We start from the raw sequence: 62213 nt of genomic DNA, 5'->3' as shown, positions 1-62213 counted from the left end.
GACTTTAATTACATCATTGTAATTATCAAGAAAAGAGTCTTTAAAGAATAAAATTTAATTTTTGCATGTAAATAAATGTATTTCAATTGGGGAAGACTGTCATTCTTTAATTAGAATTCTTAAACTTTTGATTATTTTAACAAAGTCTGAAAAGTAAACACTCGATCCCGGTCGTGACACTATATTCCCCCGTTTGTCCTAATTTTAAAGTATGTCCTAGATTCTTTGCCGTCACTGGACATCTTGTCAATAAAGAGCATATTTCAATATGCATGATGTCCAAGGTTTACATGTGTCATAAAATTAACAAATTAAAAAAAACTCATTTATTTCCGCAATGATCAATTTGCTACCGCAGCTGATTTTTTTTTTTTTTTTTTTTTTTTTTTTTTTTGTTAATGGTAATTTTAAAAAACAATAATTATTTTGATTTGAAGCTGCCATGCTGACCTTAAAGCTATGAATGGAATAAAATTATCACGAACCAAACTAGTCAGCCCGACAAAAGTGAAATTCATTCAAAAATTTGTAATATCATTTACATAATTTTTTGCACCAATCTCTTGAAAGCACATGATTAATGTTTTCTTCCTGTGATGGAAAGACAAACTGGACTTTATGAATTTCAGTATTAGTATTTTATAATTTAAAGAAAAAAAGTGCAGATTTTTAGAATTGTAGTTTTAAAGACTTTATAAGCAAATCCGATAATAAAAAAAAAACATTCTTCAAAAAATATATTGAAAACACTTATTAGTTATTATTTTGAAAGCAAGAACAAAAGTATAGAACACTGTATTTATGCTTAATTCATTAGATATATTAATAAATTATGAAGATTCCATTTGCTTGTAATAAAAAATAAGTAACAGATTTTCGTTAAAATTAATTTCTGTTTAACTCTAATAAATCTTCAGAGTACTTGTAAATGCGTTGGTGTGATTTTTGAGTGATTGCATCGTGCAGGTAAGCAAAATGACTCAACTTCTGCACCTTTGTGACAATGCACAATTTAAAGGCATTCTCCCGAGTAACTCCTACAACAACAAGAAAACGCGAGTTTCCGAGAGTGATTTACCGGTTAAGATCTGGGTTTACAAATTTGATAGCAAAATCAATACTTAAAACCACAACTCAAACACTTAAAGTACTCCCCCAATTTGACCCCCTCTCTTTGAGGATTATTTGAGCATTCCTGGCGAAGAAAGGGTAGCTGGTCTGGTCGGGCCATTGACGTCAATGCTTTACTACAGCACATCGGCAGACTTACAGCGTTCCGGGCATACCGTGAACATTGCAAACAAACTTAACAAAATTTCGGACAGGTAATCCGGATTCGAAGGTATTTGTTTGTATAAATGTTACCAAAGTGATCGTATGACAAAAGACTCTGCAGAAGCGTGTCTCCAAGTTACAACTCGGTCGTAGTTATCTCTTTTCTAAGGTTGGAGATGAGACAATGTCTATTCTATATTTAAACAATTTGCAAAACTTCTGAGGAGCACGATATCAAATGTTAATTTCCCCGTCTCGGGCACAGATAGTAAATACCCGTTAAAAAGCTTGAAAAAAGCAAAAAAACGTACCCAGCATGACTGAGTTTTGCAAAAATACTTCTTGGAATCTAATTTTTCTTCTTAACCTAGAACCTTCACAACATTTTGCAATGGTTAGAAGTGGATTATGAACTACCGTTGTTAGTCAATAAGAATGCATCACCTATACATGTAAATTAAATTTTCAATATAGATCAACGTCCTTGAAGCAAGCATACAGTTTGAATACTTTTATTCTCAATATAGTCATATTCTTGTTGAGCATTATAAAAAATGTCATACCTACACATGTAGATTTCAATAAATTTTCGCGGAACGAACACTTGGACATTTATTGGTTGTTATTGCAAATTAGAAAATTCATTATAATCATAGAATAAGTGTGCTACACTCATCAAACGATTACAGATGTCAGAATAGTCTATTAACATGATGAGGGTGATAATAAATAGAGAACACCTGTTATAAAACATCTCCTTGTCAGACCCCAAAGTGACAAGACTCCTGTTATCCCGACCGTCACAACTGACCAAAGGGCATCGTATTCTTACGGACAGTGCAATGGTCAGCTTTTTTATTCGGTTAAAGTGTTGCGATTTGATAAATGAAGCAATAATACCAACACTCCTTTAACCGCTTCTGTTTTACAACGGCTTAATGTTGGTCACAATTTATAAGAAACTTAACTGTTTTTCTAGTATGTTTTCTGCGCTTTTTTTAATAATGTAGTTTTTACTAATGTTAAGTTTACAACTTTATTTATAAATTAATGATTTTTGAAAATTTATATTATACAGTTGGGCTATGAAAATAGTAAAAAGTGCAAAATTAAAAAAAAAATCTTGGAGTCTAGCATATATATGAAACAGAAAGAAAGATTTACGAGAAATAATTAAACACTGAGAATTTAAAAAAAATAGTTTCCTCAATAATTTATCACAAAGAATTCTAAAAGCATTATTCTTTAATCGAATGCCTTTATAGATGCAAACTAGGAGCTATACTGAGTAAAGAATGAAAACCTTTTTCTTGTATGAAGAATTTGCAACCAAAGCAAAATTATATTAAATAAAATAATTATATGAAAAACTTTTGGAAAAAATACTATGTTTTTGGTTGCTCTTTGGTTTGAAGTTGCGCAATATTTAGTATATCAAAGGAAGAAAGTGCAATATATTGAATCATATGCCTGACTACATACAATCAATATATTTTACTAAATATTCAAAATACTTCATAAAACCAATGCACGCTTTCAGAGATATAGTGGCGTTGGTTTACGATTGACGTAATGCATAGAGGTGTCATAATATATGTCACCATTCACAAGCAAAAACCGTAAAATATTCTTAAATTGGGAAGATTTTAAAAAATGTATTATATAAACGGGCCAAAAGACAGTTTGAAAGTGTAGGAGTCATTCTTAAATCGAGGGTATTTAATAGAACTTATGGAATTTTCAAATTGTAAAGTACACGTTTTAATTGGAAAAAAAATATGGGTGTTTCTTGGATACGGTTTCATTATACAGTGTTGTACATACAATTATACGTATTTATTCCAATGTATTTTAGTGCAAAAAAAATCTGTGCCATCTTTAAATCTTAATTAGGAATTAAATTTAGTACTTCACAAAGAAATAATTGATTTGGAAAGAAGATACTCGGTATACAGATATTTATTTATGTTTCATACTATATAGTACTCGTAAATAATGTGTATTCGCCAATATCCAAATAACTGAGACTACAGAGGTAAGATGAGAGGCCCTCAGACCACCGTAGTGCAGAGATCAGAAGTCACTTTAATGTCTTTATCTTGCCCTCTTAATTAAGATTTAATTGAGTTTTTGTGACAGGAGACACGTAGTTATGGAGTATGATTCTTGCCGCGGGTTTTCAGATCTGTAGATCTGGCACGGGGCATATGTTATCTACAAAACTATCGAAGGAAAGTGTAGAGATAGTGATGTCCCGGTGATGAAATTCGAGCCTTGTCGCATTAGGTCCTATCACTTTTCTTTTATTACTCATATTTATGAAGAATGAGCTTCAATGATTAATAAAAAGTTTACTAACGGTCATTCGCAACAGGCTGACTGAAGCGTGGGTGACATGTGCAGAGATGGTTCTTGGGCAAACTTTGGGTGGCATTTTTATTAATAATTAATTTTATGACTTGATGATTCATCTTTTGACCTCACAGTTTAATCAAATGGCAACAAACCAAAAGGTATCAATAGTTGTGAATTGTTGGCCCCCCAAATTAAACATGATATTAGTGGGAAACTTAAAAAAAAATGTTTCCGATTTATAATTACTTTGCTTTTCGATATTTTCTTCTCAATATATATATTTATATTTTTTAAAGGTTAAGTTTTCAATCAAGGTTATCGAATTTTGAGTATGAATGGATTTATTTGCTAGACATATTTCACGGAAATGGTTCACGATATCCTGTTTCTATAAAACCAGAAATGAAACTGCTTTGGACTCTGATTCAGACTTCATATTTATACGTGGACAAAAATAGATGGTGTAACTTATCATCCCACGTGATATGCTTGCTGGTTTTCCTTCAAACATGCACGCTTGCAGTTTGCCCTCAATGTGCCGTTATCTGATATTTAAATTAGAAAATATTCCTATATCTTTACAGTTAAAAAAATATGACGGCCAATTCTTCCCCGTAAAATTAGTCTTTTTTGTTATCAGCAAATTTGAGCAAATGTGCTGAAATTTATTGATGCGTAAATTATCGATCAGAAAAAAGGATATTCAATGGTGTTAGTAATTATATTGATTCTTCAAACTCTAAACAATGAAGTGCAAAGACTGCATTCCTTATGCAAGTAAGAAATTTATCTATGATGCATATTTTGCGCAGTCCGAATGGCAGAAACAAACTCGATGAACAATAAACGGTGAATAAGAAAATGTTATTAATTACATTACAACCACTCATTAATAAAGTTCTCTTTGATTCTCGCGAGATGAAGAGGATAGTGTTCTTTGGTGACAGAGATGACAGGTTTTAACCGCTCAAACAAACTTGTCCGTCCAACACGTCACCCGTGAGTGATGATCGGCACTACGCGCAGGTCACGTGACCAAAGCTTTATGAACAATACGGACAGTTCTGTACATTTTAGGTAAAATATGATAGAAAATTAAAAAAGACAAAGAAGAAACGTAAAATTCTAATGTTACATAAACGTTTGGCTGGGATGACTTGTTAAACTTTAGATGCCCTTTTCTTGATACAAGTTTGAATAGTATTGCTTGCTTTTACTATCTTACTACGGATACACATGTAAATATATCCGTATTATGAATGAATATTGAATTTACTCACTTTCTTATTATACTGCATAGATTATGTAAGATATACATGAGTAATAAAAGTACACAATTGCTTCAAAATGAAGTAAATTGTGAGATAAAGGAGTTGCGCATAAATTCGCGACTAAAAAAAAAAAGAATTCTGCAGAAGTGAAAAAAATAAATTGATTACTTAATAAATAAAATTACAAAGACATAAACACGTAAGGTATCTGAAACATGAATAAATTGCTACGCTTTCGTTGACCAAAAATTCTTAGGGGAAGGAAGGGTCTAAATTAAGAATACTGCCTACACGATTGGTCTTTGCAATTAAACTTTGTGACAGTAGATGACCTTTGGGATCTATTTGTCTTGACTTAAGTTACGTTTACACATGTTTGTAAATCCGCTTTATGAATGAATATTGAATCCACCTGCATTTTCCGAATAATACATATTACTTAATACCCGCATGTGTAGTAAAAGTACATTTTATCGCCCTTTGCATGCATATCAGAGGATATACTTACATGTATCACTTCAATGCATATGATTTTGAAATTGAATTTATAAAATATAATTTGAAAAAAAAACGGTTTTGGTTGTCACGATCGAGGATTATAATGAACAAATAAAGGAAAGTATCTTGTTCATATTTAGTCAAATTTAATCGGTTTGATTAAATATGAAGGGCGCCATTTTTATGTAATAACGTGGTTGGGTATTGTCGGAAGAAGGTCTTTTTCTCGGACTTCCCTGTTGACAGCCGTATTGACGACCAAATCGTCAACAACTGGCCCGCCACCTCCTCCTACTACAAAACCACAAACATTCCTTACACAGATAGTCGCCTGTTCTTCACGTCAAACAGGGGGCAATAACATGTACACTAATTAAAATATCACCTCCAAAGTATTTTACTCTTGTTTTAACCAAAATTTAAAAAAAAAACAGCCAGCAGATACTAACATTCCTAGAATGTTCTGCACACTGCAGGCTGTTGATTTCAATTTTATTTACTTAAAAAAATGTAATATATACATTAGGGTTTTACTGCGTCTTATTTTCGAAAATACTTAATATTATACATTTTTATAATTTTTGAGAAATCTGTTTCTGCAGGCAGAACTGTCGCATTATGGTTTTTATATAATTTGTCTTTGACCAGCAGAACCCTATACATGTAGTTATATTAAAAAAAAAACATAACTCTACAGTTCTGCAGCGAAGAAAACTGGTTTTTAAATGAGTAAGAAGTGACTGAAAGTTTTAAGTACTTAATATAGACGAATAAAATCAATTTCAATATCATATATCCATTTCTAATGTTAAAATTTCCCAAATCAAACAGACACGCTTTTTCTCTGACGACGAAACAATCGGTGCCAAAATTTGGTCTGGAATGACAAAATTTGAACTTGGACCCCAATTTTCAAACTAACAATTTCAGATTAATATTGGCAGTGTTAATAATACCGTTTGAGGTAAATACAAATATTAGGTAGCAGTGCTAGTTTAAAAGGTTTTTTACTCTTTGAAGATATCTAAAATGCCTTTCTTTCTAGAACTAAATGCTACATAATTTTGATCAGATATAACGGGCACGAAACTTCAGACGGCACGGCCCTCATTAAGCAGACAATGCATATGTATTCCAAAAAGAAATTGTACGCAAATATTAGGAACAATCGAAATATTTATAGGTACGATTTCTTCAAAGGGTACGTCTAATCTATCAGGCCTGTTCAAAGGTGCTGTCAAATCGTTGACGTCTTTCATTTCACCATACTTGTGTCGAGTATTGTTATAAACATAAAAAATAATGAGAACAAAATTAAAGACATACAATATATTATCTGTAAAGAGTCTATAAATTAAACAGGAAAGTGCCAATCTGATAAAAATTTGGGATTCAAATTTTATGTAAGGGAATATTTTCTCGAACAATATGCGAAGTTTAAGGAAAACAATACTTCCTTACATTCAGAATACTGGTTGAATGGCAACGAAATGAAGCCTGACATATTTGTTACAAGAAATTTACCAAAATCCGGGTCTGTTAGTTTATTTGATCAGATTTACCCATCAAATCCATGAACTGCGAAGCCATCTGGCGTTTACTTTGTGCAAATGATAATACATAAGTAACGATTTCATTGTTTAATGTGACAGTATCGAGGTCTTATTCTGCAGGTGAATTGCAGTGTGTTCGTCAGACTTTGTAACGCATGCAATGTAACGTTTACTGTATTCATAATCATTAACTTCAACAATCTGATAATTTTTAACGGCTTATTGGAAATCTTTTGTTTTATTGTAAGGATCTGATTCATTTCACACTATCTTGAATTTCAAACTGATTTTAATATCTGGAAGTATATCACACACCCATTTACAATGATATCAAGTTGCCATCGAGGAATTGCTGGTCTGGAATTTTTCGGTTATCGGATATTTTGTATCCCAAAGAATGATTTATCTGCATTAAATACACAGAACTATTTCCGCTGATGATTAATTTTTTGGTTTGATTTTGTGCAATTTAATATTAATCAAGAAATATACTTAGATTGATGGCCGTTAAATATATAAGCTAAAATTAACAGTCCGCGACAGAAGCTTAAGAAAATATACTTTATTATTTGTCTAATGCATGATTACAATAATAAATAATGAACTTATTTTCAGTATAAAAAGTAAATTAAAACTGGATAATGTGTGATGCTCGTCTTTACGTATCCCAAGCAATAAATTTTTCTCACGTTTCATGTGAAAGAAGATATCAACGTTTATATTTATGACGCATTCTTCAGAAACTTGTTCTTTTCGTTTTTTCTTCTTTTTTATGTGTTTATGCTATGAAGAAAAACGTTTTGCTTGAATACAAAACAAAATAAATGAACTAAAAATTAAAACAAATAATATCTTTTTCTACGACTCAAAGGGTTAGGAACATTCAATCATTTCAAGCCAGAATGAATTAATTTATAGGAAGCAATCTGCAAACGGCGATCCATCTTATATTCTATTGTTTCTCAACAAATTCAACAAGTGCATGAGGAGGGAATATTTCAAACCCTGAAATGATGCAGTTTTTTTTTTATTTCGTTTTGTTTTTGTAATATTTTAATTGTGGCTTAGTGATTTTGTACTAGGAAGATGGATTATTCATTTACGGTATCCGAGCCATAATAGCCTCAGATTCAATGAATCTTAATGCATAACAAATATAGGCTGAATACTCAGTATAATTATGTAGACAGTATCTTCATGTTTTAGTATGAATATTTAAGAGCAGAATGTGTCCTAATTTTTTTACCTTGACCTGTCCTTGAAGAGTTATTCCCCTTTGCTTTTAATCAATGAAAATCAATTCCAAAAAAAAAAATTATCCAGTGAAAAATCATTTTTTTCAATCGTTTTTCTTTTGTTAATATTTATATACATCTTTCCACCATAGCATTTTTTGATATTCTCAGTACAATATGTATTTAAATTTCTATTTTCAAAAATTTGCTTGTTCCCATAGACTTCAATGCATCCTTCATAAATTAATAACTACTCAGGTAATTATATTTTTGAAAATTTCTCCTGGTAAATCCTTTTCTTATCTAAACTGCATGCTTTGAATAAGTTTCAGAGTATTTAATACAGGATGGATATTTAAGGTTAGCAAATTATGTCTACATATGGATCGGATACCTTAATATTTATAAATCTCTAAATATACATAAAAGTAGTATTGTCTTATCAAATACAAGATTCTAATTTGAATGTTAAAATTATTTATGATTTTTAAAAATAAAAATACATAAAATCAATGTTGTCTTAAAAATGACAAGACTCTAACTTGAAGTATTAAAAAATTACAAAAGATATTATTTTTCTTTTGTATTTTAGGGCGATCTGAATTCCTGTCAGTTTTAATTAAGGAAAAAATGATATTGTGTGTATTTCAGTTATGCAAGTAAAATTCCATTTGAAATATCCTTGTAAAATAACCCCATAAACAAGTACATAATCAAGTGAAATTTTTATAGCTTAAAAATAGGTCTGACATTGAGGACCGGTTGTTTAACATCTCATGGCTCTTTACTTTTATCAATAAAATCTCTACTCCCACAACTTGACAAGGACATGCACTTTGCTTGAACATCTCAACATTTAAATTTCTATAACCAAAATAAATGCGTTGTAGCTCTGAAAGTGGGTCTGTGTGAAAATATAAAAATTGTTAAATCAAACGACATTGCATAGATTGGCCCAGTATCCCAGGTTTAATAAAAGCCATAAAGAATTATTTATGATAAATGGGATTCATATATCTTGTAGTCCCTTAATACGTTTAAATTTGGTTCAAAGGTTTTGTGAGCCCCCTGTGAGAAGCAATCGATTTTACTCCCACAACCCAGTGTTGTTACTCTCGTAGTGAACACAAATACTGATTTAATGGCTGACCCTGCACTTTATTGCATACAAATCAAACACTTTCTAATATTATTAATGAGAAAGTTGGTACTCTATGCATGTGCAGTAACGTCAATATTTACAGGTTGTTTGCAGATACTATTGCTATGCACATATAAAAAAGGCATAGAAGGGTTTTCAAGATATCGTAAATATTTGGAGTTACATAACAAGACCATGAATGAATTTTACACCCAAAAAGTCTTTGGACCTACTTTTTCGCACGTTCCATCCGTACGTCATTACCTGTAAGGTGTAATTAGGTGTAAGTTCATAACTTATCGGCTGGTGAAATGTAGACATTGAATTTCAGCAAGGATAATGCCAAATTTTGACCGATAATCATGACATCAGACGAGGGATTGTGAACGGAATAGTAAAATATAGAACATGCCGTTTCTGGAGATTTGCGTCGTTCTGACACTTTATCCTTAGTTTGTTGGTAATGAGGTATTGGCTGTTGACACAGAGAAAATGTTAATCCACTCGCTCTGTAACGGGGTATATCAATCTCCTGATAAAGTGGTACAGGTATAAGCCCTTAAACCAGGTCAATAAAATCTTGATCTGTACTTTAAAAATTTACCTAGGAGCGAATTCCAAAACTAACGTGTTTCGCAAAATAGGGGTCACATAGAAAATTTTCTCCGTAAAAATCCATAGTATCGCACTGCGAAAAAAAAATTATGACAATTCTATGACAGATTGATTAAAATGTAGGTCAGTGTGACATGTACATTATAGATGATTTTGACTGAGGTGAATCAGATTATTAAACTTATGACTTGAGATTGAATACAGAACCTCCAAGAACAAGACGGCACGGAACCAATGATGGAAAAGTCTGACGGAGTTGTCGAGTCATCAATCCGAAAACTGAACTTCAATCATATCATTGATGAATCAACTCTAAATTCACTTATAACATACACAATAGTAAACTATAAGGACACATATCGAAATCTTAATAAAACAATAACAGGTGGACAGGATGCCTGTGTAAAATATTGCAAACCACAACATCTGTGCCGGGGAATCCCAGGAAAGGATTCTTTAAGATTGAAATATGTTAGCTATGCTCTCCGAAAAAAATATATTGATAGAACGGAGAGCTACAGTGCCACCCATTGAAAAAACTGTATATTTATTGCGCACAAAAAAGTGCGCTCGGTTTTTGATTAATTCTTCAAAATTCTTATCTCAATTGAAAAAAAGGAAAGATTTCAAAAAAAAATCTTCATCTTCTATCAAGTACTCTCGCACTTGACATCCGAACGAAGCATATTGGACCGAATTACCTTTGAAATCAAAATGGCAGTATAAATAATCGAAAAGTTCGATGATTACAATACTAGGATCAGGAGGACTATTAACAATAATTATGAGGAATGTTTGGTTGTGGAAACAGCGAAAGAATATGTTAGGAACACACGGTTAGTAATATTTTGAGATTACAGTTTTAAAAACATGGAGAAATAAATCGAGAACCTAGCGCATTTTTTTGTGCGCAATAAATATACAGTTTTTTCAATGGGTGGCACTGTAGCTCTCCGGTCTATCAATATATTTTTTTTTCGGAGAGCTACAGATCTGCAGCTAGAAATATGTTATTGTGCAGAAGAATTTACAGGAGAAAATTTATGAACATTGTACGCTTCCAATTAATTGAAACAACTGCGGCGACATGCACATCTATAGTTTAGTTATTGTGTCGACACACTTCCACGTTATTTTTGCATACGACATGAGCTGTTCGTGGTCAAAAAGAACTTCCTATATTAACATGAGCACGTTATGCAAATTACTTCTTTCTTTCTCCCAAGGACTGTGTATTATTTTATTTGGCAGTAGTGTGATAATGCTTTTCTATATTCTACTCTAATTAAATAATGACTGTTATTGGTGAACACAAAGCACACTTCTGAATGTAAATTCAATTATAACGAGATAATGAATTCACAAATGTCAAATCTCCTTGACTCGGGCTGTCAGACACTTTATTGAGTTCACAATTTCATATGGCTGTAATACGAGGAAGCGACGCATCAAAAGGAAATATTAGAATAAAAAAATTAGGCAAAGCCAATTTTCCCGGGGTCTATTTATATCTGACTATATATAAGGAGAAACCTGGTAATTCGTCTCGTCATTAAGTATTAAACCATCGTACCGAGCAGGACACCATATCAATAATACAACTATCAAACTGAAATAAGAACCAATGAAATGAAATTACACAGAACACCGTTAATTCGAAGGATTGAAGAAAATAAATATAACCTTAAATTGAAGGATATTTATAAAACTTAGATAAAATTTTATTGCCATATTTTTTTTACAATAAATAATTAATTTGTCGAAATTAGAAAAATACAAAACAAAGAGAAAAAAAAAAATCATGTGAAGAATGGAATGGACTCCGGCAATCTTGTTACAATATTTATTTATTTATTTTGAGCAGAAATTCCATGCAAACTTAATTTTTAAGATATTGCGAATACTAGTCTAATAAATTAAAATACAGAAAAAAATGATCACAAATTTGACATTTCGGGTCGAATTTTTTATCATAAACATATTTAAATAGCTAATTGATGCCAAAGAATTTGCACATTCTCCTCTTTTGATGATGCTTAGAATGAATTTCATTAAAAAAAAATGTATTAAAACGTTCATTTTATGAAAGTCTGAAAAGTATGTATATTAAGAAGTATTATTAAGTTAAATCAAGTGCAAGTCTAATTTGTAATCATTATTAATATCTAAAGACTTGTTTAATATTTTTGTATATAATGCTTTATTTTGTATTCTATATATTCTGTATGAAATCTGATGAGCATTTGGCTTAAAGAATAAAGATATTGAACCAAGTCACTACCTCAACTAAAAGTGATCAAAATTTACTGACAAAATGATCTCATCGAACCCGATTGATGGATACCGTTTACATGGATAAAAGAATGCTCTACAAATCTACAGACTTGATTACGATCTGTTGGTATTATGGTCAGTAATGAATTGTTTACAGTTGTTGTTTATTTCATTATTTGTTCGTTCTACTTATCAGCGTTTTCTTATGGAAAATAGATAAAATATCATTCGTAATATCTCTGTAGCCTTCCCTAACCGATGAATCTGGAATCTGGCCGCTGCCTGTGATCTATGGCATGTTATCGTTGATATTGTCACGAATTTAACCTGACGATGTTTACATCAGGACCCTCACGTAAACATTCACTGTACAAATGCGTCAGTGTAATAACCCCCCCCCCTTCCGAAATAAATTTTTAATATTTAATTTTTAATATTTTTTTAACTCAACATTTTTCAAACAAATTTTTTGAAGTTTATGTGTTTTACTTTTAAATTTTGAAATTGAATTTTAAAAAAAAGTCATTTTTTATTAATATCATAGCAAGCGAATTAATGAGACATGAACTCGTAAAATGTTTTCTATACCAATATAACCAAGCTATAGCATATTCTCCATAGGGTATGTTTTTGAGCAACAAACGCATCGCACAATCGCTACGGGAACAAGCACATCACACAAGGAACATAGCATTAATGTTCCTACGGGAAAAATTAATAAATATGCAAATTTTATTTTTTTAAATTATGTTACTCGCTAGTTCCTACAAAATATGACAAAATCATTTATGGCATCAATTTATTTTCAAAGGAATGTTTCTCACAGTTCTATTTAGGAAACGCCATGGTAGCCGAAAAATATAACCTTACGTCGCGTCCTACCCCGATAAGAAAGTAACGACCGTCAAACATGGAAAATCAACAAGAAGTTTCTACACAGATATACAAGCTTTTATTATGCATTCTAGAACCCAGATATGCTAAACATTTCCACAGGTGTACAATTTGACAGTGACGGATCGCAGAAAGTATACAAAACCTCATCATTTACATAAAGTTCACTCTCAACTGCACTGTCTCCGGCGTGCACACATTTTATTGCTTGAAATGGCTTTAACTCACATGGAATTGCATGTGGAAATTAATTGCGCTTGATGCATAAAGCGCAGAACAAATGTCATCTAATATGTTTACGGTTGAATATTTGTAACGCTTCTATTTTCATTAAAATATTAGCATTCAGATGCGCCTTGTTACAGAAGGGCGACAACTCATGAAGAGGCGAAGACAGGAGGAGTTATCTTTCCATTTCAATAAGCACTCAAACAATTTTTTTTGAAAAAAATATTTATGCATATGTTTAGTTAATAAAATATAACAAATATTAAAAAAAAAATAAATAATAACAGAAGTATAGAATAATATAAAGATCTATTTTAAAGCGCAGCCAGCTGCACTTGTAAATAAACTACAAAATATAATTCACAGGCCATAGTTGTGGTTCAATTAATTGTGCATAAGAATAAATGGCAGAATGTAACAAGCAAATCTGGAAAATTTCCACAATTTCTCCATCTTATTAAAAAAATGTTATTTAAAATAAGGCCATTCCAAGTTTTTTTTCTCTTTGTTCAGTATCCCTGTGCACCATGGCTTTTAAACAAATTCAGAAGTCTTAAAAATTCACTAATTTGGCTGAAACCTTTAGAAATAAGTCCAAAGTTTAACAAATAAAGCAAAAACTTAAATTTTTCGTCATTGATTTTGCTAAGAAATTTATCTTTCTGAATAAAAACAAGAGGCCCACAGGCCTTATAGGTCACCTGAGTATTGTGCAACAACTTTCAAACAATTAAATTTGGTTCGTGTTTAAACCGGAGGCCATGAAATTCACAATTTACAATTTTGAAAGAGGCACCATTGCTTATCATAATTATTAACTTAGCATGCTTACTCTATTTACTTAATACCTAGAGGTAGATCAGAGTAACAAAGAGAAAATGCACTTCCACTTTATAACCAGTTGTGCACCTCACCCCAAAGGAACCACTGACCCAGGGCCATATATTTCAAAATTTTGCAAATTTTATCATAAAATGGTTGATTAATACCAAAGAGCAGATTTCAAAGCATTAATTTATTTCAGGCTATGTAACCACACCCCACCCCCACCCCCTTTAACCCTGGGGGCATTAAAAACCACTTTGCTAGATGCACCTTTCTTCATCATAAATATATATATACTTGGATCATTGGCTTAAAACCCAGAAGCAAAGAAAAATATTTACAAAGAATAAATGTACTTTTTACTATATAATCAATAGAGCCCCGCCCTAACACCAGAACCCCTGACCCTGGGGCCATAAAATTCACAAATCTGGAAGAGGCACTCTTGCTCATCATAACTATGTGCTTAGTTAGTTAATCTAATACCCAGGAGCAGAGAAGAAGATTTTCAAAGAAATAATGCATTTTCACTATATTATCTATAGAGCCCCGCCCTAACACCAGAACCCCTGATCCTGGGGCCATAAAATTCAAAAATCTGGAAGAGGCACTCTTGCTCATCATAACTATGTGCTTAGTTAGTTTATCTAATACCCAGGAGCAGAGAAGAAGATTTTCAAAGAAATAATGCATTTTCACTATATAATCTATAAAGCCCCACCCTAACACCAGAACCCCTGACCCTGGGGCCATAAAATTCACAATTTTGGAAGAGGCACTCTTGCTCATCATAACTATGTGCTTAGTTAGTGTATTTAATACCCAGGAGCAGAGAAGAAGATTTTCAAAGAAATAATGCATTTTCACTATATTATCTATAGAGCCCCGCCCTAACACCAGAACCCCTGACCCTGGGGCCATAAAATTCACAAATCTGGAAGAGGCACTCTTGCTCATCATAACTATGTGCTTAGTTAGTTTATCTAATACCCAGGAGCAGAGAAGAAGACTTTCAAAGAAATAATGCATTTTCACTATATAATCTACAGAGCCCCGCCCTAACACCAGAACCCCTGACCCTGGGCCATAAAATTCACAATTCTGGAAGAGGCAATCTTGCTCATCATAACTATGTGCTTAGTTAGTGTAGTTAATACCCAGGAGCAGAGAAGAAGATTTTCAAAGAAATAATGCATTTTCACTTTATAATCTACAGAGCCCCGCCCTAACACCAGAACCCCTGACCCTGAGGCTATGAAATTCACAAATCTGGAAGAGGCACTCTTGCTCATCATAACTATGTGCTTAGTTAGTGTATTTAATACCCAGGAGCAGAGAAGAAGATTTTCAAAGAAATAATGCATTTTCACTTTATAATCTATAGAGCCCCGCCCTAGCACTAGAACCCCTGACCCTGGGGCCATGAATTTCACAATTTTGGTAGAGGACTCAATGCTCATTACATTCATGCCAATAGTTTACCTGCTTGATGTCCAGGAGTAAAGAAGAAGATTTTTAAAGATTTCATTAATTTTAGTGGTTTTGGCCCCACCCCTCAGGCCCCAGGGGGGCAGGGACCATGAAATTCACAATTTTTGTTCCCTCCACCCATAGATGCTGTATACCAAATTTGGTTGAAATTGGTTCAATGGTTTCAGAGAAGAAGCTGAAAATGCTCAAATGTTAACACACGACACACGACGCACGACGGACGACGATGGACGAAAACGGATAGCAACAGGTCACCTGAGTTACTCAGGTGACCTAAAAAAAAGAATAATGAAAGCAGAGTCTTTGTATGGTGTCATTTTGACAACTATAAAGATAAGTGGGTATTTTATATCATATATTCTTATTTTGTGAAAAGGTACATAGGTTTTTGAATGAAACATGCACGCTAGATATAAAAAATCAGAATGGTCTAATTAAAATTTGAAGATAACAGTTCGCAAATGCTGAATTTTTAAGGTCACATCTGTTCAACTAGATCAATAATAAATATAAACTACCGGGGTATTTAATATTTTTAAGTTCTCACCAAGAGCTTCATATTTGGTGACATTTTTTAAAAATCTGCCTTTTGTTTTTACAGTGAGATTTGAGAAACTTATTAGCATTCTGAGATGGTAAATAATTTATGATATGAAAACCTACAACTATGGTCTTCACAAGAAATGAATACAAATTACAGCCAGAAAAAAAGGTTGTAATTTGTTTTTAGTAAGCATGAAGTTCATAAAAAAATTAATGTTGCTGGACGGCCTAATAAATTATCACAGCTCTGGAACAGTAAGTAAAGGTCAAGGTCAACATATAGCTACAAATAAAAACTACATGTACATGTGAAAAAAAAAATCTTCATTTAAATGACACAAGTGATGAATGAGACCTGTGTAGTAGAAAACAGATTTAAACACATATATGCCCTCATACATCCTTGGTATTAACTTTCTCTTTCTACATTCATTGCTGCCTTCTAATAGAAAGTATATTTATAAACATTAAAAGGACACACAAATTGTCATATCAAATATAATACATTTAAGTATGTAAGATAAATGATGTATTCTATCAAGAATATGTAATGTTAATAAACATTGCTTACATTCATGGATACAATAAAAAAAATATTCTTTTTTTTTAATGTACAGTTAGTGTGAAAAAACTTCCATTTGTTCTCATTATTTTCCTTGTATCACTAATCATAATCCTTTGGGGATGATAAAATGTAAGAGTCGGGCCAAAAACATTATCGTTTAGATTTCAAATTTGGATGAAGCAGGATTTTTTTTGGTCAGTTGATCAACAAAAAGATGACATCAACTGATCAAATATTTTTGTTCTTTTACATAAATTATAATAAGTTCATGGACTAAGTTTAAATAATGCTCTTCCAAATATTTGTATAAATATATCAAATGTATAAGCATTGTGAAAAGGGGAATAACTCAAATTTCCCTTGAACTTGGGAAAATAGAAAGTCAAGATATATGTACAGGCATGCAGCAATAGTGGGGCTGCTTTTTTTCCAGATATAACTTTTACTTTCAGGTAAGTAAAAAAAAAATCTCTGGCTGCCCATCCCCCTTTCAAAAAAAAAAAAAAATTATGCTACGTCACTGATGTATACTAAAATTGATCTTTGATGACTTGATGGGGAAGTGCCTGAGACATTTAGATGATTTTTTTGCCTGACAGCAATAACACAGATTTACAGCAGCTGCCTTAAAAGCAACAGAGTATGCAGGGGACAGGTGTTTACAGATCATTTCATACAATGTACAAATTAAAGTCATATATGGCATATAACTGATAATTCAGATAAACAAGAGGCCCACGGGCCTTATAGGTCACCTGAGCATTATGCAACAACTTTCCCGTTATTGAATTTGATTCATGTTTTAACTTAAGCCAGATGATATATGGCATTCACAATTTTGAGAGGCACCATTGATCATCATAACAGTACACTTAGCAGTTGCTTAGCTTGGTTACTAAATACCCATACGCAGGGTAGGGGAACAAAAATGCATTCCAACTAATCAGTAATATTCAGCAATAATCAGTAGTGCCCCTAACACTGTGACATAAACCCCTGACCCTAGGTCCACACATTGCACAAATTTTAAAAAGGCACTCTTAAAATTGCCTATCAAAAAATAAATAAATGTTTTATAAATACAAAGGAGCAGATTTCAAACAATTAATTCATTTTCAGTATATAAGTAGAGCCCCCCCCCCACCCCTGACCCAGGGTCCTTGAAATTCACAATTCTACAAGATTAGGGCCCTTGCTCATCATGACTATATAGGTAGTTCATCTGCTTCATACCCAGAGACAGAGAAGAAAATTTTCAAAGATTTAATGTATTTTCACTATATAATCAATAGAGCCCCGCCCTTCAGAACCCCTGACCCAGGGGCTATAAAATTCATAATTTTAGAAGAGGCATTCTTGCTAATCATAACTATGTACTTAGTTAGTTTATTTAATTCCTAGGAGCAGAGAAGAAGATTATCAAAGAATTCACATATTTTCAATATATAATCAAACAAGAGGCCCATGGGCCTTATAGGTCACCTGAGCATTATGCAACAACTTTCCAGTGATTGAATTTGATTCATGTTTTAAGCCAGATGCTATGGCATTCACAATTTTGAAAGAGGCACCATTGATCATCATAACAATACACTTAGCAGTTGCTTCAGTTGCTTAGTTTGGTTACTTAATACCCATTGACAAGGCAGAGGAACAAAAAATACATTTCAACTAATCAGTAATATTCAGCAATAATCAGTATAGTGCCCCTACTACACATGAACCCCTGACCCTTAGGCCTAGATCCACACATTGCACAATTTTTGAAAAGGCATCCTTGCTTTTCAAAAATATTTGATTATAATTTAATTAATACCTAGGAGCAGATTTCAAACAATTCATTCATTTTCAGTCTATAAGTATAGCCCCCCCCCCCTCTCTATGGTACCCCTGACCATGGGGCCTTGAAATTCACAATTTTGGAAGATAACGGTCCTTGTTCGTAACTATATAGGTAATTCAACTGCTTAAAACCAAGAGCAGAGAAGAAAATTTTCAAAGATTTTTTGTATTTCACTATAATCAATAGAGCCCCCCCCTAACACCAGAACCCTGACCCTAGGGCCCTAAAATTCACAATTGTGGTAGAGGCACTCTTGCTCATTATAACTATGCATTTAGTTTGTTTATTTAATACCTAGGAGCAGAGAAGAAGATATTCAAAGAATTCATGAATTTTCACTATATAATCAATAGAGCCCCCCCCCCCCCCCCCCCCAACACAAGAACCTCTGACCCTGGGGCTTTAAAATTCACAATTTTGGTAGAGGCACTCTTGCTCATTATAACTATGCACTTAGTTTATTTAATACCTAGGAGCAAAGAAGAAGATTTTCACATAATTCATGTATTTTCACTATATAATCAATAGAGCCCCCCCCCCTTAACACCAGAACCCCTGACCTTGAGGTCCTAAAATTCAAAATTTTGGTAAAGGAACTCTTACTCATCATAACCATGCACTTAGTTAATCTATTTAATAACCAGGAGCAGAGAAGAAGATTTTTAAAGAATTCATGTATTTTCACTATATAATCAATAGAGCCCCCCCCCCTTATACAAGAACCTATGACTCTGGGGCAAAATTCACAATTTTAGTAAGGCACTCTTGCCCATCATACCTATGTACTTAGTTAGTTTATTTAAAATCTAGGAGCAGAGAAGAAGACTTTCAAAGATTTAATGTATTTTCACTATATAATTAATAGAGCCCCACCCAACACCAGAACCCCTAACCCTGGGCCATGAAATTCACAATTTTAGAAGAGGCACTCTTGCCCATCATAACTATGTACTTACTTACTTTATTTAATACCCAAGAGCAGAGAAGAAAATTTTCAAAGAATTCATGTATTTTCACTTTATAATCAATAGAGCCCCCCCCCCCCCAACACCAGAACCCCTGACCCTGGGGCCATAAAATTCACAATTTTGGTAGAGGCACTCTTGCTCATCATAACTATGTAAGTAGTTTGTTTATTTAATAAACAGGAGCAGAGAAGAAGATTTTCAAAGAAATAATGCATTTTCACTACATACTTATTTAGCCCCACCCTAGCACTAGAACCCCTGACCCCAGGGCCATGAATTTCACAATTTTGGTAGAGGACTCATTGCTGATTACAATCATGCAAACAGTTTGACTGCTTGATGTCCAGGAGTAAAGAAGAAGATTTTTAAAGATTGCATAAATTTTAGTGGTTTTAGCCCCACCCCTCAGGCCCCAGGGGGGCAGGGATCATGAAATTCACAATTTTTGTTCCCCTTCACCCATAGATGCTTTGTGCCAAATTTGGTTGAAATTGGTTCAGTGGTTGCAGAGAAGAAGCTGAAAATGTTCAAATGTTAACGCACGACGAACGACGGACGACGAACGACGACGGACGAAAACAGATAGCAATAGGTCACCTGAGTTTACTCAGGTGACCTAATAAAATTTTTTAAAAATCTCTGTATTTGTTTTCTTACTTTATAAGATATGACTTTCCTGTAAATTACACAAATTCATTCAATAACTATTCAAATATTGGTAAAAATTTTCATTTAAACATAAATAACATTATAGCATGTATATATAAACTCAATCTTGCACACTGTAAACCAACTTTTATTCGGGACGACTTTATTTTGAGATTTATCGAGGGTAAACTAGTTCGCGACTATTAATCTTTGCGATCAAGCCTTTTTTGGATCAGTTGTTAATAGAAACAGAGACCTTAAAGCTCGATTCACCAAGAGAAATATTTGCGGTGACTAGGCCCCCGCAAAATTCTTGAAAATTTCTCGCATGCGATTAAAAGTTGGTTTACAATATATATAATTTTTTAAGCACATATATGTCATATATAGCTTTAATTTGTCTTTACTGTGATGTCATATCTCAACAAATTCAGAAACACTTTCTAAAAGTGTTCTGTTTGAATCATATATTTACTTGGATTTGAGAGGACTTGTTCGGTATATTTCTGGATATTTTCTTTGAAGAACCATTTTGGCGAGTTTTTATTTCTGCCAATTGGTGGATAAAATGCAGCTTTTCTATGATCCTTTCTGAACACGATACACATTCTGGGATAAGAGTACATACCCTCAACATCTCTGTCCTCTGGAAAATAAAATAACACAACATGAAGAAACAATACTTCCACTAAAAAAATCTTTTATAGAGGTGTTCCTTAAAAACACTTATGTTGTTTTTCAGAACCATCCAACAATGAAATCCATGGATTCTGATTAGCCAAGATGAACTAATTCCACTTTTACAGTAAAATGCCAAGATCATTAAATCATCAAACATTCCTATTTAAATTACTCACAAGTAAAACGAATTTTTTGGAGTAACCAGAATATGAAATTGAATCAATGAATGGATGCTTTGACTCCTACTTGCTGTGTTCTTAGCTTTTTCTTTTAAATTTTAACACAATTTATACAAAATTTTTTTTTTACAACAGAAGCTAACCCTCTGACTACAAGACTCTATACACAATCTCACTGTAGTAGGGATGACTGTATACCTCTGATCAGGGTTTTTTGGTAATCCGCTGGAACAAACTGTCCAGCCCAGGCCGGGTATTGATTGACGTCTAACGTGGTCACCACCAGACGATCGTACAGGTCACTGGCTACAGCATGAAGTGTCTACATTGAAGAAGGGTACAGTAAAAGATTTATTATCTTCCCCAAATAAAGTCTGGAAACACATTTTTTGTTTCACTTTCTTTTTCAAACTTCTCTGGTACTTTTTGTCTGTGAGTGTCTTGGAAACTACTGAACCATTTGAGGTGAAACCTTTAGTTTTCAAGAATTAACAGGCCTGTTGTGTAGATGTGCACAAGAAAGATCATTGTGATTGTTGATTTTTTTTTTTATTTTATGTATCAGTATCTGTACAATTTTCATAAAAATGTTTTGACTAGTTTACTGTCAGTGAACTTATTGAACTAAATACTGGCTGAAAAACCTATGCATATAACAACAAGATGTGTTTGTGAAACACTATGCACCCGGCGGCAACAAAGTTTAAAAAAACTATTTTCAGCAGATAAGTGAAAGTCAAAGTCACAAGGTCATTGACCTTGGTGTCATTTGAAGAACTTCATTAGTGGAGTATGCACACCAAATATGAAGTCTCTATCTCTCATGGTTCAAAAGTTATGGTGAAAATTTTCTAAAATCTATTTTTAGCATATAGGTCACAGTCAAGGTCACAAGGTCATTGACCTTGGTGTCATTTGAAAGAGCCTCATTGGTGGAGTAAGCATATCAAATATGTAGTCTCTACCTCTCATGGTTCAAAAGATATGGTGAAAATTCAAAAAAGCTATTTTTAGCAAATAGGTCATAGTCAAGGTCACAAGGTCATTGCCCTTGGTGTCATTCGAAAGAACTTTATTGGTGGAGTATGCATACCAAATATGAAGTCTCTATCTTTCATGGTTCAAAAATTATGGCGAAGGTTAAAGTTGACAACAGACAGACAGACAAACAGATAAACAGACAGGACAAAAACAATATACGCCTTGGATCTATCGATCCGGGCGCATAAAAAATATATTTCATAATAATATACATACAGAGACAAAGTATGGCCAACTAAAGCTTATCATTGAATATTTAATTAAAAGTTGTAATAAAGAAAATCTTTAATTATACAAACCTGCAGAAATGGTGAGTGTTTGGTTATGTTTTCTTGATGTACAAGAGCAATCAGGACAGGTAACTCCTCATCTTCTGACCTGTGATATTATAAAGTGTTTACTGTTATACCATAAGGACTCTAATATCTCAAATCATCTGTGAGAAGTGCTATTTGCATGGAATGTGGTAGTGAAGGAATCCTTGGATACTTTCACATTAAACAATGCTTAACAATGCTTAACAAATGGAACAATTTCCATTCAAATTTTTTCCTGTTCTCATTTCACAAGTGGTTCTCTCTATGAAATTTTCAACAAAAAAAGTTAACTTTTCTATGCTCCCCCTTTGATATTCTTTTACAAGTAAAGTACATGTTTACTATTATACATATTGGACAAGGCCTTATTCTGGTATCTAACATATAAAACAGACAGGGATGATAAACAGCATAACTTTGGTATCTCAAACACTGACATCTTGAGTACAAAGAATAAGTAAATAGTGGGTTAGAGTTGAATCATAGGATAGCTCAAAGGTTTTCCTCTCATTCTGGTTGAGTTCGTAACAAGATTTAACTGTATGTGCTTGACTTGACAATTAGATGACAGACATCTCACCTACCTGATTTCTGTGTGGAATGCGTCTGAGGTGATGTGGGTGACAGGTAGACGGGAGTGGTCCAGTGTGAAGCTGGTGATAAAGTCTGTACATACACCATGGTCATCCTCACATCTTAAGGTAGGACCAAAGGTATACCTGTATATGTAATAAGGTAAGAATATAAATTAACAAATGTGTAAATGTAGGTTCATTGTTCTGCTATGTTGATCGAATTATAGGTAAATGATTTCAAAAACATTGGTACTTGTCACATGAAATACAGTGCACCTGTGATGTGAAAGCCCTTGCAACCACCATTCAGAAGTTATTCCAAAGGGTAAAGTTTTTCAAATGTAGGTAAAACTCAAAGATCAAAGTCAAAAGTTGAATAATATTAATATCAAGGATAAAGTTTGGTAAATTTGTAGATTAAGCTCCAAGGTCGTGAAATTAATTATGTTGGTACCTAATGAAAGGTTTTAACTTCTGAAATGCTGTGAAATATGAAACCTTTAGCATCAAACATTATAAAATTATGGACAAGTTAATGTTTTTGCAGAAAAACAAACAGATTAACTGATAAAGGGAAAGACAGAGAAACCAAAACTATATGCCTTCAAATCTTTGATTGAATGAAAGAAAATCCTCAAAAAATTTGGTTGTACTATGAAACAATTTTACAAAAGTAATGTTCTGTTTTCCAAAACCCAACTGTATAATTTTTTTAACATAACAAGTATACCATAGAACAAACAAATTTCTCTTTAAAAAAAAGAGTACCAAGAAATTCTTTCTGACATTTCCTAGAAACCAACATAAACAAAAATTAATTTTTATGACATTTGAATTTCCTGGCTCTTTAATGTTCCTAAATGACAAAAGGAAGTTTGATATAAATATACATTAAAAGTTACCTCATCCCATAAGCAATTTTTCAAACAGTAACCAACCTGTGCTTTCTGTGAAATCTATGAATAGCAGTTCCTTCTTGTTCCTCTAAAATGGCAGTCAAAGATTTTCCCAACTGTGTTATTACAGCTTCTGCACCATCTCGCCTTTGTAATGTTAACTACATGAACAAGGTTAAAAAAAAAACCTAGTTCTTTATTAGAATCAATGGAAATTATTAAATTTTACTTATGACCACAAAAGAAATCTTAAATTCACAAACACTTTTCAAGTACACAGTTTATCTTTAGTTCTTTACCTACCTTGGTTATAACTAGTTCCATGTGCTGGTCCTGATATTCTCTGGCTGGTATCTCTGAGCTGTACACTGTGTAACAGACTGCCTTCCCAAACAGCCTTTCACAAGCCAGCCTAAAGCACTGGTAGGAGTAGTAGTAGTCAGGGTTCTTAGTGTGACACTATAATATTTTCTGGGGAATTTATATTTCACATCCTCCTTCTGAAAAAAGATGCAAACCAAAGATATAGGAAATGTGTACCAGAGGCTGAGAGCTGTTTTGTGAATCTTAACTTTTTGATTTAGATGTATATTTATAGGAATTTTTATCTACTGTACTTCACTTCTAGATATGAAAAGCTGCAAACTAGTTTAAGGGACTCCGATCCTCAGCCAGGAAGTACAACTTTTTGATTTATAATTTAATTTAACAAGAGGCCCATGGGCCACATGTCATAATTTTTCTGTTCTTTAAATTTCATTGTTATACATAATGCATCCCCACATTACCCCACTGATCATAATTTCTCATTTTGAAATCTACACTACCCCATGATCCTTCCATTGGCACATACATGTATGTTTCAGCTTTTTTTGGCCCAGTGGTTCCTGAGAAGATGATTTTCAAAAATTTTTCCTATATATTTCTATGTAAAACTTTGAATTCTCTATAATGGCTCTTCCCCCGGGGGTCATGATTCCTACAATTTACAAAAGGACAGTTTGAATGCTTCCACATAAATTTCAGCTTTTCTGGCCCAGTGGTTCTTAGAAGAAGATTTTCAAAGATTTTTCCTATATATTTCTATATAAAACTTTGATTCCCCATTGTGGCCCCGCCCTTTCGGGTGTCATTATTTGAACAATTTAGAATCTACACTATATCAGGATGCTTCCACATAAGTTTCAGCTTTTCTGGCCCAGTGGTTCTTGTTTTCAAAGATTTTTCCTATATATTTCTATATAAAACTTTGATACCCCATTGTGCCCCCCCTTCCCCTGGGGGTCATGATTGAACAATTTGGAATCTACACTATACCAGGATACTTCCACATAAGTTTCACCTTTTCTGGCCCAGTGGTTCTTAGAAGAAGATTTTCAAAGATTTTTCCTATATATTATATAAAATTTTGATTCCCCATTGTGACCACAAATGATTTGAACAATTTAAATTACACTATACAGGATGCTTCCATATAAGTTTCAGCTTTTCTGGCCCAGTGGTTCTTGAGAAGAAGATTTTCAAAGATTTTTCCTATATATTTCTATATAAAACTTTGAATCCCCATGTGTGGCCCCGATATTCTCTGGGGGTCATCTTTGAACAATTTACAATCTACACTATACCAGGATGCTTCCACATAAGTTTCAGCTTTTCTGGCCCAGTGGTTCTTGAAGAAGATTTTCAAAGATTTTTCCTATATATTTCTATATAAAACTTTGATTCCCCATTGTGGCCCCGCCCTTTCCCCGGGGGTCATGATTTGAACAATTAGTCTACACTATACCAGGATGCTTCCACATAAGTTTCAGCTTTTCTGGCCCAGTGGTTCTTGAGAAGAAGATTTTCAAAGATTTTTCCTATATATTTCTATATAAAACTTTGATTCCCCATTGTGGCCCCCCCCTTCCCCCGGGGGTCATGATTTGAACAATTTAGAATCTACACTATACCAGAATGCTTCCACATAAGTTTCATGTTTACTGGCCCAGTGGTTCTTGAGAAGAAGATTTTTTAATGACCCCACCCTATTTTTGTCTTTTTGATTATAGGGGATATGTATATTTTAACAATTTAAATTTTTACCCAAGGATGCTTTGTACCAATTTTTGTAAAAATTGGCCCAGTGGTTCTTGGAGAAGTCGAAAATGTGAAAAGTTTACAGACGGACAGACAGACAGACAGCTGGACAGACGGACGGACAGACGGACGGACGACGGACAAAATGTGATCAGAAAAGCTCACTTGAGCCTTCGGCTCAGGTGAGCTAAAAAGTCTCAAAATGTAGCTTGAAAATTAAATTTTTTCATGCAACAATTTTCATTATATATCTTTCAATGTGTTTCAAGGTTCTTTGAAGTTCTCAGAAAGGTCTAATTAAAAGTCGAAATTTTTACCCCGTAAAAGCATTTTAAAAATACATATATCAAGAAACTGATGTTCAATTTAATCTAACCATAGATAACAATGTTAATTAACATGATATGAAATTATAAGAAGTGATTTATGGAGCTTTGCAATGACAGGAGAATCTTTATACACTTTGTAAAATGATACATGTAGAAGTAAATAAAAGAAATTAAAGTACATTATACGTATAAAAATTGTGGAATTTCTTCAAAAGCCTGGATACGTATGATTTTTATTTTTGAAATGTTTTAATTGATCAAATTTGATTTGGAAATTGCAAAGCAGGTGTTTTTATTCGCAATTCCTGAAAATATACTAGAGATTTGCTAATTTTCTCTATATAATATGATTAACTTGAAAGATGAAGTTTGAAGAATTAGAGACATTTTTGTGAGCATTTTCAATTAGTCAATGCTTGATTTTCAGAACCTGAGGCTCGGAATACCTTAAATGTTTCAGTTTGGAACTTACCATTTCTTCACTTGGTTTTTCAAACATGAGATTCAAAATAGATGTTCCTGCTACTTTTCCAAACCATTTCATAATGTCCTTTTCCTAGAAAGAAAAATTTACTATAGAGCTGTAATTCTAATGGCCAATATATCTAGGCAACATTAGGAATTATCAGGAATCAATAAATCAGAGTATTTACTGTAAATGTATTACATTTAGCATGTATGATGTATGGCAGAAATTGACTTTCAAACAAATTAACGTAGATTTGATTTAGTGCATATTTCTCAATGTTCTTATTTATGCTTATATGTGCAAGACAGTAAGTGTTGTACTTGAATTAGCGGAAATTTTGTGCTAAATATAATACACGCGCTAAATATAATACGATTATTAACATGAAGATTGGATTATACCTTGAGACTTATTTATTACCTGAATGACCCCGTGGTAGTCTACCCTGGAGTAGGGTAGGTGTGGGGTGTCGGGGGACACACACTGAGAGGTCCCTAGCCATCCCTGTCCCCGGAAAGCTGTGATGTAAGGGTATCCCCTAATGTTGTGTGTCACACACAGTTCAGGCTCTGTTGTACAATTCACCAAGTACAGTGATCCACCCTCTGAGAGAAAATCATACAGGAACTTAAACATATGTACAGCCAATTTCAAATAATTCATCAAGTGTTCTTAACACAGGGATTTTTGAATTGTAACAATCTTTAATATGAATTTTGCCTCATTATATTTAATAAAATAAATTATTAAATACTAGTTCAATAATGACATAGAAAACAATACAAACCAATGAAATGGAGTGATTTCTGCACCTTCAGTAAAGTTTCCAGACTTTTAACACAACTTCTACAGTCAGCCTTAACAAATACTACCTATAATACAAAAGATACTGGATTTTACATAACTGGTCTATTGTCATGAATTTACCTTTAACAGTTACTTTAAAATACACATTATACATGTATACATATACACTCACCAGTGCTACCTTTGACACCTCCCCTGCCCAGCGATTTCCTCCCAGCAAGGGGTGTGAGGGAGCATGGGATTTTTCTATGACCTCTGACCACATGTCATGTGATAAAAGTGGAATACCATGAAATTTTTTCAGCTTTCTGTCCACATTTTCAGATCCAAACTGCAATGAAATTATTATAGAATTGACTGTAAATTAATGCAGATTTGATAGCCTTCAAATTTTAACAACACAAAGTTGTATACTATACATTAAGTGTCAGAGTGTCATCAACATTCCAACACTAAAATTTAAATAATACAATATGTAATGCAAGTTTTTCTTTTACGAAGAAGCTCATGTACATGTAGAAACATAATTTAAAACCAGAAGTCTCTGTCAAAACATGTATCACTAGACTGAAAAGAAGATAGCTCTACTGGTTTGTACTTATCAAAAACCATTGCACTATTTTATGTATCTTTGTGTATATATTCTACTTGTGTGCCAGCTTATTTTGAAATCAAACTAAAACTGTAGAAGGAGTAGCGTTTTAAAGGAATTTCACAGAAAATTCTATTTTTAGTAACCATGGCAACACCGTTCATTGAAATCAAAAACCGATGCACTATTCTATGTATCTTAGTGTAGTCTACTTGTGTGCCAAGTTATATTGAAATCAGACCAAAACTGTAGAAGGAGTAGCGTTTTAAAGGAATTTCACAGAAAATTCTATTTTTAGCAACCATGGCAACACCGTTCATTGAAATCAAAAACCGATGCACTATTCTATGTATCTTAGTGTAGTCTACTTGTGTGCCAAGTTATATTGAAATCAGACCAAAACTGTAGAAGGAGTAATGTTTTAAAGGAATTTCACAGAGAATTCTATTTTTAGTAACCATGGCAACACCGTTCATTGAAATCAAAAACCGATGCACTGTTCTATGTATCTTAGTGTAGTCTACTTGTGTGCCAAGTTATATTGAAATCAGACCAAAACTGTAGAAGGAGTAGCGTTTTAAAGGAATTTCACAGAAAATTCTATTTTTAGTAACCATGGCAACAACGTTCATTGAAATCAAAAACCGATGCACTATTCTATGTATCTTAGTGTAGTCTACTTGTGTGCCAAGTTATATTGAAATCAGACTAAAATTGTAGGAGGAGTAGCGTTTTGAAAAATTGTTTACAGACAGACAACAACAACAACGACAGACAACGGACGGACGCCGGACGCATTACTATCGCATAAGCTCTTCTGGTCTCTGACCAGTAGAGCTAAAAATAACTATGTGTTTTACCCTTTCATGCCAGCCCTTTTCCTTAGTGTGTTTCTTCTGAGTTGGAGGTTTCTTCTTTATTTGTTTGACTACAGGAGCAAGTGGGTCACTGTCTGTCATATTGTGTGACCAGGGATGACAAAGACGGCCCAGTGGTCCCTCATCCAGTAAAGAATACTGAAAAACAAATGGCATAAGTTTTTTAAATGCAAAAAATGAAAATACTGTATACAGAGTTAATTTCACCCTTTCACACTTGCAAACAATTCTGCCCCATGTTAAATTCACCCAGTTACAGTTTTGTTTAAGAAATTATACTGTGTTCTTAAATCTACCCTGTTTTAAATTTGTCCATCTGTAAGTAGGGCAAAAGGAGCGAAAATAAAATGGGTGTGAAAATTGTCCTGTATAAAGTACTCTGGAACTTTAATGTTATAGGTACATGTAAGAAGAAGGAGAAAAGACATTCAATACAGTAGAAATTGTTGAATTCAATCTAAAGCCCTGACCTGTGTTGCATCCGTTTGACCATAAGGGAGGTAATCATTAAACAGTGTCCCGTCTTTGTACGTAATATTGACAGTGGCGGACTTAAACAGCTGGTACAGGGCAGAGGGGGTGGGGCGGTCCTCCAGCAGTCCCTCCTGAATGAGGTAGTCATTTCTCTCATCTATAAATATCTAACTTTTTTATCTTTGAGTCACCATTTATTCAATTTGGTTGTTCAGCTTTTCAATCAATATTTCAAGGAATTTGAAGAATCTTACAGGAGAAGGAATGTATTTTGAAATATTGATTTAATTCAGCAGCTGCACATTCAGTAATAACGTAACAGTGGAAATATCCTTTAAGAAAATAATTTTGTTGAGATATACATAGATGTAACCTATACCTGTATGAAAGAGTATGGTAAATGGTACATTTCTGGCAACTTTGCTTCTGATCCATTTGGACACCACTGTAAGAAAAAAAAAAAGAATCTATTTACAAGGAAAATTCTGTGCTTCTACTCAAACATTATGTATGGATTTTTTTTAAAGATCTTCATTATTTAGAATTCCTTGCTTTGTGGAATATATAAAGATTCCCCTGCCATTCTCTTAAGAGAAATTACCGGTAAGAAAAAAACCTTGATGATAATGAATTTTCAGTGAAAAAATATTCCACTTTGTTTATTGCTTTTAGCATATTTATTGGTGTGTTTTGAAGTTGTCACTTTTGAATATATTGAAAGTTCATTTTCCTGACATTTAAATTTATTGTTCTTTACATAAGTACATGTAAATATAGATATGAATCAAAGAAAATACCTCCTTGCCTGTGAAAATTTGTATGTCATGTTTTGAACTCTCCATATAAAACAATAATATTTACATTTTTTGCCTGCCTCCTGTGCTAAGTCCACCATTCCATACTCCAGGGCCACGCCCAGCTCCCGGAATTCCTCCACACTCCTCCTAAAGGCTGACAAATAGGCCTTGACATTTCTTCCCCAGTAGGCATAGAAAACAATGACCTTGGGGATGTAACGGGTTCCTCTCAAGGTCATTACATTCTTCTCAAATTCCTCCTAGTAGAAATATAAATAATATGATAATGAAATGTAATATTACCCCCCGGTGATAATTGAAAAGCCAAAGGTTTACAAACAAATTATAGCTAAAAAACATTTTTTGTCAGAATAGATCTAATAGTTTATGGCTCATCTCAGTTAAAAAAAAAATATCTAAAAAATTCAAAGCAAATTTGATATTTTGACACTTCTCAAATGTTTTAAGTGCATTTTCTAGCATTGCTATTAAATTCAGACAATTTTTTGTAACAATTTACTTGCTTACTTTTCTGATCGAGTACTCGATTTGTGTATTTAAGATTCAATCTATTTCATTGTACAATATTTTTCAAATTGTTAAATTGATCTTTTATGAAATATTTTCAGACAAGTAAAGTTATGTTTGGACGAGTAAATTTCACAGTCATTTAAGTAAGTAAAAAAAAATTGTGGAGCCCTGAACAGATTTTCTTATTTTTAATATCAGGAGTACATATAAGTCCTACCTCAGTGTAAGGAATTACTGAGCTGATCTGTGAAGCTATCAGGTGGATTTCTAACATAGCTGTCTGTATATGCTGTCTGGAGAATAACCGATAAATAAATTTGTTCTTTCCTCTACCTGAAAAAAAAAACAGGTATGACTCATATCCTGCATTTTTTTAAGTTTCAAGTACATGTACCAGATAACTTATTTTCTTTTCAACATTTCTAATATGAATATTTGAGGGGTACTTCTGATCTAGATGATATGGAGCTACATGTAATACACCTTAAGACTGACTTACTGTCTTTCGTTATCACAAGAATAGAAGGTATTTCTGGCACCTCATAAAGCTCTTTCAATTCACTACAATGTAAACAAAAGTAAATTATTTTCGAGAGAGAGAGAGAGCAATGCACTCAAAGAAATAATCACAAACTTCCACCTTGTATATGACTTACTTAGCGTGAATGGAGTATGGATGTATGATGAAGGCTTTACAACTGGGGATCTGCTCACTGAGCTGTGCAACAAAAGACAACAGATTAATCATATCTAAAATATTATGCTTAAAATCTTTTTCCCTATTTCAACTTAAAGAATTTACAAAAACTACTGCTAATTATGTGTAAAGATGTTGAAAGAGATGTTATAGTTTTAAAATGAAGCCTGGTTGATAGATGTGTTCTTCAACACTTTAGTCAAAGCTAATATGACTAGTGCAGAAGGTACTATTGACGTAGTGCTATGTATGTATATCTTCTCTTCATTTTTTAGATATGTTCAATATTATTCCAGTTTTATATTTCTTTGCAAGCAATTTTGATATTAGATATTCTTCCCCACTGATAACTGAAAACATTTATTTTGTAAATATAGACAAAAAATAGCATTATCCCCCTTTGACCATGCATTCAACACTAAACTGTCACTGAAGTTATGCATGCACTTGGTTGTTTTCTACAAATACTTTTTTATACGAATTTTACATGTATATTTTGATTTATCATGAATATGTTTTAAAGATAATGTGTGTACATTGCACTATGACACTATCTAAAACAGCTTTAAAAGTGGCATCAATCTTGTGTGAAGCTATAAATGTTTTGTACACACCTTCAATCTTACTTATTCCTGGTTTGTAATAATCACACAATTGAAATACTTTCCACTTGAATTTCTCATTAATGAATACTATATTTATATATATATTTACTGCTATTTATTTACTCAGTTAGTTTTCTCTTCAATGTAAAATGCTCCATAATATTTATAACATGAAATAATAGACTACCACATGATGATGCAACCAGAGAGTTATTTCCCTTTACATGTCCTACCTGGAAAACTTTTTCCTCCACATGGTGATGGTTATGATGATCTGGAAAAGCCAGGATTGTTGTATTGTGTGTATCTATGGCAACTTTAACAAGATCAGGAGAGGCGTCCTGAAGCTGTTCACTGTGGCGATCAACCTGTATACAGAAATAGGATTTTTGTTTAACAGTGTTAATTTTTCAAATACGATTCTCATTTGTGTGGAGCATTATTTACAATACTGTTACACAGTATTGCAAATTTTAAAGAATTGAAATACATGTATACTAAGTGTATTGATTTTATTTTGTGAATCTCTTGGTTACAATTAACCTTGGTTTATTACAGCCACTCATTTGTGCATTTGAACAGTTATTACTTCATCAATATTATACCAACATGTTTGCAAGGTAAAATGTTACTGATTATTTGTACATTCATACTTGTGTTTTCAGTCTTACTAATTTATTGAGCCACTGATTGATGAGTGACTTTTGTGATTTTCCTTCATACAGATATGATGAAGACTGTCCCAGATAACATTTAACTGCTGGCATGTGCTCTGGTTTTCTCTCCCTCACCGATTCATGCTGAAAAATTTAAAACATTTTTTAAACATAAAAGATACATAGAGAAACTTCTTCTTTATCAATAAATTAAAATGTACAACTCAAATAATAATTTTAAAAATGTATAATTTTATTCATTTTACAAAAATAATGTTCAGTCTGGATGATTTTATAAATAATTGTGATTTATTTCTAAGATAAGTTGTTATCAAATACTTATACAGACATTACATCTACATGTCAAGATAAATAGAAATATACTTACTCTGTCAAAAGAATAAGACCCAAATTGCCAGTCCTTGTAACTGTTTGATTCATTTTTCCATAGGGAATAAATATGTTTCTCTAGCTTAGAACCTTCAGTTGCTTGAAAAAAAAAGGTATAAAATTAGAGACAAAGTCTAAATAATTTATAACTCTATATCCTATATCATAAGATGAAATGATGTTGAACTGCATGCAGGGTTTGATATTTATATCTAAATACCCACTTGTTTGTGACAAGTTTGGTTGAAAGTGGAATGGATATTAAAACATTAAGAGTTGATCGGCATTGTTTTTGATTGTAATTTTTCTTCTCATGATATTAACTGATCTGATGTCAATATTTGGTTAAAACTTAAACACATCTAACAGCTCATTCAGATGTTCACATTTTTCAATATTAAAATGAGATACTAACCTGTGTTCCTAAACAAAATACAAATAGGTAAGTGTCTGGAAGACTTGATGTGCCTCTCCATGGCTGAAGGAACGAAATCTTGGAAATACACCAACCCATTGCCACCTTTAAAAAATATGCCTACAGTATTAAATGTGATTTCATATTATTATTATACATTAGATGCAGGTCATGGACAGAGGTTAGGATATTCGCATGTGTATAAAAAAAGTAGCACACACTGGATTAACATAAATTCCAATACCCATGGATGCAGTCGTGTATTTGCCCTACTAGTTCAAATATCCCATGGAAATAAGCTACCAAAATGGAATGATCTTACAAAAATTCTTGAAAATAAACATGAACAGACAAACTTAATTACCAGTTGGAATAACAAACAAACAATGGGAAAATTTAGAGGAAAGCGTCTTTTCCACAAACTTAATTACCAGTTAGTTCTATATTGCACAAAACATGGAATAACAAACAGACAATAAGAAAATTTAGAGGAAAGCGTCTTTTCCATTGCTCTTCAGTCATGTTTGGACGACAATCGGTGAAAGATTTTTGAATAACGATCCCGATGGAATAAATATCAGGGATTCATGAAAGCTTGATATTGGCACCGGGGTTATGACAAAAATATCATAAAAAAAACAAAAAAATAAAGACGCAAAAATGTTAAACATAAAAAATCGAAATTGAAACCCGTGCATAGTATGAGCTGTTGCTTTAAAGAATTTGCCGATATATACTAAATATTTTCATGGTCGAACTCTTCTAATAAAAAGTTAATTTCATAAAAGTCTTACTATTGAAAATTCGATTATTTTTAAATTAGATGATGTTTTTTTAAAATCGTAAACTATAGTTTTAACTTTAAAATTAAGAAAATTTATCAATTTCTAATACTATTTTCAGTCTAATTATTAGATATTCTGATACCAGGAAATATGCTTTAGAGAAATATACTTTGCAGTCATTAACGGATTATAAAAAGATTTATTTTTACAATAAAGAAAATCTGTCATAAACAGAACAAAACAGAACATTTTATTTCTAATTTAGAGTCCATAACAGACAAGTATGAGATTATTACAATAATAGGAAAAGATAAAGATGATTAAAACTGAATATAAATCCCTCCCTTGAACAGAACATCTATTATGATATAGAGTTAAACGTTAAAAATGTACACGGACAGACAACAGCACGTCGTCCTCCGTCTACACTCAAGTACTCAAGGACAACTCTACTCCTCGAAAAAAAAAATGTCCATGTTTACTTCTTTTACTACAGATTATCATGATACACGATATGTATGCATCTCTAAATAAGGATAACATTTCTATTCAATTTCTAGCTACATGTATATGATTGTGTGACGACGTGTGCGTGAGGGGTGTATGTGGGACGGGGCTGGGAGAGAGAATATTAATTTCATTCTCAAAATATAAAAATATTTTTTTTTTCTATTGCTGGCTTGATTTTATAGTAACTTCATAGGATAGAGAGATATATCTTCCCTTACAGCCCAGGAAGTAATTTATCTGGGTTTCCTTTGAGGATAAAATTATTGCAACTTTGACCCAGGAAGATTGTCATCGACTTTAGTGGTTTAAATTCTTTCACGGAAGGTAAATTCCCATGTTCTACTTTTTTTTTTTGAGAAACATTGGTTTTCTTCCAATATACACACACCACATCCGTCGACCTAGAATAAAGACAAAAGATTTACTTGTACATGGATTAGTAAATTAGACTGGTTATTTTGATATCGCCAAAATAATTTTTACTGACGGATTTTACAGGCATGCAGTTACTGACCAAAAATTGAATGGAACAACTTTAGGCGTTTCCACGACGTGTGATAGTAGATCTACTCAAGTATCCGCTACTTGCTACGGAATGTAACCAAAGGCGTAAACCTTTGACAAGGAACAGGATTCCAACTTTTCAACCCTTGATCAACCTGAAACAAAAAGGAAACACAAACATGTATTATCTTGGCTTAGCTGATATGTACATATATGTACATCGTAGTCTATATATAAATATTCGGGTTTATAGATATTGATGGTATAATTTGAGAGAAAAGAGTGTTGTAAAAATCTTATAAAGTTTCACTCAACTTCAAATGGTCTATTAAAATTTCGACCCTTTTATAAAGATTGAATTTTCTTATAAAAGTGAAGACTGCTGACTGAAAACAGATAGTGATGAATTATGAGTTGACAATCAAACCACAACAAAACACTGCTACCTTAATGACATATTGCGTATAATGAGCATGTCTATATTTGTCTAAAAAAATAATATCACACGTGTTCAACAATTCCTGGCATTTCATGGGGGAAATATTACATGTTTGGCAGTGGGAAATAGTTATGTTCCTATATTTTTTTACTCTGTTTCTTATTATTATTATTATTATTAAATTTTTCTTCTTCCTGGGAAAATTTTGTCCACGAGTGATCTTGTAAACTACACAGCCGACTAAGGTGAAACCTTTTTAGGGTCAGTAGGCATCTTATGTAGAGTTGCCAAACAAAGGTCATTTTGCGCGCACGTGCTTGCAAGAGCGCGCACGTGCAACACCTTAAATGACCAATTTAAGGGATATTGCCGCAACTTTTCTATTTTTTGATGAAATTTTTTGAAACTCATAATGTAAGGATACATTAGTAGTATAGACATGATAGCATGGTGAAAATAGCAAGAACTCACGCGCATGCACGTGCGCTTCGCTTTGATTGGCTGAAACTAAAGTTTCAATATCTTTCTTGTTTCTTGTCATAATCCTTTGAAATTTTGAACATAGTCTTACATTATCAAGATCTACCGCATGATATATAAGAATTTCCATGAAAGCATGCGCATGTGCGTGTGCTGCAATCTGATTGGCTGAAACTTTAAATGGCTATTTCTCCTTTGTTTTTTGACGAAATTCTTTGAAATTCAAAATATAGTCATGCATTAGAATATCCTAAAATATGATGTAGAAAAATTCATGAAATCACGCGCATGCATGTGTGCTGCAATGTGATTCAAATATAACTGTTTTTCAATATACTTAGATTGTAATAAACTCTACAATATTATCATGCTTGGTTTTCAATAATTAAATATACACTTGAATGAGTGATTTTTATTACTTTTGGACTGAATGCTTTAATATATAGATAGTGTACACAAGATGATATGGTCATAACGCACATGCATTCACATGCGCTTGGGTGCAATGCTAAAATTTCAATATAATTGGTAAAAACGTTGTTAAAGTCAAAAATGCACATAGTTTGTCTTATTTAATGTTGAATATGGCAAAAAGGGAGTACTTTGATCAACAATTAGCACTAGTTTATTGTGATTTCCCTCTGACAAGGAAACCTGTATATGTACAACACTAAAACAAAAAGGCAGAAAAATAGGGTTTCCTTCTTATTCAATAAATGAATTTACGATTCTAAATATTATTATAGTTTTCAAAACCATTATTCGTCAAACTGTACACTTTTTGTCATCGAGCATGAAATTGAATGAAAAGCATTTTGGTCAAGTTGAAATATTCTTTGATCAAGTTATGACCTCTCCGTATATGAGATTAACAATCCCTGTACACTTTAAAGGAGAGTACGCAAACATTTTAAAGAAATTTTAAAGCAAATAAATAAACATCGTGTCTTGTAAGACTTCATTCCTCGTATAAATGCTAAGTGTGTAATTATGTCGACCATAAATAAATGTGATGTAGATTTAAGCCCCAGGTAGATTACAGATCGCTATCAGCTTAACTTAATCTTAATGATTGTATTGAGGGTATCTCAATTATGTTGTCAAACTTAATCGTATTCCTTATATGGCGATGAGTCATTACCTTATATGGCAAACGGCCGAGGACATGAAGCGCGATTTCGTGGAATTGGGCGTAGAGTGCGGATATAAGGTCAGTTTTCCTACGAGAGTGTTCACTCTGACCAGAGAAGCAGAACAAGACACACGAGTTCTTACCAGCTCATAATACGATTATCTAATCTTTCACAATGGCAGACGATGATGTTGCGGCTTTAGTTATCGACAATGGATCCGGAATGTGCAAAGCTGGATTCGCCGGAGACGATGCCCCCAGGGCTGTGTTCCCCTCCATCGTCGGACGCCCCAGACATCAGGTAAATATACTTTCTTCGTAATTAAAAAAAAGTGAGACTGAAAACTTAATTCTCTTTCAAAGAAATTGTTAATTTTCCTTTCATTCTGTATATTACTATTTCGCAAACCTTTGTTCTTGGTGTTCTAGTATCTTTAAATGTTGTATAATTATGTTAACACATGCAGTGTGAGAATTTTTAGGTAAGTGGGCGTTAACGCCTCCCCCCCCCATTTTTTTTTTAAAGAAGAGATTTAGGAAGTCTTAACTCCTCATAGAAAATTTCTATATATTTCTCCAATTAAGCAATCATAAAAAAAAACATTAGACGGTACTATAGCTATTTAGGAAGGGGGCGTTTCCACGTTTGACTCGTAATATTCAATCTTATCAGTGATAGTGGAACATGCATAGCTGATCTAATATGACTAGAATGAAATTACTTCAGCACGTGTTTGTAATAAGTATGGGAAACTGATAAGTTAGTCAAGAAGAAACATAATAAATGTATTTGCATATAACAGCAAGACTTAGGGCGTATGAATTACTAAGAAATATATTGTCTAAAACTATATGCCGCAGAAAAGAACAAATTTTTAAGAAGAATAGCTATGTAATTGTAAATTTTTTTTCAGGGTGTGATGGTTGGTATGGGACAGAAGGACAGCTATGTAGGAGACGAGGCCCAGAGCAAGAGAGGTATCCTCACCCTCAAATACCCCATCGAACACGGCATCGTCACAAACTGGGACGACATGGAGAAGATCTGGCATCACACCTTCTACAATGAACTTCGTGTGGCCCCAGAGGAACACCCCGTCCTTCTGACCGAGGCTCCACTTAACCCAAAAGCCAACAGAGAAAAGATGACACAGATCATGTTCGAAACCTTCAACTCCCCCGCCATGTACGTCGCTATCCAGGCTGTACTTTCCCTGTACGCTTCCGGTCGTACAACTGGTATTGTACTCGACTCCGGAGACGGTGTATCTCACACTGTACCCATCTACGAGGGATACGCCCTTCCACACGCCATCATGAGATTGGATCTAGCTGGTCGTGATCTGACAGATTACCTCATGAAAATCCTCACAGAACGTGGTTATTCCTTCACAACCACAGCTGAAAGAGAAATCGTCAGAGACATTAAAGAGAAATTGTGCTATGTTGCTCTAGACTTTGAACAGGAAATGGCAACTGCTGCTTCATCATCATCCCTGGAGAAGAGCTACGAACTTCCTGACGGTCAGGTCATCACCATTGGCAACGAGCGATTCAGGTGCCCAGAGGCCTTGTTCCAGCCATCTTTCCTTGGAATGGAATCTTCTGGAATCCATGAAACCACATACAACAGTATCATGAAATGTGATGTTGATATCCGTAAAGACTTGTACGCTAATACAGTTCTGTCAGGTGGTACCACTATGTATCCCGGTATTGCTGACCGTATGCAGAAAGAAATCACAGCTTTAGCTCCCAGCACAATGAAGATCAAGGTCATTGCTCCACCAGAGAGGAAATACTCCGTCTGGATCGGTGGTTCTATCCTTGCTTCTCTATCCACCTTCCAACAAATGTGGATCAGCAAACAGGAATACGACGAATCTGGTCCATCCATTGTCCACAGGAAGTGCTTCTAGATCATGTTAAACTGAACAAATCCTGAAATGTGCAATAAAACTGTTCTGCTTGTAGGTTATATGTGAAGAATGAATGGTGATTAAATGTTGTATGTTGTATATTTTTGATGATGAATGAATAAATTCTGTTTACAATTGATTTCTCGTTTTCTTATGTGCAATGCACATATTTAATTGTTATTTGGAAAGATAATGATTTGTCAAAAGATCTCGAAAGTCGCTTAAATGCGTCGGTAGAAAAAAGGTTAAATGCTTTTGATTTAAAAATGATCAGTTAGAATATCAGCATTAGTGTTTTTAGGAATTTACTCCTTCAAACTAATTTTATTTCGTACCTAATCTCGTAACAAAGTCTGATTTGCAGAGGCAAAACAATTTTAAGTCTCATTGTTTTGATACTGGGACCAGTTAAAGCACATAATCAGCAGCACTACATTAAATAGAAGATCATGTACGTGTTGTCTAAACTATATATCATCATATGGTATTTGTAGAAAGGATATTTTACTCCATGTTTTGCTGCAAAATCAAAGATGTTAAGTGAACAAACTCGCAACTTTGATTGGTCACTCGACCTTTGCATGGGTCCAGATTATTTCTAAACCAATACACCCACATCCGTCCAGATAAGATAATGGACCGCGTCTGAACCTAAATGGGTAAATGATAATATTCACACTTGACCTTTGAAATCGCACAATATTATCATAGCAAAGTCCCTCGTATTTTTTTATTCTCAATGTTCAAGTTTTTGTACAAAATAATCGAACCATATTTTAATACAGGAAGTACACAGTCTCAGGTGCTTTGGTCTTAATAATCGGAATATGTATGGTAAATTATGTACATGTGTTTGTATGTATTATGCATATAGGTTGTCTCAATAAATTCAAACCTGTATGCATAGTACGCCTACCTGATGGAACACTTGATTGATCTTGGTTGCACACCTGACAGTCATATGACATAACAGGTGCTCGCCGTAAAACACGTGCTTGTTGATTACCACAAGCGTTTGCATGGAAGACAAATAATAACAATTCCCACCTAGAGAGATGTGATTATAATATTTTACTGAAGTTTACCACCTCATAAGTGTAGGGTGGTGATATAAGATGTATGTTAAGTCAGAGAGACAAGCACATAGTATCAGTGATATTCCTCTATCCCCGCTTTATCAATATTCCAAATATAACCCCCTTTCTCTTGACAGTGTTCATTGTGCTGAGTATAATGTAATACATAACGAAAATAAGCTCATTTTAAAGCCCCCCCCCCTTTTTACAAAATATATTTTGAAGTTTGGAAAAAAAAACTTTTTTTCAGGTACAAATATTTTTTGCTGAACACCCCCCTTCCTTTTCAAAAACGTGCATGAGAAATTGTTCTTTCTAAATATAAATATTTGAGAAAAAATTAAAACATACAATTATGAACTTATTCAAACATTTCATGACATTGCTACTATAATGTTAATTATATACTAGTATACTTTCTAAACAAGAGGCCCATGGGCCACATCGCTCACCTGAGAATCTTTTGTCATATTGTTCTTTACCAGATTTCTCCCTTGTAATACATGTTGTGGCCCCGCCCTACCCCCTGGGGTCATGATTTGAACAATTTAGAATCTACACTACCCCAGGGTGCTTCCATATCAGTTTCAGTTTTTCTGGCCCAGTGGTTCTTGAGAAGAAGATTTTCAAAGATTTTTTCTATATATTTCTATGTAAAACATTTTTACCCCATTGTGGCCCCGCCCTACCCCCGGGGGTCATGATTTGAACAATTTAGAATCTACACTACCCCAGGGTGCTTCCACATGAGTTTCAGCTTTTCTGGCCCAGTGGTTCTTGAGAAGAAGATTTTCAAAGATTTTTCCTATATATTTTTATGTAAAACTTTGATTCACCATTGTGGCCCCGCCCAACCCCAAGGGGTCATGATTTGAACAATTTAGAGTCTACACTACCCCACAATGCTTTCACATGAGTTTCAGCTTTTCTGGCCCAGTGGTTCTTGAGGAGAAGATTTTCAAAGATTTTTCCAATATATTTCTATGTAAAACTTTCATTCCTCATTGTGGCCCCGCCCTACCCTCGGGGGTCATGATTTGAACAATTTAGAATCTACACTACCCCAGGGTGCTATATAGTTTTTTTCTGGCCCAGTGGTTCTTGAGAAGTAGATTTTCAAAGATTTTTCCTATATATTTCTATGTAAAACATTGATGCCCCATTGTGGCCCCGCCCTACTCCCGGATGTCATGATTTGAACAATTTAGAATCTACACTCTCTCTTCCACATCAGTTTCAGCTTTTCTGGCCCAGTGGTTCTTGAGAAGAAGATTTTCAAAGATTTTTCCTAAATATTTCTATGTAAAACTTTGATTCACTATTGTGGCCCCGCCCTACCCCCTGGGGTCATGATTTGAACAATTTAGAATCTACACTACCCCACAATGCTTCCACATGAGTTTCAGCTTTTCTGGCCCAGTGGTTCTTGAGAAGAAGATTTTCAAAGATTTTTCCTATATATTTCTATGTAAAACTTTGATTCACCATTGTGGCCCCGCCCAACCCCCGAGGGTCATGATTTGAACAATTTAGAATCTACACACTATCCCAGGGTGCCTCCACATAAGTTTCAGCCTTATTGGCCCAGTGGTCCTTGAGAAGAAATTTTTTAATGACCTCACCCTATTTATTGTCTTTTCTTGATTATTTCCCCTTGTGAGGGGACTTGGCCCTTCATTTTAACAATTTAAATTCCCCTTTGGCCAAGAATGCTTTGTACCAAGTTTGGTCAAAATTAAAGTGGTTCTTGAGAAAAAAAATGTGAAAAGTTTACAATTATGAACAGACAGACAGACAACATTTCAGACGGATTGCTACTATAAAATGTAATAATAAGCTACTTGAGCCTTCGGCTCAGGTGAGCTAAAAAGTAATAAGCATAAATTTAATGCTTCTTGTTTTTTTCTGTGGTAAACATATGTTTAAAACGTGTGAATGGATATCAGCAATTTTATCTCTTATCACTTAATTTCATTTGATTTTGTAATTTAAATTATAAAGTACAAATATTCTATGCAATAAGATCTTTACAAATAAACATACTAATTTTTGCAAGAAATTTATATTTTATTTCTCTTAGTGTAATATTGTTATATCTGTGTTTAAATATATGTTGAGTATAAATTGATCATTAAAAACTGGATATCATTTTTTTACCACTTGTAAAAATATATTTTAAACATACTTTTATGACTTAGAATTCACAATTTATGATTACATATACAAACTTCAACAAGTCCGTTATTATTGTTTTGTTGGTTTTTGAAACTATAGGAAATTATAACAATAACAGTTTTTAAACATGTCTTAAAAATACATGTATGTTATATCTCAGTTTAATTTGTACGAATATTGTTCACGTTTCTTTTTTTACTGAAAAGGAAAAAAAAAATCACGAATTTTATATGCTTTTCCTTCTTTTTGAAGTGTTTATGTTGTCTGCTTGGTTTTTCTTTCACAATTTTGTCTATGTATAAATCACAGCGGCCTGTAACATACTGTATTTGATTTTACGTAATCACTATATGTATACAAAAAGGATCCTTTTTTGTATATATATAGTGATTACGTAAAATCAAAAACAGTATGTTACCGGCCCCTGTATGTTAGTCATATTTTTAAAACCTCTTCACAAAAAGGCTTCAGATCCAATACACAAAAGACATAGAAGAAAACACTAACATAAATTATAGCTGATGATTAGAGTTCGTACAAAGACAGTCTATCAATATCCTCAATATTTTTTAAGGTTGGATATTTTTTTTCCCCCAGAAAATTCCTATGAACTTTATTTCATTGGTCCAATAGTTCAGGATTCGTGCAATCTGATTAAAATCATATCCTTTGATCCGCTCACATAGATCGCTACGCAAGCGATTGTATAGCGATCTATGTGAGCGGATCAAACATCTGATTTTAATCAGATTTGGATTCGTGAGTACTATTTTAAGCCAAAATGAATTTTAAGTTTGTAAGTTATGGTTGAATAAAAACAATGACATACGATTTATACAAGTAAATGAAAAAGTATAGAAAATTCATAAGAAAACGACTTGAGTCAGTCAATGCCTCCTTCAAATATCCCTATACTAGGAATACAGCTGTATGAAAAGTTATCGGTCTTATAACAGTGGATACGGAGAGGGACAGGCCGACTTTGGGGCAGTAATTCATAATAATGTACTAATTTTTGGACGTCATTTCTATAAATACCGCTGATCGAATTTTAAAGTTTACAATTCTTCAGCATACCTTATATGGAGACAAGTACTTTTTGTATTGATAAATTTTGTATACGGGTAATAAATGCATAACAAATGTCTATTTCAGCTTCAGGATGCGCGCGCGCGCGAGAGGAGAAAAATAATTAAGACGGCTATTGGGTCTATTTTTGAATGTGACACGAAACAAGAGTTATCAAAGACCTTGGCATGTACCAATACGGTCCCTATAAGGCAAAGTAAAAAGAACTACCCGTCTTTTTTCCCCTTATAAGGACGCAGTTACCAAACTAATGGGCGTGGGTCTATGTTCTCTGTAAATGTTGTACGACTATATATATAGCGTTGCAGGTTATTGGAAACGACAGACTTGTTAATCGAATCAATATACCCCTTTCACTGTTTACAATTAAAGGAAACTAAAATAGCGAGAAATGGCAGACGAAGATGTTGCAGCTTTAGTTATTGACAATGGATCCGGAATGTGTAAAGCCGGATTCGCCGGAGACGATGCCCCCAGGGCTGTGTTCCCCTCCATTGTCGGACGCCCCAGACATATGGTAAGGCAACGATAACACAATTCTCAGATATCAATGCATATTTAGTAAATTATGAAAAAGTTTAAATCATATATAAAATCATCATAAAATTAATATTTGCTTCAGACACATACATTAAAGAGTAGTCCGAAATATTTTACGTTTTCAAGATTTGATTTTTTTTTATGTGCAAGGAAAACTTCAGAACCGGCTCCATAACAGAAACTGGAAATTTCGCCGCCTCCAACATGAGTTGATTTTCGACATTTGCGAACCGAATTAATACAGAAAACAGAATGTATCAATATCTCAATACATCTAGTACTCTCCAATATTTATTAAATGAAAACATCACTCCACATTTCGATTAAGTACTTGCAAGATTTTAAAATGCATGCAAAGAAAACAAATCTCGTCAGTCCGATAAGATGTTTTCATCGGATTGTTTATTTTATAAACGAATCATAAAAAACGATGTTGATGACTGGTGAGTCTAAAAGTATTGTACTATTATTACATCGTGAGTTTGTCATTTAAAGGTTCTCAAGTATCGAAAATCAACCCGAGATTGCTGCATCTGGTTGGAGGCGGCGAATTCCCAGTTTTCGTAATGGCACCGGTTCTGACGTTTTCCTGGCACGTAAAATATCAAAATCGCAAAAAAGCGAAGAAAACGCAAGATATATCGAACTAGTAAAAGAGAGGGACATAAATCGACATGTGAAAGTTTTTGGTATGAAATAATTCAGAAACAAAATTTTTCAGGGTGTGATGGTTGGTATGGGACAGAAGGACAGCTATGTAGGAGACGAGGCCCAGAGCAAGCGAGGTATCCTCACGCTCAAATATCCCATCGAACACGGCATCGTCACAAACTGGGACGACATGGAGAAGATCTGGCATCACACCTTCTACAATGAACTCCGTGTGGCCCCAGAGGAACACCCCGTCCTTCTGACCGAGGCTCCACTTAACCCAAAAGCTAACAGAGAAAAGATGACACAGATCATGTTCGAAACCTTCAACTCTCCCGCCATGTACGTCGCTATCCAGGCTGTACTTTCCCTGTACGCTTCCGGTCGTACAACAGGTATTGTTCTCGATTGTGGAGACGGTGTATCTCACACTGTACCCATCTACGAGGGATACGCCCTTCCCCACGCCATCATGAGATTGGATCTCGCTGGACGTGATCTGACAGACTACTTCATGAAAATCTTCACAGAACGTGGATATTCCTTCACCACCACAGCTGAAAGAGAAATCGTCAGAGACATTAAAGAGAAATTGTGCTATGTTGCTCTAGACTTTGAACAAGAAATGGCAACTGCTGCCCAATCATCATCTTTAGAGAAGAGCTACGAACTTCCTGACGGTCAGGTCATCACCATTGGCAACGAACGATTCAGGTGCCCAGAGGCCATGTTCCAGCCGTCCTTCCTTGGAATGGAATCCTCTGGAATCCATGAAACTACATTCAACAGCATCATGAAATGTGATGTTGATATCCGTAAAGACTTGTATGCTAATACAGTATTATCTGGTGGTTCAACTATGTTTCCCGGCATTGCTGACCGTATGCAGAAAGAAATCACAGCTTTAGCTCCCAGCACAATGAAGATCAAGATCATTGCTCCTCCAGAGAGGAAATACTCCGTCTGGATCGGTGGTTCTATCCTTGCTTCTCTATCCACCTTCCAACAGATGTGGATCAGCAAACAGGAATACGACGAATCTGGTCCATCCATCGTCCACAGGAAGTGCTTTTAAAAACGAGCTGTGAATTCAGCTAGTGGACAAAATTATGCATAGTTCACATTGCAATAATGTGTAAACAATGTGTTTAGTATGAAACTATCATCCCTTATCGTTTTGGATTGGGGGTATAATTAATGACATTGTTTAACGGGTACAGTTATTGATAAATTACATATAATAGACTATTCTGTATGTCTGTCAGTAAAATATCATCTGGTACTATCATTGTCGATTTGTTTTATTATGTAGCTTATAATGTAGCTTAGAGAGTTGTACATAAAATTGCTCAAAAGATGAAACTGAATGAAGGAAAAAATAAAATGAATTGAATTTATTCAAAAGCTTTTTACGTTGTGCACGAATTTCCTTGTATGTACGTTATTTAGATGTCAGACATTCTTCAAAGTCTTAACGTTTTACGGAGTAGAAGACTTTTGTTGAAAATATACGTATGAAATACTGTAGAAGTACTTTTTTCCGCATGGTATTAATTTATTTACGCTATGTACGCGGTCACAAATTTTCCGCGGAAATTTGTCCGAGCGTACTTAATATAAATGTAAGGCATTTAGTATTAATTTATTTACGCTATGTACGCGGTCACAAATTTTCCGCGGAAATTTGTCCGAGCGTACTTAATATAAATGTAAGGCATTTAGTGACCGTCTAAGAAATCCGCGTAATTTTCTACCCGCAGATGAAACAGAAATTGAAATTCCGCGGAATTATGACCCCGTGAAAATAAAAGTACTACTATTAAGCACTATTGCTATTTATATTTCTAATAGATGTAGCGCAATTCTCTGTTATCCTTGGACTTTCATTACCTTTTCCCCGGTCATTAAGAATAAAAATAACTGCATCCAATCATGAGATAGGGTCTTCTATATCAAAAGATTAAATATTTTTGCTTTTTGCATCAAAAGATATCACTATATAGGATCTATAAGATGATATAACCAAATTGACTCAAAAAATTTTTGGCTAATCCGAATTTTCTCTGTTTTCTTAATTTCTTAGGATATTTAAGTTATTTTTATATGCGCCCTATATTTAATTTTGTCTTATTTTCACATATGGTAAAGCAGTCATATGGAGATACAAAAGGATACAAAAACAAAACGTTTTGACCGTTTAGTAAGAGAGTAAAAACACTTTCTATGGATTTTTAGCTCATATCTGTACTTAGAGGAGAAGCTAACATAATTGTAGATTGTTTGGAAATTCATATTTATTTTATATATTTTAAAACTTTAGTTCCTTATTATTAATTTAGCTAACATTTGAAAAATTATCCTAGTCTTTGATTGTGTAAAAATTATAAATAAATTCGTAGTTTTATGATAATTTTGAGAAGCAGAAAAGAAGATATTTTCATACCACCATTCGGCCAAAAGTATAGTCCCTGCTAGTTTTCGAACACGATATACCAGGGACCTATATACTATACTAGTTATTTAGTATATAGGTCCCTGGATATACCATTTCTATTTAAAGTTGTTCAATTGTGATGAGGAAAGAAAAATATGGTCTTTTAAATCTTTCACCTAAATATATAAGACATTTAAGCAAATATACATATATATTTCATCTACTCAAAAACTAGAGAAGAATCTTACCTTAAAAGTGAAATTCTGGCAACTTTGTGTTTCATATACAGTATCTTGCATAAGCTTTAATATAAAGTTTTATTTATCATTTTCACCACTGGGAAGTTTAAAAACACAGTGCATAATACATATAAATACTATTTTGCGGAAACGTTTGAAAAACTTTTTGCGGGAAAGTAAAAATGACATGTTTTGACTTTTTATTTTTCAGAAACGTAACACTGTTTTTAAGAAGCATTAGTTTTACGAAGATTCATGTGTAATATGCAAAAGAAGTTTTCGGATTTTAAAGTTATTAAATAGTGCTTTTAAAATATCCTATTGCTACTTGAATAACAAAAACAAATTCAAAGAATAGGTTATTGTCCCTCGCTTTTGCAAAGGAGAGGGGACATTAAACTTCATTGGTCTATCTGCTAGTTAGTCAGTGTGCAACAAAAATTTTGACCTTGGTCATAACTTTTGAATTAGAAGAGATAGGGTTTTCATATAAATTTCACATGTACAAATCCTGTGGCAAGACCTTTGCAAACATATTATGACTTAATTTTCAAATATTTCATCAGAATTGCTAACAGTATCTCCCATTAACTTAGACACCGACAGCGAGGGACCACAATTCCTTTAATTTTCTTATTGCACTACATCTGCATAGCAATGTTTTAAACACCACATCAATTTATTTAAATTACTGCGTGGTAACCTTATCATCTTATTTGATAAAGAAACACCAACTGGGAAAAAGAAATGTAAATTATTTCAACATTTAATAGGTCTCTGAAACCAGAAGACCACGTCCCCTTTTTCCTCCCTCTCTCTAAGCTTTCCCTTTCCTATCACCAAAATCAAACAGGGCCGTATTTCTGACATCCCCTTCCAGATCCACCGATGTCCTAAAACCGTGTAAAACCTTCCTAAATAATGTTAAATTAATTAATTCTTTATCAATGGCATATGAAGATTACTTACAATTTGATGGCTAATTAAGAGAAGAAAATTACTCTAGCATAACAACACCCCCTCCTTGAAAGTCTCCTGTAAAACACATTTCTTCAATGGGGAAAGTCTACTCAGTATTCTAATGAAAAAATTGGACAGGTGAAATCTAGCTCTATATATCACAAAAATCAACCCTATATGTATAGCAGTTAACGCATCTAGCTACATGTATATTTGGCGGTTGCATTCCTAACTAATCCACTTGTGCATATGCTTACCTAGATGTTTTAGAGATTAACTCTGGTTAATATTTAAATTATGCAGGTGTTTTAATTGTTCGGATATTTGGTAGTAATGCATTGCACTATACGTTGTATTCGCCTATCCTCTCTTAGTGCAGCTGTAGTAAATGGGGGAACCTAACTTTGTTCGTAAGGATGTTTCAAATAAAGTGACAGATTACTGATGTTTTGAACATATTTTGTTGTACAATTCATACAAAAGGATTGGTTACAAGTTCAAGAAAAACTCAGAAAACCTTTCCCTTTGATATGTATGCTTAGATTACTGATCAACCAGAAACGGTCAGAACTAAGATAAATAGATGAATAACTAGATCAGTATACACTGTATGTACAAACTTAATTAATCAAATAAAGAAATAAATGAATTTAGATAAAGAAATAAAATCCCAGAAAAATAAAATTCACACTAAAAATGTTTTAAAATTAACCAAAACTTTGTAATCGCACCTTTAGATGATGAATAAAAAAGGGTCTGATAAAAACCAAACAACAAACAAGTCATAATGTTAATACTATTTTATAACTGTTTTAATCGACCATGAACAGCTGACTTGTATCACAAGTTTGCGCAGTTTATACTGACGTGTCATTTCTTCGTCATGCCTCTGGACACACACCTACAGCTAGAAATGATCGTCTCAGCTTTTTTTTAAATACCTGAAACCTGTTGACACATATTCATACCGACCTCTGTTAAACCACTTCCTGCGGGTATATCAGGTTATTCCCAGATATTTAATCTCAAACACCTTTTTACCATATAAGGTAATTTTTTTCTAGTTGACCGTGTATTTAAACAGACGCTTTGATTGGGCTCTTCATTCACAAGATAACATTTTACCTGGAGATTCTACAGTGAAGAGAATTTAATTTTACAACCAAAAATGGGAGACGAAGACGTTGCAGCTTTAGTTATTGACAATGGATCCGGAATGTGTAAAGCCGGATTCGCCGGAGACGATGCCCCCAGGGCTGTGTTCCCCTCCATCGTCGGACGCCCCAGACATCAGGTAAGAAAAAATTTGATTTTCACAATTGTAAAAGACAGAAAAGCTTAGGTTCTTTGTTAACTCTGTCCTGTTTTCTCTTGTCTCTTTGATAATTATGTACTACCAGTATTTCTTTTCTATAAAAAAGATTTAAAAATCAAATTGAAAATGAAAAACTATCATTGACCTTGGTATAACAAAATTGAGGCGTGGCACTTATATAAAAACAATTTTACAAAAGAAAGTCTACTGTGAATGTGATTAGCTTTCATACAAGTTATTAAGCTTGTACAAATGCCCACAGTTTCAGTCTAAATCTGCAAGTATCAAGTCTGTATAATTAAATATATAAGTTTCGATATTAAAAATGCTTTTTATGTCACACCTCATAAAACAGAGTCGCCATATTGTAGTGTTGCTTAGAAAAACCAGAAGTCTGAAACAAAAAAAGTGAAATGAGTCCTAAATTATATTGCACCAAAACAACGTTGAAGTCTTGGATCTACACTTGGTCATGCAACCACGTGTGAACTAAGCATCTCTAGCTATAGCGTTGAGGGGATGATTATTAAGATTTGAATTTATTTCTTGCTAAAATAGTTCATGCAATTTTGATGTATTAAAATTCACGAATGTTTAAATTACTTTAAAGGGTGTGATGGTTGGTATGGGACAGAAGGACAGCTATGTAGGAGATGAGGCCCAGAGCAAGAGAGGTATCCTCACCCTCAAATACCCCATCGAACACGGCATCGTCACAAACTGGGACGACATGGAGAAGATCTGGCATCACACCTTCTACAATGAACTCCGTGTGGCCCCAGAGGAACACCCCGTCCTTCTGACCGAGGCTCCACTTAACCCAAAAGCCAACAGAGAAAAGATGACACAGATCATGTTCGAAACCTTCAACTCCCCCGCCATGTACGTCGCCATCCAGGCTGTACTTTCCCTGTACGCTTCCGGTCGTACAACTGGTATTGTACTCGACTCTGGAGACGGTGTATCTCACACAGTACCCATCTACGAGGGATACGCCCTTCCCCACGCCATCATGAGATTGGATCTCGCTGGACGTGATCTGACAGACTACCTCATGAAAATCCTCACAGAACGTGGATATTCTTTCACAACCACAGCTGAAAGAGAAATCGTCAGAGACATAAAAGAGAAATTGTGCTATGTTGCTCTAGACTTTGAACAGGAAATGGCAACTGCTGCCCAATCATCATCTTTAGAGAAGAGCTACGAACTTCCTGACGGTCAGGTCATCACCATTGGCAACGAGCGATTCAGGTGCCCAGAGGCCATGTTCCAGCCGTCCTTCCTTGGAATGGAATCCTCTGGAATCCATGAAACCACATACAACAGTATCATGAAATGTGATGTTGATATCCGTAAAGACTTGTATGCTAATACTGTATTATCTGGTGGTTCAACCATGTATCCCGGTATTGCTGACCGTATGCAGAAAGAAATCACAGCTTTGGCCCCCAGCACAATGAAGATCAAGATCATTGCTCCACCAGAGAGGAAATACTCCGTCTGGATCGGTGGTTCTATCCTTGCTTCTCTATCCACCTTCCAACAGATGTGGATCAGCAAACAGGAATACGACGAATCTGGTCCATCTATCGTCCATAGGAAATGTTTTTAAAGACTCGCTTGAACTTAAACTACATTTAATTTTTACATATTGAAGAATGGTACATATTATCATGGATTCACAACCATAATATTTCATTTTTGATAATTTTTGTATTTTGTTATTTATATATACAAATGTTATTTATATGATAATAAATCTTAAACGACCGATGTATTGGATTTTACTTAATGAGATATATTCAGGATATAATCCAGCGTGTGCGCAGTGCTAGGACAAACACGTGGTGAAGCAAATGAATAGATTACTACTGAAAAAATGCAATTTATTCGATATCATTGTTTAAAATACAGAATCTGGACAAACACATAAAGTTACATCTGATTTATAAGATACAACGAAAATTATCATATTAATGGACATTTAATGTAAACATAAAGCACATTAAATACTGCATAAATATAGTAGTGAGTAACAGTGCCCCTTTGTGGACAGATAGTAACTAGTATGAGGCCAGAAGACATGAGGCGCAATGATATAATACTAATTTGTGAATGAAGCATTGCTTCCCGAACAAAAATTCTAACAGAATATTCAACTACAATGCATTTGCCCAAGATTCAAAAGGGGCGACATTTTTCATATACATGTAATCCGTTTGCAATTCCCTTGAATTGCTACTATCAGTAGATAATAAAATTATAAATATATAAAGTTGTATACGAAGAGAAACAGAAGAACGTGTCGTCATAGTACATTTTATAATAATATTTATTCTTTTTATTTGAAAATATCACATGGTATCATAACTATTACAGTATTTCGGCGAATTTTATTTTGCAATGAAAATTAAATTGTGGAAGAACTGTTTGGAAGGTCGAACAGAATTAATAATGATTGTATACTAATGATTGCAAAAATATAGACGAGATCACCGAATTAACGATAAGCTGATAGAATGACTAATACAACAAGTATTCGTTGTACCTGTTTACTGATGTGTCATATTCGTCATGCTTTATGAACACCTGTTGTAAAATAAGTCGACTCAGCTGTTTACGAAGTTCATACCTATATTTACATAAAATGACAAAGTACATTTTCAACATACCTTAACCTTTTTCTACTCGGATAATTTCAGATATTTTTTAACCGTAATACACGCCATACTTTTTACGAATCGGGTTGTCAAACCTCGCGAGAAGTGCATGGTCAGATTTTGTTTGTCATTTCGAAGTGACTCGGGTGTTTTCATGTTTTGAAGCTAGGTCTCTTTACTTTGTTTGATTTTACATCTGAGCCGTGGTATCTATTGGAAAATAAATAACGCCTAGATATACATGTAAAATTGATCCAGGGTATTTTGCAACCCAGAGAGGTCTGTTTGTCAATAAAGACGGATTTCAGTTTACGAGTGGTTACACGAGTTATAGTAGATTGAAGGTATCCTTGTTATAATGACAGCTTAAGGGGGATGTACAAGCCATATTGGATCTAGTCTGGTGTAAAATAAGAAATACCAAGAATGCGCTTAATACTCTACTAAACTAGCCCAAAGTTACTCAAAGTGCTACTGCACTAATTACCTACTGTTAGAGACCAAAATTAGTAAACGATTAAGTTTATTTTGGCTTAATTAGGAGGAAATTAATCATGTTAGAACTGCGCAGCTACAGCATTTACGAGATGATAAATGCATTGAAAATGGTGTTAGTTTGATTCATTGATAATATGGCTACAACCATTTGTTTCGCTTTTTTCTTCTCATTATCCATAATTCTTGAAAATTTTATTTTTCATATGGGTGTCTTCCTGAGGCAATGTGTTTATTTCGTCCGCCATTCCTCTGTCACACAGAGTTCGAATAACATTGATTTTAGAATAAATATGACCATAATAACATCAAGACAAGAAATTACTAAGTAATAATCATTAGGTTATATTGCTTACTACTTATATTTGTTGCATCGCATTATCTGATTAATGAAAAAACGCGATTTTAACCCTACTCCAGCAAATCGGGAAAAACTTTTCTGTTTACAGTTCGAGTTTCCTTGTAAAAATTATTCCACTGAGCACGTGGTTGGCATGTTCAGATATCTGCTGTGGATAGATCCGTTTATTACCATGATTATATTTAATTTTTCATGGAACAAGTCTTGATAATTTGTTGGTTTCTTTAAAACTCAAGAAAAAAATATAAAAATGTCCTAAACATATGTGTTAACGACGGGTCTTTTTTCTGTGGCGATAGAAGTTATTTTCAAATGAGGCACTGCAAGGAGGATGCTTAGCATTTAATTTGAAAATGTCAAACAATATGCAGTGCATGAAAAACAAATTGTAATTACATGTCTTACATTCTAAAATTGGTACATATGTATATTTTGTTTAGAAGTTAGATAGAAAAAATAGGCAGTTATAGGATTTCCTTGAGGCACCTCACATAAATAGCTAGATTGTTTGCAATGACCAACACATTGTATGGAGTAATGTTTAGACATAAAAACGCATCATGTCTCATAATGTTGACAACGTTAATTTGTAAGCTCTCTTCGCTCATTGAACATACGAAGCTTGATAAAATATATTGAGTTGTTTCTTTGAAATTTAGAAGGAGTACAATGTTTGCAAAGAAAGGTCCATTGCATATGCTATGTCTATCATCGCAAAAAAAGTGAGACCCCCCCCCCCCCCCGAAAATCCTATGTTTGTTTTTCAAAATAGTTCAAAATCGTGCAAAAGATTCAATTATTTTGCATAACTAATGAAGTACGTGATGGAATATGTACTAGCCTTATAAGAACACTTGTTATAAAAATATTTGGTTGCCCTCTCTCCCGATCTACTGCCTGGAAATGGCCCGACTCATTTTTTTTTTACATCCCATTACACAATTTTTTTTCTTTTTCTTCCGTCAACAGTTATGTTTAAATTTTAAGGAATTTCTTTCTCACCTATAAATACGGACCCAATAATTTTTCCCTGAGTTAGGAGGACCACCAAACGTCATTTTAAAGATGGTATAAAATATTTAATTATGTTGATTTTTTTTTCTTTGTTAATTTTACTTTGTAAAATTTTAATTTTGACAATATGGGCAAATAGAATTTTCGTCACAAGTACCTGCATGAGGTCATTTTCAGATTGTGACATCACAGACAAGGAGCAAAACTTCAGCATATGCTATTAATAGAACTTGTGTTTGGCTATGTTTCTAATTTGAATTGTGGTTTTGTAGATATAGTTCGAACTTTTTGATCACCCCTGGTACTAGTAGGTATTAAAACAAGGTCATTCAGATCGATTATATGTGTCTTATTTCTTTGTCAGTTTGTGTTTCATTGGTGATAATGAAAATTTTGATTGATAATATGTTATCTATTGCAAACTTACAAACTCTTAATTTTTAACTTTGATGGTGCTCATTTTTCCTTACCTGGAATCAAAGAGTTTATATTTAAGATTTTTTTTATATCAATACGTACACTATTTAACAAATGTTCGATAATAATACCAAATAAATTAAATATTACTTCAAGCCACACTATAACACCTTTCCTCTTTAAAAAGTTTTCATATTATTTGAAATATTTTGCAACTGTAATTCTCTTCTACATTTAAAGATTGTTATGTCCCTCCATATTAAGAAGAGGTCTGGAAAACAAAATTCTGTGCTAAAAATAGACCACGTGCTGCTATCCATGAACTACTTTCATGGTTATTTGCACTCTTTTTGAAGACAATGGTACCTTGTTTTGAACTTGAAATTATCATTTAAAAGTGCAAAATTTTGACATTTTCTCAACAAATGGTTGTAGAGAGAACATTAATGCACAGTTTGCATATTTTTTTGGATTTTTTAAGGCTCTGCTGAATTCTGTAGCTGCGCAGTTCTAAAGAGCATATTAAAAGCATTTTTCTGCAAAAGTATCGATTATATATACACAACATGCATTCAGTTACGCATATTTATTGTATCTTTATCATAAGGACTTAAAATTTGATCAAAATATAGAGTATTTTAGCCATTTAAAGAAATGTTTACATTTTGATCTCACTGCACTAAAGGTGGCCGGACATCCCCCTTAAAAATGGAAGGGGACTGTTGACGGTGTTAACAGGCAAGTTTTGTTTTGCATATAGAACAATTAACTGGTTGATATATTCGGATTGAGAATTGATAACGTATTCGTTGAAGAAAAATACCGGCATTGTATAGATAAAAATATTCTTCTTTTTTTTTTTTAAATCTGAATCTCACAGCTGATGTTTAAAAACCCCAATTTCATATGAATAAAACAAGCACCCAGTTAAAAGTTAGCTTATTAATTATTACTGCCCTTGTGGTTGTGGGTTTGATAAATTGAGCGATATAAGGACATGAAGAAACATGATTTTGATTGTGAGAATCTTCGTCGGATAAGCACGGGCGATCTCGTCTTTTACTCAGACGAGATCACCCATGGGTGTCCGAAGATGAGTGAAAATTGAGAATATGTGAAACAAAAAAAAAATTACCCATGAACAGAACGGCAAACCTTAAGAAAAAAGGGGTGGGGGTAAAGTTGTACATGCAGACTGAAATGTTGAGGGCAATGATTGCCTTCTCTTCATTATGTCTGCTTTAAAAATTGGGCCATATTTACTCATTTTATTCTATATGTTTCAAACACATTGCTTTCATTAAAAAAAAAAATCTGAAATAACACGTATTTTCTATTATGAAATGAATATTAGTACAATGTAATAACTCTTTAGATTAGATCCTTTGGTCCGCTCGTTTAGACTCGCTGCATTATATGTTAAATGTATTATTTGCTATTTTGTAAACTGATGGGCTGTATTGCCCAAAATTATATTCTGAATAAAATATATTCATATAAACTGCTAAATCACAAATGTACCAATATTATGGATTCATGTAAGGTTAGACTTTATGTAAATATATAAGATCTTATGTTGGTGACAGCTAGTGTAGATAAGATAATGAAGTTCATATTCTTCCATAAAATTGATTACTTTCCACTATTTTACGCTTAACCAAATTAATAAATTATTACTGATTCAAGGTCACACTTGGAGAGTAAATTATGCAAACCTTTCGAATTCCATTTTAAGCTTTTCTTTTTAACTCACCTGAGCTGAAAGCTCAAGTGAGCTTTTCTGATCACATTTTGTCCGGCGTCCGTCTGTCTGTCTGTCTAGCTGTCCGTCTGTCTGTAAACTTTTCACATTTTCATCTTCTTTTCAAGAAGTTTCACTGGGCCAATTTCAACCAAACTTGCCACAAAGTATCCTTAGGTGAAGGGGATTCAAGTTTGTTCAAATGAAGGGCCACGCCCTCTTCCAAGGGGAGATAATTATGAATTAGTGAAAAAATAATGGCATTTAAAAAAAAATCTTCTTCTCAAGAACCACTGGGCCAGGAAAGATGAAACTCATATGGAATCATCCTCAGGTAGTGTATATTCAAGTTTGTTCAAATCATGACCCCTGGGAATAGGGCGGGGCCACAATGGCCGACCAAAGTTTTACATAGAAATACATAGGAAAATTCTTTAAAAATCTTCTTCTAAAGAATAACAAAGCCATGATTGATCATATTTATAAGCATCCTCAGGTAGTGTAGATTCAAATTTGTTCAAATCATGACCCCTGGGGGTAGGGCGGGGCCACAATGGCCGACCAAAGTTTTACATAGAAATACATAGGAACATTCTTTAAAAATCTTCTTCTCAAGAATAACAAAGCTATGATTGATCATATTTATATGGAAGCATTCTCAGGTAGTGTAGATTCAAGTTTATTCAAATCATGACTCCCGGGTGTAGGACAGGGCCACAATGGCCGACCAAAGTTTTACATAGAAATACATAGGAAAATTCTTTAAAAATCTTCTTCTCAAGAATAACAAAGCCATGATTGGTCATATTTATATGGAAGCATCCTAAGGTAGTGTAGATAAAAAAAGTTCAAATTATGACCCCCGGGGGTAGGGCGGGGCCACAATGGCCGACCAAAGTTTTACATAGAAATACATAGGAAAATTCTTTAAAAATCTTCTTCTCAAGAAAAGCAAAGCCATGATTAGTCATATTTATATTGAGAGAAAATTCCTTAAAAATCTTCTTCTCAAGAAAAGCAAAGCCATGATTCGTCATATTTATATTGAAGCATCCTCAGGTAGTGTAGATTCAAGTTTGTTCAAATCATGACCCTGGGGGGTAGGGCGAGGCCACAATGGCCGACCAAAGTTTTACATAGAAATACATAGGAACATTCTTTAAAATTCTTCTTCTCAAGTAATAACAAAGCCATGATTGATCATATTTATAAGCATCCTCAGCTAGTGTAGATTCAAATTTGTTCAAATCATGACCCCTGGGGGTAGGGCGGGGCCACAATGGCCGACCAAAGTTTTACATAGAAATACATAGGAACATTCTTTAAAAATCTTCTTCTCAAGAATAACAAAGCCATGATTGATTATATTTGTATGGAAGCATCCTCAGGTAGTGTAGATTCAAGTTTGTTCAAATCATGACCCCCGGGGGTAGGGCAGGGCCACAATGGCCGACCAAAGTTTTACATAGAAATACATAGGAACATTCTTTAAAAATCTTCTTCTCAAGAATAACAAAGCCATGATTGGTCATATTTATATGGAAGCATCCTCAGGTAGTGTGGATTCAAGTTTGTTCAAATCATGACCCTCGGAGGTTGGGTGGGGCCACAATGGCCGACCAAAGTTTTACATAGAAATATATGGGAAAATTCTTTAAAAATCTTCCTCTCAAGAATAACAAAGCCATGATTGGTCATATTTATATGGAAGCATCCTCAGGTAGTGTGGATTCAAGTTTGTCCAAATCATGACCCCCGTAGGTTGGGCGGGACCACAATGGCCGACCAAAGTTTTACATAGAAATATATAGGAAAATTCTTTAAAAATCTTCTTTTGAAGAATAACAAAGCCATGACTGGTCATATTTATATGGAATCATTCTCATGTAGTGTAGATTCAAGTTTGTGCAAATCATTCCATCTCTCCTTTAAGGAATGGTTGGGACTACTTTTTGGTTTAAACTTTTCGATAATAAACTAATTTCTGCTTTTATGCTAGCCACAGTGCTCAGGTGAGCGATGTGGCCCATGGGCCTCTTGTTTCTTTTCTTTTTTCTTCTTTATTATTTATTTTGGGTTAATGCCGTGTTACATAAATGGTTTTTGTACTTAAATTTGAATTTAGTGAACGGAATCGAGGCATGTATCAACATTTTTTTTTTCAATTTGTAGACATAATGATAAAAAGAAGGATCATTACAGTATGAGAAAAACTGGCGATTAGGATGCAATTTCCAATCCAAGTTCTTCACCATTTCTACCCAGTTTGACGGAGACATGCTTTGGGAACATTAATACACGATCCATCCAAAGATTTTCTTTTTACTTGGGATAGGAAACCCTTGACATGTGTATCTAAAATATGGGAGATCTGAACAAGCCGGCGATAGTAATTGACAATGGTTCGGACATGTGTAAAGCCGGATATGCTGAAGATGACTGCCCCCGTGCTGTGTTTCCTACCATTGTCGGGCGACCCAAACAGAAGGCAAGGGAATTAATAAAATTAATGTAATATTATTAATATGACCCAAAAAAAATTATGATATGATTTATCAGCTATTTCAAATTTATATATTAATTTGCAAGTGTCTAACATGCTTCAACTATCGACCATTTGAAAAGTATTAATCTATTATGCCATACCAATAATGTCCATCATGTGTTATTTTGTAATTTATGATTAACATTCTCCGTTTTTCTATGATTGAAAAATTACCTTTAGTTTCCTTTTCAGGGTAACATTGTTGGTATAGAATACAAAGACACTTATGTAGGAGACGAGGCGAGGCCTAATGGAGGTATCCTCATCACAAATTATGAATTAAATTTTGTTACGAATAACGGAACAACACAAAAACCTATTATGGATAAATAAAAGATTCTTTTCAAATTTAAACCTTGATTGATGGTGCATGGAGTTTCTTTTTTCCGGAAGGAGGGGGTCTATTCTATTGTTACATTTTCATATAAGTTTTGACTTTCACATGAAAAGATGAACATTATAATTTCAGCTTTTTTTGTTTACACTTTCACAAATGAAAATGTTGCTATCTTTATTTATTTTGTGAAAAAAAGTCCTTTTAATATCATTTGCAAGATGCTTTAGACGGCAACGTTTTTTAATGGAATAAGTTTCTCAAGTGTTGCCATCAATTCCTCTATTGTCAATTTTTTCTCTCGATACATGTACAATGACTTTTTTAGCAAATATTATCTGATGGTAAGTCGAATGCTGACATATGTTGAAATGCAAATCGTTATCCGTTTATTTTCACACTATACTGTATACGGATTTTTTTTTCCATTAGCCAAGGAGATCACAGTGGATGTGAACGGTCGATAGAGGATGTTAACTCCTCCTTGGCCCCTGATCACACTTATGGTGTTTTATAGGTTCAAGCTTGTGTTTGATCCGCTCCTAGTCTGTAATACTAGTATGATATATGATCGCTGTTCGTTATCCTTATGTTCCTTTAAAATATGCCATTCCATTCCCATTCCCACCGTCATTTCATTAACATAAACCAAAATACATCTTTGAGACATAAAATTAAGCTATTAAGTGAATAGCATTTGTTTAAAATATATGACAAAAAAATTAAAATAACCACCATTGTCTGTATCACTTGCAATTTTCAAAATTGTTAATATTTACAGTGTATCCAATAAAACGTGGTATTGTCACTAGCTGGAATGATATGGAAAAAGTCTGGCATCACATCTTCTACAATGAACTTCGAGTGGCTCCAGAGGAACACCCCGTCCTTCTGACCGAGGCTCCACTTAACCCAAAAGCCAACAGAGAAAAGATGACACAGATCATGTTCGAAACCTTTAACTCCCCCGCCATGTACGTCGCTATCCAGGCTGTACTTTCCCTGTACGCTTCCGGTCGTACAACTGGTATTGTACTCGACTCTGGAGACGGTGTATCTCACACTGTACCCATCTACGAGGGATACGCCCTTCCCCACGCCATCATGAGACTGGATCTCGCTGGACGTGATCTGACAGATTACCTCATGAAAATCCTCACTGAACGCGGATATTCCTTCACAACCACAGCTGAAAGAGAAATTGTCAGAGACATAAAAGAGAAATTGTGCTATGTTGCTCTGGACTTTGAACAGGAAATGGCAACTGCTGCTTCATCATCATCCCTGGAGAAGAGCTATGAACTTCCTGACGGTCAGGTCATCACCATTGGCAACGAGCGATTCAAGTGCCCAGAAGCCATGTTCCAGCCGTCCTTACTTGGAATGGAATCTTCTGGAATCAATCAAACTACATACAACAGTATAATGAAATGTGACGTTGATGTTGATGTTAAAAAATTGTATGCTAATACAGTATTATCTGGTGGTTCAACCATGTATCCCGGTATTGCTGACCGTATGCAGAAGGAAATCACAGCTTTAGCCCCCAGCACAATGAAGATCAAGGTCATTGCTCCACCAGAGAGGAAATACTCCGTCTGGATTGGTGGTTCTATCCTTGCTTCTTTACCCACCTTTCAAGAGATTCGGATCAATAAACAGGAATACGACGAATCTGGTCCATCCATCGTCCACAAGAAGTGCTTTTAAAGACTCATGTAACCTTTAATATTTTTTATTACATTTAATATTTTTTATTACATTTAATTTCTGCTTATTGCAGAATGTTGCATATTTTTTATATGTATTTTTGATACTTTATATTTTGTTATTCATGTATACAAATGTTACGTGTACAATTACAAATCCTAAACGATACTTGCAAAAAAAAAAAGAAAAAAAAAAGAAAAATAATTTCTGGTTCAGTAAACAGAAATGATATAGGATGGAGCTATTTTAGAGGGGAGTTCCGATGAATCCAGAGAGAATCATTCAGATGAATTAGGAAAAAGCAAGCAGAGAACCAATCAAATGAATCGGGATAAAGCAAGCAGAGAACCAATCAGATGAATCAGGGCAAAGCAAGCAGAGAACCAATCAGATGAATCAGGATAAAGCAAGCAGAGAACCAATCAAATGAATCAGGATAAAGCAACCAGAGAACCAATCAGATGAATCAGGACAAAGTAATCAGAGAACCAATCAGATGAATCAGGACAAAGCAACCAGAGAACCTTGCAATCAGATGAATCAGGACAAAGCAGCCAGAGAACCAATCAGATGTATTAGGACAATGCAACCAGAAAATCAAAATCTGAAGAAAATTTATGCTTACTCAGTAATTCATTTTTTATCTAACCAGTCTTTAGAAATACGACAACATTTGTCATGCAAGGACATAAGATAAGTAAAGGAAAGTGAAGGTAATTTGATAATTTTTGAATTCAAATAATGGACCCAACACTAATTTTATCTTTAAGAAAAACCCAGTCTACAATAAAACATTTTTGTTAAATTCGGAGAAAAACAAAAGAGGTAAGTGACTCTAAAATACAATGTAGATGATTCTATTTAGTGTTGTTATGCACTGTATGTTGCCAAAACTAATTTTTTATCAATACAAACTATCAATCAACATATTATTGCAAAAATAATATGTCTAGCGAGAGACGAATCATTTTACAAATAATAATCCCTTCTGGTTTTCGGAGCTAAAAGTTCCTTGGCTACAAAAAATCTGAGATATCTGGCGTCCGCGAGAAACT

General features: G+C 33.9%; 4 protein-coding genes across 4 annotated transcripts; 3 read left to right on the top strand and 1 right to left on the bottom strand.

Annotated features, from left to right (window-relative positions):
• Positions 1–20212: 20212 nt before the first annotated feature.
• On the bottom strand, positions 20213–34154 carry LOC134228769 (uncharacterized). The gene is made up of 23 exons (XM_062710463.1): positions 34062–34154; positions 33631–33735; positions 33214–33314; positions 32841–32969; positions 32403–32537; positions 31524–31585; positions 31367–31428; positions 31085–31200; positions 30401–30596; positions 29919–29984; positions 29536–29696; positions 29048–29203; positions 27768–27926; positions 27576–27660; positions 27209–27393; positions 26792–26875; positions 24403–24411; positions 24215–24370; positions 23954–24072; positions 23025–23159; positions 22423–22501; positions 21281–21404; positions 20213–20868 (listed from the first exon to the last, which is right to left on the bottom strand). Exons 1-23 carry the CDS (start codon positions 34150–34152, stop codon positions 20666–20668), a joined length of 2718 nt encoding a protein of 905 aa, XP_062566447.1. The 5' UTR covers positions 34153–34154; the 3' UTR covers positions 20213–20665.
• A 3427-nt stretch (positions 34155–37581) lies between these two features.
• Positions 37582–39536, top strand: LOC134228781 (actin-3). Its single transcript, XM_062710475.1, has 2 exons — positions 37582–37781; positions 38395–39536. Exons 1-2 carry the CDS (start codon positions 37656–37658, stop codon positions 39397–39399), a joined length of 1131 nt encoding a protein of 376 aa, XP_062566459.1. The 5' UTR covers positions 37582–37655; the 3' UTR covers positions 39400–39536.
• Positions 39537–44093: 4557 nt separating this feature from the next.
• Positions 44094–46005, top strand: LOC134228783 (actin, cytoplasmic-like). The gene is made up of 2 exons (XM_062710476.1): positions 44094–44256; positions 45001–46005. Exons 1-2 carry the CDS (start codon positions 44131–44133, stop codon positions 46003–46005), a joined length of 1131 nt encoding a protein of 376 aa, XP_062566460.1. The 5' UTR covers positions 44094–44130.
• Positions 46006–49673: 3668 nt separating this feature from the next.
• On the top strand, positions 49674–61158 carry LOC134228784 (actin-like). Its single transcript, XM_062710477.1, has 3 exons — positions 49674–49857; positions 50489–51230; positions 60416–61158. The coding sequence occupies exons 1-3, from the start codon at positions 49732–49734 to the stop codon at positions 61156–61158; spliced, it is 1611 nt and encodes a 536-aa protein (XP_062566461.1). The 5' UTR covers positions 49674–49731.
• The last annotated feature ends 1055 nt before the right edge of the window (positions 61159–62213 follow it).

This window comes from Saccostrea cucullata, unplaced genomic scaffold, assembly GCF_032062105.1.
Source record: "Saccostrea cucullata isolate Sc308-1 unplaced genomic scaffold, CSIRO_AGI_Scuc_v1 ctg155, whole genome shotgun sequence".
NCBI lineage: Eukaryota > Metazoa > Mollusca > Bivalvia > Ostreida > Ostreidae > Saccostrea > Saccostrea cuccullata.
The sequence above is the reverse complement of the archived record's forward strand: the minus strand, read 5'-3'. Positions and strand labels throughout refer to the sequence as shown.

What these genes read in the sequence shown, in the direction of transcription:
- LOC134228769 (XM_062710463.1), bottom strand. Translation starts at nt 34,152, where the DNA reads ATGACTGAAGAGCAATGGAAAAGACGCTTTCCTCTAAATTTTCTTATT. An exon ending in TGGAACTAGTTATAACCAAG is followed by an intron (nt 24,073 to 24,214) that starts GTAGGTAAAGAA and finishes TTGTTCATGTAG; the next exon opens with TTAACATTACAAAGGCGAGA. An exon ending in AACACTCACCATTTCTGCAG is followed by an intron (nt 21,405 to 22,422) that starts GTTTGTATAATT and finishes TCTTCAATGTAG; the next exon opens with ACACTTCATGCTGTAGCCAG.
- LOC134228781 (XM_062710475.1), top strand. Translation starts at nt 37,656, where the DNA reads ATGGCAGACGATGATGTTGCGGCTTTAGTTATCGACAATGGATCCGGA. An exon ending in TCGGACGCCCCAGACATCAG is followed by an intron (nt 37,782 to 38,394) that starts GTAAATATACTT and finishes ATTTTTTTTCAG; the next exon opens with GGTGTGATGGTTGGTATGGG.
- LOC134228783 (XM_062710476.1), top strand. Translation starts at nt 44,131, where the DNA reads ATGGCAGACGAAGATGTTGCAGCTTTAGTTATTGACAATGGATCCGGA. An exon ending in TCGGACGCCCCAGACATATG is followed by an intron (nt 44,257 to 45,000) that starts GTAAGGCAACGA and finishes AAAATTTTTCAG; the next exon opens with GGTGTGATGGTTGGTATGGG.
- LOC134228784 (XM_062710477.1), top strand. Translation starts at nt 49,732, where the DNA reads ATGGGAGACGAAGACGTTGCAGCTTTAGTTATTGACAATGGATCCGGA. An exon ending in TCGGACGCCCCAGACATCAG is followed by an intron (nt 49,858 to 50,488) that starts GTAAGAAAAAAT and finishes ATTACTTTAAAG; the next exon opens with GGTGTGATGGTTGGTATGGG. An exon ending in CATGAAATGTGATGTTGATA is followed by an intron (nt 51,231 to 60,415) that starts TCCGTAAAGACT and finishes CCTTTAACTCCC; the next exon opens with CCGCCATGTACGTCGCTATC.